The sequence below is a fragment of the Sorex fumeus genome, unplaced genomic scaffold (genome assembly GCF_029834395.1).
Source record: "Sorex fumeus unplaced genomic scaffold, SorFum_2.1 ptg000022l, whole genome shotgun sequence".
In the NCBI taxonomy this organism is placed as follows: Eukaryota; Metazoa; Chordata; class Mammalia; order Eulipotyphla; family Soricidae; genus Sorex; species Sorex fumeus.
Genome location: NW_026606079.1, coordinates 5,799 through 74,486, shown reverse-complemented (window position 1 = coordinate 74,486; position 68,688 = coordinate 5,799). Strand labels below are relative to the sequence as shown.

The following is a 68,688-nucleotide window of genomic DNA, read 5'->3' as shown; positions in this document are numbered from 1 at the left end:
ACGCTACCTGCTGTATTATCTCTCTGGCCCTGATTAGAGGACCCTCCTGGGGACTCGTGCCCTGGCCCAGCTGCCCCTGATGTATATTTCAGATGCTTGCCGACCACACTGCCCCCCTGTGCTCTGGGAGTTTCATAATTGAAATGGATGGCTATCCTTACCCTTTAAGATGAATAAATTAACTTCAGAGCCTCCCAAATGGTGCTCACTGGGATCTGGGGGGCTCCAGGTGACTCTTGACCAACAGGACCAGTGAGTCAATGTGAAAGGTGAAGTATGCGATGCTGTTTCCATCCTGCAGGGCCAACGACTATCTGGGGCCCCCCCGGCGGTGGTTGGGGGCAACCAGGGATGCACCCGACAGTGCTCAGGAGACCATGTGGTGCCGGAGATCAAAGCCAGACCAGCTGCATGCCAAGCCTGCACTGAGCCCAGTACTATCCAGGCCCCTGAGTTTTCTCTGAGTTTCCTTCCTTCCTTCCTTTCTTCCTTCCTTCCTTCCTTCCTTCCTTCCTTCCTTCCTTCCTTCCTCTCTCCCTCCTTCCCTCCCTCCCTCCCTCCCTCTTTCTTCCCTGCCTTCCTTTTTCTTTTTCTCTTTCTTCCTTTCTTTCTCTCTTCCTCTTTCTTTTTCTTCCTTCCTTCCTCCCTCCCTCCCTCCCTCCCTCCTTTCTTCCCTCCCTCCCTGTCTCTTTCTTTCTTCCTTTTCTTCTCTTTCTTTTTCTTTCTTTCTTTCATTCTTTCTTTCTTTCTTTCTTTCTTCCCTGCCTTCCTTTCTTTTTCTTTCTCTTTCTTCCTTTCCTTTCTTCCTTTCTTTCTCCCTTTCTTTTTCTTCCCTTTCTTCTTTCTTTCTTCCCTTTCTTTCTTTATCTTTCTTTTTCTTTCTTCCTTTCCTTTCTTCCTCTTCCCTTTCTTCTTTCTCTCTCTCTCTCTTTCTTTCTTTCTCTCTTTCTTTTTTCCTTTCTTATGCCACTTGGTTTGGACTAGAGCCATAGAAGTACAGCAGATAGGGCACTTACCTTGCACATGGCTGACCCAGGTTCAATCCCCAGCATCTCATATGGTCCTCCCGAGCACTGCCAAGAGTGATCCCTGGTGCAGAGCCAGGAGTAACCCCCAAGCATTATCGTATGTGGCCCCCAAATAAACAATAATCCTCACTGGGTAGTGTTGCCCATGAAGCAGGAACGAGGCTGCAGCCTACAAGATGCCACCCGCTAGCTGGAGACCCACCTGGCCGGCCTGGCAGCGCCAGCAGGGAGCGTGAGTATCTCTGTCTCTGACTTTGCCTGCCTCATGCCGGGGTGCGTCCAGAGCAGCATGCCCAGCTGCCACGTGGGGGCCTGCCCTGGAGAATCCCCAGTGCGCTTGGCATGAGCGTGGCTTTGTGGCTGTCAGCCGCTGCGGCTCAGGTTTCCACCGTGTACCCAGCCAGCCTGAGCGATAGAGAACTTGAAACAGTCCAAGGGCTGTTTTGAGGGAAGCACATATTAGAATCAGCACCTCAGGTGGGGACAGACCACTCTCACAGCCCTGCCAGCTACTGCTTCTGGGTTGCATTTGAACAGCGTTGCTTTGGGTTTCATCTTGTTTTGACAAGCGTTCGGAGCCCGGGGGCCTCTTGACCAGGCTGTCAGTTGAGAATGAGAGAACAGGAGCTGTGGTGGTGGGAACACCCAGGGCCACTGTGGTGATGCTGGGGGCTTCCTGGACCACACCTGATGGTGCTGGGGGCTCCTGGGATGCACCCCACAATACTCGAGGGCCCATGTGGTGCCAGGAATCAAACTGAGCCTGGTCACATGCTAAGGAAGTGCCAAAACTACTGGGTTATCTCCAGCTTATTGGCTGAAAAGTTTTTGGGGTTTTGTTTTGTTTTGTTTTGTTTTTTTCTTTTTGGGTCACACCCGGCGATGCACAGGAGTTACTCTTGGTTCGTGCACTCAGGAATTACTCCTGGTGGTGCTCAGGGGACCCTATGCGATGCTGGGAATCGAACCTAGGTCGGCTGCGTGCAAGGCAAACACCCTACCCACTGTGCTATTGCGTCAGCCCCATTGGCTGAAAAGTTTTAAGAAAAAAAAAAAACAGAGAGAAACCAAAACGATTGAATGGGAGGGTGTTTGCCTGGCACGTGGCTGATCCCAGTTCGATTCCTGGCATCCCAGATGGTCCTCCAAGCAAATGCTATCTGCTGGGTTTTTGCATTGAAAGTCTAATAAATGGGGGCTGGAGAGATAGCACAGTGGGTAGGGCGTTTGCCTTGCACGCGGCCAACCCGGGTTCGATTCCCAGCATCCCATATGGTGCCCTGAGCACCGCCAGGAGTAACTCCTCCTGAGTGCAGAACCAGGAGGAACCCCTGTGCATCACCAGGTGTGACCCAAAAAGAACAAAAAAAGTCCAATAAATGGAAAAGAAATCAACCCTCACTTGCTAGCTCGAGGACGCGCAGTTACTGCTCAAGAACAGCGACGAATCTCACTTATTCCCCAGTGGAATTCCCAGTAGCTTTGAAGCTGTTTCTCAGCTCTGAGTTTTAAAGTCCCTCAAGGGTGCTGCCCGCCCCCATCCCCATCTGCGTGTCCTCCTGCTGGGCCAACGCCGACCCCAGCTGCAGAGCGGGAGCCTGGGAGGAGGAGGCTGAGGCTAGAGGCGGAAGGGGGTGCGCCCAGGGCAGTGAGGTGCGAACCCCCAACCCGTGTCCTGCCATCCTGGAGGCAGGATGGGGCCCCCAGTCGGAACGGCGAGAGGAACAGAGGAGAGGACGAGTGGGCAGGAGCTGGCAGAGATGTGACGACCAGGACCCCAAAAGAGCTAAATCCCGGCCAATGGGGCCACTCTGCAAAGTCCCCCCGCCCCGGGTCCAAGGGCCAAAGAACCAGGATTCTCTGGGCTTCGGGAAACATGTGATGTGAGAGAAATTGGGGCGCCCACCAATGTCTTCAACGCGCCCCCTCCCTTCAGGAAATATCCCTGGAATTTGGGCAGAGACTTGGGGAGACAGGGAGGGGGTTTGGCGGTGAGGCTTCACCCCAAAAGCAAAAGTGAAAAACCCCATCCTTGAGGCATTTTGGGGGAACCCTGAGCTATTGACGGAATCACCTGGTAATAGCTGGGGGGACCCTAGAGCACTGAGGGAGGCATGAGGACGGGGATCCCCTACCCCCAGAGGCTGGAAAGAGGAGCCCAGTCAGGTTAAGGGGCTCAACCCCGGCCCCCTCTGAGGCAGGACAAGCGTCTCTGGCCCCAGGGCTCAGAGAGACCTAGCCAGTGGCTCCACATAGCACACTGGGACTCGAACCCTCCACGAAGAGCGAGGGGGGGGCTGTCGCCGGGGACTTGGGAAGCTGTCGGGATCTGGCCACAGGGAGCCCCCGGCCTGGTCTCTCCCTGCAGAGACCCCCCAAGAGGGGAGTGGAGGCATGTCCTCACACCTCCTGGGTCTGTGGGGATCGCAAATGAGAAGCCCCCCTTAACAGTTGAGGCAGTAGCCCCGTGGGGGGGGGCCACCGCCAGCCCCCAGGGGAGGGCCAGGTTGGCCCGAGGCGCTGCTATAAATACCGCCCGGGCTGTAACCTTAGCTGCAGCCGGGCAGGCGAGCTCCGCAGCTCCCAGCCTGCGCCCATCCTGCCCAGGTCCCACGTCTCAGGGCTCGGCCAGGCTGACACTGTCCCCGGCCACAGAGGGGGCGGCAGGCGGGAGGCAGAGATTGCTGGGAGCAAACCCGGGCAGGGCCCTCAGCTCCACTGTGTCCCTGCAGGGCACGGGGGAGAGTGTGTGTGAGCCCGAGTCCAGCCTCCGTGGCCACACGGTGGGAAGCAGATGGTGTCGCAAAGGGCCGGGTCCCGGACCCCGCAGCTCTGCTCCTTCCTCTTCTCTCCCACAGCATGTCTGGGAGCCATGCAAATGTCCTTCCTGTGGAGGGGACCCCGGCACACTGCCCGGGAGTGACCTGCTAGGGTCAGAGCTGAGCTCCCTCCCGGCCACAGAGCCCAGGAAGCAGGAAGAGGCGGGACGGCCAGGGCAGGGACCCCGGAAGGATGGGACTCCCCACACGCCACCCTACACGCGGTCGCAAAGGCAGCTTTGTGCCCTGTCAGCCCGCCAACAGCACCTCAGGTCAGACACTCCAGAACACACAATGGGCAGAGGACCCCACCCCAAGGCACCCACCTCACTGCTCATAACCAGCCCAGGGACAGAGAAGACGCATCTCCGCCCAGGCTCCAGGCTGCGAGGGTGTACATGCCACATACACACACACACACACGCATACACTCCTACACTCACATGTACACAACTCACATGCCTGCACACAGTCACACAGGCACACACATCACTCGCACACATACACATAGTCACACACAGGCACACACTCACATGCATACACTTAACCACATAGACGCACACAACTCACATCACTCACATGCATGCACACAGTCACAGTCACACACATGCACACACAGTCACACACAGGCACACATTCATATCACTCACACACATACACACAGTCACACACAGGCACACACTCACATGCACACACTCACATCACTCACACATGTGCCCACGCACACAGGCACACGCATGTATAAACACACGTGCATATGCTCACAGTCATACACTGGCACACACACTCACATGCACACACTCACACGTCCACTCACACACTTATGCAGACATTCACACTCGTAAGCCTGCACACATGCACACAAATAAACTCACATACGTGCACTCACACATGCACACACATACATGTACACACATGCACACACGCTTATGCAGATGTTCACACTCATAAGTCTACACAAGTGCACATATACACACACATGCAACACATGCACACATGTGCATACATACTCACACACATATACATACACGTATGCATACGCGCTCAGTGCTGACTGTGCCTGCAGGCCTTCCTGAAGTGCCCTCTCTAGGAGGTGCTTTACAAGCGGCTCAGGTCAGGGCCCTGCATGGTGGCGGCCGGAGCTATTCCGGGGCGTCAGGTGTGGGCAGCGGCGGCCAGCCAGGCCTGTCTACCCTCCTCCCCCAGACTGGCTCCAGGGTTTCGGAGCGGCGGTGACAGCCCTGGCAGCTGGGGACCCTGGCGCCTGGCAGGAGAGGCAGAGGTCAGCCTAGGCCTAACACCCACTCACACATGCACACACGTGTACACAGATGCACGTGCACAGACGAACACATGTATGCACACACTCACACACATGCATGCATACATGCTATGTAAATCTGACTCAGCCAGGCCCCAGCCCTGGTGTGTCCATCAGATGGCACGAAGAATGGCCTCCCCATCATCGCTGGGCACCTGGGGCAGCCGGGGTGCCTGCCCTGCTCCATGTCTTGGTTTGACAGGCAGGAACCCCGGGCCTCTGAGTTGCAGTGTTTGAGGTGAGGAGGTCCAGCAGAGGGCTTGTCTGCAACGCCCAGGTGTCCCCGACCCAACCGACCACTCTCACAGAGGTCCCCAAGTGTTGGCCGGCCCGAGAAGCCCTGGGCGCTGGGTACCTGCAATGCCACCATGATCTTGACACCTGCCGCGGGCTCCGAGCAGATAAGACACCCCCAAGGTGACCTGAGTGGAAAGCCACTGCTTTAAAGTTGGCACCTGATGTGTCAGCCTGGGGAGAGGGTCCCTAAGAGCCAGGAGAAGCTGGGGTGGAGACACGGGCAGCTGGTGCCCCCAGGGTCCCTCGCACTGGGCTGGGGCCACCATCAGCCCACCTGGCCTCTTGCAACCGACACAGATCTAGAACCAGTTCAGAGAGGTTTAGGGGAGCCCCTGCGTCAAAGCGGGGTCTCAGGACTTCCCAGAGGGGGAATCTGATGGGGAGGGATGATTCCCCCAGATCAACGTCCTCCCGAGCTTCACAGTCTGCGGGTCTTTCTGAGCCCACCGGGGTCCAGCCCCTGCTGCCCCGTGGGTCTGCTCTGACCACTGCTGGCCTGGGAGGGGCCGGCGACAGGGTCAGCTTCCTGCTTCAGTGGATTCAGGAAGTCGGGGTGCCCATGAGTGCACCCACTGCCCAGGCTCCCCGCTCTGGGCAGGGGCTGGCAGGGGGGCCCAGACCCACCGCAGCCGACAGCCCCGAAGGCCAAGTGCCCGGCGTGGTGGGCCCATGTCCACTGCAACCAGAGCCGGGCGGGTAAATATAGCGCTGCACTCACCGGCTGAGGGGCCCTCGCCGTCCGACATGCTGGGGGCTGCTGTGGCCTGCGGGGACGCTCGGGACCCTCGGCACCGTCTCCCAGGATGGGGCTGGGCGCTGCCTGCCGGCGGTGGCTTTTGGTCCAGTCCCCACCCAGGCAGCGCCTCGCCCTGGGCAGCCTGCTGGCCACCCCCACGCTGGGCTGGACAGATAAGGAGCAGTGCCAGGAAGCCACGCCATTGGTGGATAAATCTGGGCACTCCCTGCCCGCCGGTCCTCCCGGGCAGTCTGGGAATACGGGCTGGGCAGCGGCTGCCGCCCTGGGCACTGGGTGGGCACCCCGAAGGCCAGCATGCTGTCTCCTGCAGGGCTCCCGCCCACGCTGCTGCACGTGTGTCAGAGGGGAGGCCGCCCACGGATGTCATCACTCTCAGCTCTGGGAGGCCCCTGCCAAGTCACAGATGAGTTCAGAGCCCACCCAAGGCCACCCCGGCTGGGGGTGGCCGCTGACTCTGGCTAGGGGAAGGTGTGACCCTCGCTCGCTTGGCCTAGTTGCTGGACCAAGAAGCCACGCGCTGCTGCTGCCCAGCGTGGGGGATGGGCAGAGCCCTGGGAGTGCCAGGGGGTGGGTCCAGGCACTCAGTGGGCGCCCGGGCGCTCCTGGGCCAGGCATCACCCACTGGTCAGCCTGCCAGAGAGCCGCCCGCTTGCCCACCCTGGGCCCCGGCCAGTGAGGGTAGGCTGTGCGGAGCCAGAGGGGGCGTCGAGGAGGGAGGGCAGCTCTGTCCCTTTCCAGAGCCCTGCCCAGGCTGAGGGACGCGGCTGACGTAGGAGGCAGCGGCTGCTGGTACTGGCCAGATGGAGTCCCATCTCCGAGGGGGTTCTCTGGGGAGAGTGGGCACCCCAGGAAGAGATCAAGAGGTGCAGAAGGAAGAGGTCGGAAAGCTCGGCTGGAGAGTGGCAGAGTCCCCGCCTGGGGTCAAAGGCGAGGTGACTCACGGAGAGAACGTGCAATCCTGGGGAAAGGTCTTTTAGGCAGAGGCAGTCAGGAGAGGCTTCCTGGAGGAGGCACAGATGCTGGTACTGATGTGTCCATGCGCCTCCGAAGGCCGAGGGGCGGGGAGCAGCCCCCTAGGGTTGCCGTGCTGCCGAAGGAAGCCCCTTCCAGAGACAGCCCCTGCAGTGGGCACCGGCGTCAGAGAGATCAGCGGTCCTGCCAGCGGCATGCTCAGTTCCGGGCCTTCGCCAGGGTCTGTTCTGAAGTGGGGACCCCGCCCCCTTCACGGCCTGGGATAGCACAGCGGGGAGGGCGTCTGCCTTGCATGCGCCAACCGGGGTTCAATCCCCGGCATCTCAAGTGGTTCCCCCAAGCACCGCCAGGAGTGATTCCTGAGAGCTGAGCATCACTGGGTGTGACCCAAAAAGGAAAAAAAAAGATTCCAAAGCTCCCACCACCCGCCTCCCTCCTGGGGACTCCAGACCAGTCTCTGGGGGCTCAGCTGCCATGGGGAGTGGGGTTGGTTAGGGAGGGTTAGCGGGAAGCGGCAAAGTTGGCTACTACAGAAGAGGACTTGGGGGGACAGTGGGGCAGGGGGATGGTGAGTTCAGGAGGATGGGACTGAGGGGGGCGGGGTTCTGGGGGGCTAAAGGGGGCGGGGTTCTGGGGGATGGGGCTGACGGGGACGGGGTTCAGGGAAACGGGGCTGAGGGGGGCGGGGTTCAGGGGGCCTGGGGGCTGAGGGGGGCAGGGTCCTGAGTACAGATGCTGAGGGGACTCCCTAGCGCCTCCCCCCTTGTTCCCAGGCTTTTCCTTCCTGACGGCAGCAGCAGACCTGGAGGCATCCGCCCGCTCACCTGCTTTTGTGGCCCTGAGTCACACCCCCTTGGGCCTCCTCTGCTTGAAGCTGTTCTGAGCGTGTCTCAACCCACCTGGGCCCAGCCGGGGCAGCAGGATATCCCCCAAGAGGTGACCCCGGAGCACGTGGTAAGTCCACATCGCAGCCCTGTGACCTGCACCTTCCCCTCTGGGTGCTGGGGGCTGAGGACAGGAGCCCGGGGGACAGACGGCCCATGACCCCCCCCTTTTAGCACCCTTTCAGGAGGCCCAGGGGTCCTGGGCAGGCCCAGAGGTGGACAAACAGGGTCCTCAGAGAGCCCCACCAGCCCACCTGGTGTTTCTGAAAGGCCAGGCAGGGTCAGCACAGTGTCCAGATGTGTCCTGGGGGGCAGGGGGGCTGCCTTTTCCTGTCAGTTTCTCACCTGGCAACGGGACTGTGACACCCACAGGGGCCATGATGAGGCTCAGCCTGAGGCCTGGCACCACCTGCCCCAGCCCGCAGTCACCTGTGTCTGTCTGCCCACCAGGTCCCCCAGACTGGCCACCGCTGACCACCTGTCCTGCTCTGCGCTGCTCAGCCACTTCCCCTTCCGGTCCCTGCCCAGCCCCTTCCTCTCTCACTGTGGGGTTGTGCTGGGAAGCACTCCAGGGGTCATGCTGCCACACCTGTGCCTGCACACATGCATGCTCAAACATGTGCACTGCGGAGAGCATGTGTACATGCATGTGGAGTGCTGGGCACCCGTGTGTGCAGGGAGGGTGCAAGTGCACGTGAGTCTGTGCTCTCATGTGCTGTGTGTGCGTGTATCGTGGGAGGCATGGTGTGTGCCTGTGCACATGTGATGTGTACACATGCATGTGATATATGTGTGATAGGTGCACTTGCGTGTGGCGTGTGCACACATTGCAAAAGCTGTGAGATGCACATGGTTGTGTGACGTGTGTGCAGGTGTGTGTTGTGTTATGAATATGTGCATATGTGTGATATGTGGAGATATGTGCACATACTATATGATGACATGTGATGTCATGCAGTGCGTTTTTGTGGTTGGGTGCATTGTGTGGTGTGTGCACGTGTGATGTCATGTGTGTGCACGTGTGATGTCTTGCTATGTGTGTGTGTGCGGTGTGTGTGTGTATGTATGTGATATGGGGGACTTGGAGGTCCCGGCTGGGATTTTCCTACGGGAAAGGTCTGGTCCTAAAGCCAATGTCCCCACCTTGCCCTGCCCAGGTTTACAACGAGGGAGGCCACGCAGAGGAAAGCTGGGGTCAGAAGGCGGGGCCGCGGCCTGCAGAGCCACTGAGAGTCAGCAGGTGTGCTGGGCGCCCCTCACGCACAGCCAGCGGCCTGAGCCTCACTACTCCTCTGTAGCCCCATCAGGGACATGCCTGGCCCTCGCCGCCAGTGGTCAGCGGACTGCTGCACGGTCCGCCTGGGCTAGAGCGCAAGCTTGCGCCTAGGAGGCCGGACACGCGACCCTAGGCTCCACCCCTCCGTCTCGCCCCGCCCATAGCCACGCCCACACACCCGTGCCACGCCCCAACTCGCTGCTACGCCGCCACGCCCCGATCAGGCCACGCCCACCACCACGCCGCCGGCCACACCCCCGCCCCGCCCCGCCCACCTTCCGGTCGTTCCCTCTCCCTCTCCCCGCTCCCGGCCCGCGTCCGAGGCTGCCCCTCCACTCCGTCCGTCCGCGTGAAGCCCCCTCCCCACAGCTCCTGCCCTTCCGTGGGCCGCGCAGGTAGGGCCCACTCCGACGCGGAGACCCGCGGGCCCGACCGCCGACGCGGGCGCCACCGTGTGGCTCCTCTGAGAACTGCACCTTCCCCGGAGGCCCGGGAACCGGCGCCAGCCCCCGTGCGCTGGGGTCCGCTGCTCCCACCAAGCCCAGCCTGGGGCCCCTCTGACGGGTCGGGAACGGAGGCCAGTTCATCGGAACCGGTGCGGTTGGGCCTCTCTGCCGCGTAGGCTCGGCTGCAGGACGTCGGGCTCGGCGTTATCCTTAGCAAGCGGGGGTCTGGGGGGGATCGGCTTCAGTTCCCAGCGTCCTGGTGACCCCGGTGGCCGCGGGCCTGAGAACCAGCCGCCTTGCTCGGAAAGGCCACTGCTGAGAGTCACTTCCTCGGGGTCACGCCTCTCAGTCCCCTGTGCTCAAGGGTCACTCTTGGTGGTGCCTGAGCCGGGGTCACACCCCTGGCAAGGGCTTCCCCGCTGTACCCACTCCCCGGCCCCTCTGTTCTCTCCCAACAGTTCCCAGCGCTGAAGGGGGCCAGGAAAAGGTCTGTCCCCGCTGGGCCCCTGGGGGTCTCTGCTCCCAGGGCCCCCGAATATGAGGGAGAGTTGCAGAGTGGCCAGGAGGGAAGTCCTACCACCAGCCACCACCCGGGCCTCCCCACAGACCCCCGGGCAACCCCCACGCGTGAAGTCACATGGGGGCATCAGGGACCCTAGTGTCATTCAGGGTTCCGGCCTCCAAGGCCATCTCCAGACAAACTGCCCGGTTGCCACCGGGTGTGGTGCAGACGCAGAGGTTGGGGGCCCCGACTCAGGGTCCTCCCGGGAACAGTGCTCTGGCCTGGGTGCATGGTGGGGGCCCCGGGACAGCCCAGCCGTCCCCCGTGGCGGATGAGCCCGCAGAGACCCAAGCAGCCTGGCTGGGTCCGGCCTTTCGTTCATGCGTCAACACACTTTTATTGAGCATCGCCTCTGTGCCAGCCTCCTGGGGCACCGGGGCGCCCAGGGAGGAATCCCAGGGGGGCCCATCCCAGGTGCCCCGGCCCAAGACACTCAGGAGACAGTGTGGTCAGTTGTGGTGTTAGAGGTAGCATGGGTGAGTGAGGGAGCACAGAGGATGGAGCCCCTGGCCCGGCCGGGGGTGGAAGCAGGGAGGGCTTGCTGGAGGAGGTGGTGATGCCTGGGCGGGCTAATGCTAACGCAAGCATTTAGGCAGTCTTGGGAGGGGGCCGGGGGCTGTGCAAAGAGCGGGGTGGGGTGGGAGGGGCGCGGCGGGTCTGGGGGCCGGTGGGGGCGAGCCGGGGTCCCAGTCCGGGGGGAGCGGTGGTGGCGTCAGCGCGGATGGACGGCTGCGGGGTGGAGCGGGCGCGCGCCCCTCAGCAGGGCGGGGGCGGGGGCGGGGGCGCGGGCCGCCAGGCGCGGGGCTGCAGCGTGCAGAGCACCGGGTCCAGCGGCTTCAGCGTGGCCTGTTCCTGCAGCCCGTAGCGCTGCCCGGGCACCAGGCGGAACTCCAGCCGCTGCAGCAGCTTGGCCATGATCACCTTGACCTCCATCTGCGCGGGGACACGGCGCGTGGGCGCGGGCGCGGCCGCCGCCTCCCGGCTGGCCGCCCGGCTCTTACCTGCGCGAACTGCTGCCCGATGCAGGACCGATGGCCCAGCGAGAAGGGGAAGTAGGTGAAACGCGGCCTGCGGGGACGGCACGGACGGCGGGCGGTGGGCACGCGCGCCGCCTCCCCGGGACGCCCTGGACAACCCAGCCTGGCCTCCAGGCCGCCTGAGCTGTGTGACCGCGGGCCAGTTCCCTGACCTCTCTGAGCTAAGTTTTCCTTCCCGGGGAAAGGGAGGCGAGTGGGGGGGTCCCAGCTGCTTCCTGGTGACCTGGAAGGCTGTGTGGGCTCAGGGGGTCCCTGTAAGTGGAGTCTAGAGCCCTCCGTCCCCCCACCCCCACCCGCCACCCGGCTGGGCAGGACACTTACTTAGGGGCTTTGGGGCTGAAGCGATCGGGGTTGAAGGTCAGCGGGTCCTCAAAGTAGGTGTCCATGCGCCCCATCACGTAGGTGCTGAACTGTCGGCCGAACGCGCTGCTTGCCTCCGGCCCCGCACGGGCGCACCCCGTGGGTGATTCAGAGCAGGGGGCCCGTTATTCCCGCCGGGTACCCCCCTCCACCCCACCCTCCCTTCTCACCCAGGGTGGGGTCCCGGGGCCCCCAGAGCCGAAGAGGAAGGAAGGGGAGACCCCGGGGATACAGAGGGGGAAACAGAGGCGCAGGCTGAGGCATAACTTGTCTGGAGTTGCCGGGCCGGGATTCGAACCCACCTTCCCTGCACTGCCAGCACAGCTGCGTGCATGTGCACGCATGCGCACTGATCTCCGGGAGTGCTCCTGGGGCCGCCCCCACAGTGCTCAGTCCGGCAGGCAGTGCCGAGAGGAGAGTCGCCCATGCACGGCAGGCCGGTGCTCCGCCACTTGAGTCCTTACCACGACCCCATGCCCACCAGCCCAGCACACCACACGCATGGGTGTGCCCGCCCTCTGGTCCTTTGTGCATGCGGGCAGCAGGCAGGGCACGCACCAGCGGGCCTGGGGGTGGGGGTTATTCTCCCCTGACTGGCCCTTTAAATGCCCTTTGCAGCCCAGAGGAACCCTCCTGGGACTTCTCTTGGAGCAAGTGATCTTTGGGGAGTCCTCCCCCCCCAACAACTCTGGGCTCACTTCGACTGATTTAAGTCGCTCCTGTTAGGGGAGCACTAATGCAAGAGCAGAGCAAGAGGGGGGCTCCCCGGACCTGGCTGGGGGGGGGGGGTCGAGCACCCAAGGGCCCTGAGGAGGGCGGGATGGGGGCACCGACTCTTCTTTCTCTGCCAGCGGGCACCTGAGTGGGACTCAGGAAACAGTGAGGCAGTGGTCAGTGGCATGGGGACAGGGCAGGAAGCCTAGCAGCGAGGGTCGGGTAAGTGGCAGACCCCCCCCAACCCAAGCTGCACCCCCATAGGACACTGGCAGCTAAGCCACGGGCAAAGCACCCCACAGAGCGTTTGGAAAGAGAATCTGGAGCAGAGATGCCCACACTCACTGGGCCAAATGCCCCCCTTTAAAAATGACACAATGGGGGTGCTGGAGTGATAGCACAGTGGGTAGGGTATTTGCCTTGCATGCAGCTGACCCGGGGTTCGATTCCCAGCATCTCATATGGTTCCCTGAGCACCGCCAGAAGTAATTCCTGAGTGCAGAGCCAGGAGGAACCCCTGTGCATCCCGGGTGTGACCCAAAAAGCAAAATAAATAAATAAATAAATAAATAAAATTTAAATGACACAGTGGGGCTGGAGCAATAGCACAGCGTGTAGGGTGTTTGCCTTGCATTCAGCTGACCCGGGTTCGATTCCCAGCATCCCATATGGTCCCCTGAGCACCTCCAGGAGTGACTCCTGAGTGCATGAGCCGGGAGTAACCACTATGCAATGCTGGGTGTGACCCAAAAAGAAAAAAAAAGAAAAAAATATGACACAGTGTCCCCCCCGCCCCCGCCCCGGAAATCTACCTGCTTCAAGTCCACAAGGGCCCTCAAGTGCTACTGCTACCCTGTGGTCATTCTAGCGCCTGGGCGGTGGCTCTGTCCACACTGTCCTAAAGCGTCACCCTGTCCAGGGCGGGGCGCTCACTGCTGGGTAGGTCGTGGCCGTTCTGGGGTGCGGGGGCTGCAGAGGCCATGGGGGGTGTGTTCTGAGCAAACAGCACAGAACTTGTCCAGCCATCGGGGCTCTGCCCTGGGGCGCATCTGACCTGCTGTGTCCCACATTGGTGGGACCTCAGAGGAAGCGTCAGCCCCAGACCAGAGCAGTCAGCAGGGCCCCTCGGGGGCGGCAGCACGTACCAGCAGCGGGGTGTTGCTGGGGACCCGCACCCCGTCGATCAGCGTCTCCTCCTCCAGAAGGCGGAAGGTGCCCCACGCCGGCGGGTACAGCCGCAGGGACTCCTTAAGCACCTGCCCAGGCCATGGTGCAGAGAAGGGGGCTCAGGGGGCACCCTCCTGACAGGGTCCCCGGGGGAGGACACCTCCATTCCTCTTGACAGAAAGGGAAACTGAGGCTGGGAAGAAGGGGCTAGATAGGGCCTCCCTCAGCACCAAACATTGCGACACCATCTCTGAGCTGGGGGTCTGCACTCCTGGAACCGGGGATGGGAGACGGTCACCCCAGGCCTGAACCCACCCAGGTGGGATGGGGTAACCGGGTGCCCCTACAGTGTGGGTGCCTCCCGCCCCCAAGTCAGTATCACAGCTGGGCAGCCTGGCAGGGTGAGGGTGAGGGGGGCGGTTTATCTCCCCCTGAGGATGCCTGCAGGGGTGAAAGGTTCGGAGGTGTCAGGATGACTCCGGGTTCACACACAGGGTCAGGAAGCCTGAACACGAGCCCACACTGAGGGGGGGCCCCAAAGACTCTGGTGCTGTGTCACCCCAAGCCAGCAGCAATGCTGCTGAATCTCCCTAGGCCCCCTCTACCTGGGACAGATACCGGACTCGCCCCAGGACCCCCCATACCTGACAGGTACTGGAGTATCCCCAGGCCCTCATACCTGGGACAGGTACTTAAGTCTGCCCAGGACCCCTCCATACCTGGGACAGGCACTGGAATCATCCCAGGTCCCCCATACCTGGGACAGGTACTGGAGTATCCCCAGGCCCTCATACCTGGAACAGGTACTGGAGTCGCCCCAGGACCCCCTATACTTGGGACAGGTATTGGAGTTGCCCCAGGCCCCCATACCTGGGAGAGGTACTGGAGTATCCCCAGGACCCCTCATACCTGGGACAGGTACTGGAGTCGCCCCAGGACCCCCTATACCTGGGACAGGTATTGGAGTTGCCCCAGGCCCCCATACCTGGGACAGGTACTAGAATCACCCCAGGTCCCCCATACCTGGGACAGGTACTGGAGTCGCCCCAGGTCCTCATAGTCCAGGTGCCTCTTGGAGCCGATGACCTCATCCACCTCAGCCTGCAGCCTGTGGATCGGATGAAGCCCGTCTGTCCTCCGAGGACAGACCCCCCCCACATTGGTCTGGGGGGCACTGGGAAGATGCACTGGGTGGCCTGTCACCCCATCCTCGCCCCTCCACACGGGGCGCCTTGGACTGTCGCTCTGGCACTCACCTGCAGAACCCAGCACATGCAGCATGCAGAGCCTGGTCACGCAGCCCACAGGCCACACGGACAGAAGACAGAGACCAAGTGCTGGGGGTCCCAGGAGGCCCGCGGGGCCATGAGAATGGGTGCTGTGGGGGTGCACGGGGCTCCCACGGGGGCGGGGCCTCGCCATGTGGGAAGCGGGCGCTCTGCTTCTTGGTGGCAGAGACCATGGCACATCCAGCCACACAGGGTGTCCATCTGTCTTTAGAGCAGGCCGAGGGGCTCAGAAGACTGTGCACCCATCTGCGTGCAGGAGAGCCCACCTTCTACCTGGGCACCCTAGGGAACCGCCAGGAGTGGCCCCTGAGCACTGGGCCAGGAGCAGCCCGGAGCACTGCCAAGTATTGAAAACAGCACTGCACTGTACTGTCCTCCTGTTGCTCATCAATTTGCTCGAGCGGGCACCAGTAATGTCTCCATTGTGAGACTTGTTGTTACTATGTTTGGTATATTGAATACGTCACGGAGAGCTTTCCAGGCTTTGCCATGCGGGTGGGATACTCTCGGTAGCTTGCTGGGCTCTCCAAGAGGGGCGGAGGAATCGAACCTGGGCCAACCGGGTGGGCCGCGTGCAAGGCAAACGCCCTAACTGCCTTGCTATCATTCCAGCCCTTGAAAACAACAAATGAAAAAAATTATTACAGTGGATAGTGTTTGCCTTGCACGCGGTTGACCCATGTTCTATTCCTGGCATCCCATATGGTCCCTCAGCACCGCCAGGAGTAACTCCTGAGAGTAGAGCTAGGAGTAAGCCCTGAACACTGCCAGGTGTGACCCAAAATGTATCCTGTCCTGTCCTCCCGTTGTTCATCAATTTGCTCGAGCGGGCCCAGTAACGTCTCCATTGTGAGACTTGTTTTTCCTGTGTTTTGGCATATCTAATACATCATGGGGAGATTGCCAGGCTTTGCCGTGCAGGTGAGATACTCTCAGTAGTTTGCAGGGCTCTCCAAGAGGGGCGGAGGAATCGAAGCCAGCTCAGCCAGGCCGCCCATGCACAAGGCAAACGCCCTACCACTGTGCTATTGCTCCAGCCCGTTAAAGCAATAATATATCAGGAAAAAAAGGTTTAACTGTGCCTATGAATGTTCAAACACTGTAAATATTATCACTAATTTCTATTTCTGTATTTTTAACTTTTCTATAATTAGTATTTGGATACTGTAATAAATATGATTTGGTTTTAATAGAATAAAATAAAATTTTATTTTAATTCCACTGTTCTTCCTGCATTAACATATGCCTCAGAGACCTGGGCCCTACGAAAACAGGATGAGAACGTTATTTGGGTCTCTCAAAGAGGAATCGAAAGAGCTATGCTTGGAGTATCACGCTTCACTCAAATGAGAAGTAGAATCCGGAGTTCCGATCTCCGCCAACGCTCAAGAATCAGGGACGCTGTCTCATTTGCCAAGGCATCAAAAATCAGATGGGCTGGACAAGTAATGAGGTTTAGAGACGACCGCTGGACTAGAGCCATTACTGACTGGATTCCACGGGACGTCAAAAGATCGCGTGGACGCCCACCTACGAGATGGTCAGACTTCTTCATCAAGACCCTGAATAATCGGTATGAGGCTCTGTGTGTTCCTAGAACGAGCAGATGCCATTGGGCTATGCTAGCACGCAACAGGGATGAATGGAGACGTTACTGGCACCCGCTCGAGTAAATCGATGAGTAACGGGGTATCAAGTGATCAAGTGATTATTATTATTTGGGTTTGAGGGTCACATCCTGTCTAAGGAATCATTCTTGGGGGGGTTTGGGGGGGCTGTATGTGGTGCCAGGGATTGAACCCGGGTTTGTCATGGACATGGCAAGTGCCTTAACCCTATACATCTCTCTGACTCCCCAATACAAAATTCTTCAGAAAACAGAAAAGGGCCAGAGAGATAATACAGCGGGTAGGGTATCTGCCCCGCATGTGGGTGGGGTGTCGGCCCTGCATGCGGGTGGGGTGTTGGCCCCGCGTGCAGCGGACTCAGGCTTCGTCCCTGGCATCCTACACAGTGCCCTGAGCCCCGCCAGGAGTGATCTCTGAGCACAGAACCAGGAGTCAGCCCTGAGCATCATCAGGTGTGCCCCTACCCTCAGAAAGGAAGGCCCCTGACTCGGGGTCCACTAAGGAAGGGCTTTGGGGAGGAGCTGGAGGGATAACGGGCAGGGGACAGATGAATGTGCTGGACTGGGCAGCAGCCACTGCGAGGTCCTGGGAGAAGGGAAGGGGGAGGGAGACAGAGAGGGAGGAGCAGGGAGGAGGGGGAGCGGGGGTGGGAGTCCTCCAGCAGAGAAGCAGGGAGAGCCCTCCCAGGAGAGGGGCTGAGGCAGGGAGAGCCCCAGTGGCCAGAGAGACCCCCTCACCCACACACCCCCATACCTGGCCATGATCTCGGGCTGGCGGGACAGCTCCAGCACCGTGAACGCCAGGTGGTTGGCTGAGGTCTCGTGACCTGCGGGGAGAAGGCCTGGTAGGTGGGGGCAGCTGCGACCGCCCCCCAAGCTCTGCTCCTACTGGCCCCCATCCCAGGTGGGCTCAGGGCAGCCCCTCTGGGCACTGTTCATGCCCCCTGGCTCAGGAGGGAAGTGTGGGCAGGCTCTCCCAGCGTGTGACAGACACCCCCGGTGACCAGGCCCACCACGCTGGGCCGCTGATCTGGTCCGCAGTGGACAGCGGGGGTCTAGGGCATGACCCGCGGCCCGCAGCATGGAGGAGGGTGGCTCAGCCCCACTGGGAAGGGCCTGGGGAGCCTGCACCCCTGGGATCCCGAGGTGTTGGGGTGCAGAGATCGAGGCTACACTCTTGTGGGCAGATTGATCCCACCCAGGCCCCGGGAGTAAATGGCATTCCCGGCCACAAGGGCCACCCCCGGGTGCCCCGCCATGAGCACTGCACTCCACACGAACTTCCTGTGCGGGGCCTGAGACTGTGTGCCCTGCCTCAGTTGCTTCACTCGCTCCTTCGGTCACTCTCGGGGATGCCCAGGCGAGCCTGGGCACAGAGCCTCGCTCACAGGGGACTGGACCACACGGAACCGCCCCAGAGAGAAGTCATGGGTTGGGGGGATCCTGAGCAATCATAGAGGACTGCCTGCAGGGGGAGGCACCCCTGGGGTCAGGAAGTGTGAGGAATTTCCTGGGCCAGACACTGAGGCCGTCCTGCGAGCCAGGGTGCCCTCCTGCCTGCCCTAAGCTCCGTGGACAAAGGGCAGACAGTGGCTTCTTTCCACACTGGACAATGAGACACCCGAGCCAGATTAAAGGGAACGTCCTGAGGAGGAGGAAGTGCCCATTAACCCCAAAGGACGGCAGCGACAGGAGTCACAAACCCCGGGGCTGGAGGGATAGCATAGCAGGTAGGGCGTTTGCCTTGCACACGGCCGACCCGGGTTCAATTCCCAGCATCCCATATGGTCCCCTGAGCACTGCCAGGAGTAACTACTGAGTGCAGAGCCAGGAGGAACCCCTGTGCATCGCCAGGTGTGACCCAAAAAGCAAAATAAATAAATTAATTAATTAATTAAAAAAAAAGAGTCACAAACCCCACTGAAGAGTCCCGCCCCCAGAAACCCTCAGCGAGGCCCAGACCCCAGGCCGGAGCAAATGGGGAGAGATGGCCAGCGCTGCAGAATGCAGGCTCACACGCGGGGGACCCCGGGCCTGCCCCCACACGGCCTGTCCCCCGGACACCAGCAGGAGTGACCCCCCTGAGCAGAGAGCCAGGAGTAACCCCCTCACTGCCAGGAGTAGCTGCCAGACCAAAGCAAACCCAACAGAGCTGGTGAATAATGAGGTCATTTAGCAACCACTGTGCAACCCCCCCAAACCCCAAGTGATGGGGACCACACGGCCAGGATCTCCCGAGCCCCCCACCCCACCTCGGGCGGCTCCACCATCCCCAGCAGGGCCGTCCAGAGAGCACCAAGTGGAGAGGGCGTGGGTGCGCCCCAGTGCTCTGCTCAAATGTGTGTTGGGGGGCTGAGCCCCAAGTCCCCAGATATCACACAAGCCCCCTCAGACTACCAACCAGCGATGAAGAAGGTGACGAAGTTGTCCAGGAGAACCTCGTCGTCCTGCGCCCCCTCTTCCGCTGAAAGACAAGGCGGGGCTCGCTCCGTGCACAGGCACCCGGGCTGGGCCTGGCGTGGGCGCCGCGCCCCCACCCCCGGGGTCCCCACCTTTGAGGAGCTGCGTGAGGATGTCGGCCGGGACGTCCTCGCCCCGCTGCAGGGCGTCCCTGCGGCGCTGCACCCAGTCCTTGCCCACCTGGCGCAGGAACCGCACGCTCTCCCGCGTCTCGCGAAGCTGCCTCCAGTGGCCTGGCAGGAACTGCACAGAGATGAGCTTCAGGGGCATCCCTGGTGCCCGGCCCCAGCTCCAGGGGGCAGGGGGCATCTGGTACCCGGACTCCAGCCCTAGGGGGCAGGGGGCAGCTCTGTGCCCACCCCCAGCTCCAGGGGGGAGGTGGCAGCTCTGAGAAGATGCTGAAAATGCACAGAGGCGGGCTGGAGTGATAGCACAGCGGGTAGGGTATTTGCCTTGCATGCGGCCGACCCGGGTTCTATTCCCAGCATCCCATATGGTCCCCTGAGCACCGCCAGGAGTCATTCCTGAGTGTAGAGCCAGGAGTAGCCCCTGTGCAACGCCGGGTGTTACCCAAAAAGAAAAAAAAAGATGCACAGAGGCCCCAGCCTGCAGGGAGGCAGGAAGAAGTGAGAATGTTCTAGAAAAGATGAAGTAGCCAGGGAGAACTGGATCAAAAGGGCAGGCAGGGCCCAGGTGACGGCTTCTGCCAACCCACCAGCTTTCCAGAAAAGAATAGAACTTTTTATATTTTGGTTCTGGCGGTGCTCAGTGAGGAGGACCCCCACAGCCAAGAGGAAAGGGCAGTGAGATCAAGTGCTAACAAAGGGGGGTGACATCGAGGGGGTCCTAGGGCAGCGGTAACAAATTCAGTGCCCTTTCCTCCACTCCCTTCTTCACGACTGGAAGAAAGAAGTGAGAGCCGGAGCTGGAGCAGCCTTCTTAGGACAATGAGGCAACGTGCCAGAGACCAGAGCCCAGGAGGGCCAAGGCATGGGGGACACCTGGTCTATGCAGCCTCCGTGATCCCTGGCTCCGGGGTCTGTGTCCACGATGGATGGGCGGCGGGAAGCCCCCCGGCTCAGAGTCTCCCCTAAGGGAGGGGGAAGGGCCAGGGACAGCGCTGGACGCAGTGAGCTCTCCATGCGCCCATGTACCTTGGCCAGGGTGTTGCGGGAGGCGGAGATACCCTCAAGGATGACCTTGACCTTGTGGGACAGAGGCTTCTGTGCGCCCAGCAGCATGCTGGTCTCCATGCCGAAGGCGGCCTGCTCACAGAGAGGACACGGGAGGCCAGCGGGGGCAGGACGGAGCCCACGGCCCCCACGTCACGTCGCCTTCTCTTTCCTACAACCCGCGGGCACCACCCCCGTGGGCGTCCTGGAGACCTCAGAGTCCCGACCGTGCCCAGTGACCCGACACGCTGGTGTCCATGGGGGGCTGCCCCGCTGCCTGGCTCCCAGCCCCCACTGTCCACTCTGGCCCCGGGCTGTGGAGCTGCTGGCCCTGGGGAGCGAGGACAGGGGGACAGAGAGGCCAGCGCTGCCCACACCCTGCCCACACCGCTCACCTTGGCCAGGATGTCCATGGCAGTGCAGGTCAGCATGTCCTGCATGGACACCGGGGTCTGCCCATCCGCTTTGGCCTCCAGGATCTCCACCAGCTGCTCGGCCTTCTCATTGAACGTCTCCATCAGGCTGACCAGGGAGCTGGGGGGCAGCGCTGGCCTGAGTAGCCTCAGGTGGAGGCCGGGGGTGGCGCCCTCCCAGCCAGGCGCTGGCGACTCAGACTCAGCTCTGGGTTGGCCGCTCAGAATGGGATCCTGGGGGTTCTGGCTGCTCTGAGTCCCCCAGTCTCCCCTCTAGGGATGGGTGGGTGTGGGAAGGGCAGGGCCTGGGGCTCCTCCAGCCCAGCCCTGTCCAGCCACCCCCATGGAGGTGAGCCCAGCCCAGAGCCCCAGGAGCAGCCCGCCCTGGACCTCACAGCCAGGGGCAGAGAAAGCGCAGGACGGTGATCCCGAGTGTCCCCCAAGTGCTGCAACAGGGGTCCAGTGAGAGCGAGATGTGTTCGTGTTTTCATTTACTCGGGACAGATCACCTCACAGAGATACCTTTCCTGTCAGGAGCCCCAATACGAGGGTCAGGCTTTCTGTTGGACAGACAGTTGGGGTCAGGCTTAAAAGGAAGGAGGAACGGGAGGGAGCTGGGGACCCCCCAGACTGGGCGCCTCTGCGCGGGAGGGGCTGCGGGCCAGGAGCTCTCTGGGGCAGTGGGCGTGGAGGGGAGAAGAGTCGGAGTCAGGGAGGCCAGGAGGAGGCTGAGCGCAAGGCGCAGGTGGGAGGCATCCCCCTATCCACAGGTGCATCACTGTGGGCGTCCTGGGCTCAGGGCACTGCCTGGCTGCGTGTCCTGAAGTCGCTACACTTGACCCTGCCACGCACTGCAGCTTGCTCCGAGGGGGGAGCTGGGGCCGGAGGGGCGGGGCTGGGGGCAGAGGGGCGGAACTGGGGGGCCAGAAGGGCGGGACTGGGGTCGGAGGGGCGGGGCTGGGGCCGGAGAGGCGAGGCTGGGGCTGGAGGGGCGGAACTGGGAGCCAGAGGACAGAACCAGAGGGACAGAACCGGGGGCCGGAGGGGCGGGGCTGGGGCCTGAGGGGCGGGGCTGGGGCCTGAGGGGCGGGGCTGGAGGGGCAGAACTGGGAGCCAGAGGGACAGAACCAGAGGGACAGAACCGGGGGCCGGAGGGGCGGGGCTGGAGGGGCAGAACTGGGAGCCAGAGGGACAGAACCGGCGGGACAGAACCGGGGGCCGGAGGGGCGGGGCTGGGGCCGGAGGGGCGGGGCTGGAGGGGCGGAACTGGGGGCCAGAAGGGCGGGGCGGGGCCGGAGGGGTTGGGGCGGAGGTAGGCGGGACGGAGCTAGGGCTGGAGAAGCGGGGCTGGGGATGGAGGGGCGGAACTGGGAAGGCCAGAGGGACAGAAGTGGGGGCCGGAGGGGCGGGGCTGGGGCCGGAGGGACAAAACTGGTGGCCAGAGGGGCGGGGCTGTGGGCCAGAGGGACAAAACTGGGGGCCGGAGGGGCGGGGCTGGGGCCTGAGGGGCGGGGCTGGAGGGGCAGAACTGGGAGCCAGAGGGACAGAACCGGCGGGACAGAACCGGGGGCCGGAGGGGCGGAACTGGGGGCCAGAAGGGCGGGGCTGGGCAGGAGGGGCGGGGCGGAGGTAGGCGGGGCGGAGCTAGGGCTGGAGAAGCGGGGCTGGGGATGGAGGGGCGGAACTAGGGAGGCCAGAGGGACAGAAGTGGTGGCCGGAGGGGCGGGGCTGGGGCCTGAGGGGCGGGGCTGGGGGCCAGAGGGACAAAACTGGGGGCCGGAGGGGTGGGGCTGAGGCCGGAGGGGCGGAGCTGGAGGGGCAGAACTGGGGGCCAGAAGGGCGGGGCTGGGGCCGGAGGGGCGGGGCTGAGGTCGGAGGGACGGAGCTGGGGCTGGGGCTGGAGGGGTGGAACTGGGGAGGCCAGAGGGACAGAATTGGGGGCAGGAGGGGAGGGACTGGGACCGGAGGGGCGGGGCTGGGGCTGGAGGGGTGGAGCTGGGGGCCAGAGGGGCAGAACTGGGGGCCAGAGTGGTGGGGAGCTGGGGGCTGGAGGTGGGAACTGGGAGCCGGAGGGGTGCAAGGGTCTATGGCCTGGGCAAGCCTCCCTCCCGCCTGCCCGCCTCACGCTCCCTGACTTCAAATGCCAAGGCTGCGACTGTGTTCTTTGATTTCTCTGTGGTGGGGCCGCAAGTGGACCCCGACGCCTGCTCCGTGGCCCTGAGCCCCGTCCTGGTCCACATTCTAGGCAGGAACCTCAGCGGGGAGGCCTGGCACAGCCCAGCTGGACCAGCGACACGGACAGCACCCGGCCAAGGGACAAATGGAGCCGCCCGTCCCTGAGATGGCTGAGCGGGCCACGTCGCCCCGGACACAGACGCCTGCACACGCATGCACACACACGCACGGCCCCATGCACATGCATGCACACATACACACGCACGGCTCCGCGCACACTCATGCGCACGCATGCACACACGCCCCATAACGGGAGCACAGCTGGGGAGCAGACACCGCGGCAGAAGCTCCAGCATCAGAGCACCCTGAGGGGACGGAGCCGTGGGAAGGAGGCGGGCAGCGAGGCCACGACACGGGTCAGGCGGCGGCTGTGACCACAGCGAACAGAGAATCCAGGCTCGGTGCTGGGTCACCGGGACAGCCCCACCAGGTGACTGTGCTTCTAGGAGACTGTCCTTGCTCTCAGGGAGCACAGGGAGGGTCAATGCCTTGGATGCCTTCTAATACCCTCTCTCTCCTTCTATCTCCCTCCCTCTTCCTCTTCCTCTCCCTCTCTCCCACTCCCTTTATCTCTCTTTCCCTCTATCCTTTCCTCTCCCTCTCCCTTTCTCTCTACCCCCTTTCTCCCTCTCTGTCCCTCTCTGTCCCTCTCTGTACCTCTCTCTCCCTCTCTTTCTATCTCTCTCCTTCTCTCTCTCTCTCTCTCTCTCGATATATACAAGTTCAAGGGCCAGAGCAATAGCGCAGCAGGGAGGGTGTTTGCCTTATAGGTGGCTGACCCAGGTTCGATCCCTGGTACCCTGTAAGGTCCTCTGAGCTCGCCAAGCGTGATCCCTGAGCACCCCTGGGTGTGGCCCAAACCCCTCAAAATACAATGAAACGAGGCACATACACACAGGGAGATAATGATAAATCTATTTCTGAAGACACCCCCAAAAGAAATGTGGCTAAAAGCACTGGGGCCTAAAGAATAAGCAAGCGGTGAGTGTGGGCAGAGGGTCCACAGGGGCCTTTAGAAGACGCTGGCGTTTTCAGTGAATTTGAAAGAAAATCACAGTGAAAGATGCCCTTCCTAGAACAGCGGGCAGGGCACTCGCCTTTCACGCAGCCAGCATGGGTCCAATCCCCGTCACCCCAGTTGGTGCCCTGAGCCCCTCCAGGAGTGATCTCTGAGTGCAGAGCCAGGGGGAAGCCCTGTGCCCTGCCCCCTCAAGAAAGGAGCCCTTTCTAGAATGTTCCATCTTGTTCCCATCTTCCCTCCTTGGGGCACACCGGAAGGAGGTAGATCGTGGCCACCATGCCTGGAGCACATGCCCGCGTGGTCCCCACTCAGTCAGGCACAGCAGGTGCCCCAGGGCTGAGAGGAGAACCAGGAGGCTGTGGAGCTCAGTGGTCAGGGCACAAAGTCACATGACCACCTGGGCGCCACCTGCTCTGAGGCCTAGAGCAGGAAGCTCCTGGGGGCTGTGATGCTGGCTGCGCCGGGAGGGTGGATGGGATCTAAGGATGACTGTGCGGGTGGCCACTGAGTCTCACCAACACCAGTGCCAGGACACTGTGTACACAGGGAGAGCGGCACAGGGGGCCGACCCGGGGCAGCCCCCTCACCCCGCGTCACTGACCTGCGACTGAAAGCCAGGTCCATGACTCTGCGCTGCTTGTGCCACCGTTCGTAGTCACACTCGGACACCAGGCCTTGGCCGAAGAGTCTGCAGGCAACAAGCAGGGTGTGACACATGGGCAGAAGAGGGGCAGACTTTGGGGGACAAGAATATTCAGGAACTGAACCGTGGGGGATGGTGGCACTGGCTCACCAGGGGAAGGGGATGAGTGGGGGCATCCTGTGGTTCTTGCCACAGTAAAATAGAATCAGTGGAAGGGATCTGGGGTGACCACAAGTTACACTGCAGATACAAACCTGCCAGCCGGCGGAACAGGGACAAGAGAGATGACTCCCCTCATGGCAGGGGCTGTCCTGCTGGCCAGGCCTTTCTGCAACCCTTGGGCCCTCACCCCTGCCTGGCCACAGGTACTGTGGCCCCACCCCTGCCCTTACCTCTCCCCGAATACCGTCTGGATGGCGTGGTACATCTTGGAGTCCTTGTTGTACTTGGTCGACATCAGGAACTTCTAAACACCCCAAAACACTGGCATGAGTGTCCACACCTGGGCCGGCTGTGTGCCACCCTTAGCCCTCCATGCCGCAGAGCCCAGCTCCTGGGGCAACTCATCTCTCGGATGTCACCAGCAGGGAAGCAGGGCACAGAGAGATGTGGAATTCTTTTCTGCAAAAGTGCTGAGACGGGTGCAGGCATGCTGTGGGCTCCATGATCTGGATGTACTGGGCACCCTGGGAGAGGCAGAGCAGACCCCACGGGGGCTGGGGTGTGGCTCAGTGTAGAGGAGCAGCCTTGAGGAGGGAAGCCCTTGGTCCTCGGCATCACCCCATCACAGCACCCAGCACACCATCACAGTACCCAGTACCCATCACAGCACCCATCAATCATCACAGCACCCAGCACTCAGCACAGCACCCATAACCCCATCATAGCACCCAGCAACCCATCACAGCACCTAGCACCCCATCATAGCACCCAGCTTCCCATCATAGCACCTATTACCTATCATAGCACCGAACGCCCATTGCCCCATCATCCCCTCACAGCAGCCAGAACCCCATCACGACACCCAGCACCCATTACAGCACCCAGCACCCATCACAGCACCCAGCACCCATTACAGCACACAACACCCATCACAGCATGCAACACCCATCACAGCACACAATACCCCGTCATAGCACCCAACACCCATCACCCCATCACAGCACTCATCACTCATCACAGAACCTATCACTCATCATAGCATCCAACATCCATCACAGCACCCAGCACCCCATCATAACACCTATCACTCATCACAGCACCCATCACCCAGCACAGCACCCACCACCCCATCCATCACAGCACCCAGCACCCATCACAGTCCCACCTCATTGAGTGTGTTTCCTAAACTGCAACAAGCAAGTCACCGGGGAACCACCCTCTTGGCCCTCCCCGACCATGACAACTGCACCCATAGCCAGGGTTTCAAAGTGGGAACAGAATTAATAGAGTGGGCGCCCTCTCTGCACATGGCCTAGGTCGCTATCTGTACCACAGGGTCCCCTGAGCGCACCAGGAGGGATTCCTGAGTACAGAGTCAGGAGTGAGTCCAGCTCTGACATGCAGGACACCTGCACTATCATGATCACTTTTGTTTGGGTTTAGTTTTTTGGTCCACACCCAGCAATGCTCAGGGGAATTGTAGAGAGTACTGGGGATCGAACCCGGGCCAGCCGCATGCAAGGCAAACGCCCTCCCTGCTATACTATTGCTCCGGCCCCTGATTACATATACATAGTTTTGGGGGGTTACACCCGGTGATGCACAGGGGTTACTCCTGGATTTGCACTCAGGAATTACTCCTGGCAGTGCTCAGGGGACCATATGGGATGCTGGGAATCGAACCCAGATTGGCTGCATGCAAGGCAAACGCCCTCCCCACTATACTATCTCTCCGGCGCCTAATTATATTTTTAAAACGGAGTCTGCCTAAAAGGCAGGACAGAGGATGGGTCGGAATCTGGGTGTATTGGTGAGGGGAACGCTGGCACAGGGGCACTGGAGTTGGGGCACTCTGTGCCCGAAACACTGTTATTAACACTATTGTGAATTATGGTGCCTCAGTAGAAACTGAAGGAAAGAATAAGAAACCACCAGTGTTGGCTGGAATGGAGTGGAGGGACCCTCATTCTCTGCTGGAGGGGGCTCATCTGAGTTTTGGAAAACTATGAAATCTTATACAAGAACCAACGAGAGGGGCTGGGAACACAGGGAGGGGGAGGCACTTGCTTGCTTGTGGCAGGTCTGGGTTTGCTCCCCAGACCCCCATATGGCCTAGGAGCAGCTCAGGGCACAGTGCTCCTCAAAACAGGGCCAGGACTAAGTTCAGAATACAGCTAGGTATGACCCCCTCTCAAACCAGAACCAAAATCAGGCAAAGAAAGTTCAAAATAGAGACTCCATAGGACTCAGACAGTCCACTTCTCATCATTCAACCCCAGAGTACAAAATCCCTGATTCACAGAGAGGCACCCCCCCCACACACACACACGTTCATGGCACTTGGCACAATACACTGCAAACCACAGCGCCTAAAAGGAGAAAGAGAGGGGCTGGAGTGATAGCACAGCGGGTAGGGCATTTGCCTTGCACGCGGCCTATCCGGGTTCCAATCCCAGCATCCCATATGGTCCCCTGAGCACCGCCAGGAGTAACTCCTGAGTGCAGAGCCAGGAGTAACCCCTGAGCATCGCCAGGAGTGACCCAAAAAGGGAAAAAAAAAGGAGAAAGACAGAAAAAGAGGGGACGGAGGGAGGGAGGGAGGCAGGGAGAGAGGGAGGGAGGCAGGGAGGGAGGGAGGGAGGGAGAGAGAGAGAGAGTCTGCCATTGAAGCAGGCGGTGGGGAGGGTGGGGAACTGGGGACACTGGTTGCAAAAATGATGAGGTGACTGATGTTGAAACATTGTATGATCATGAACAACTATGTAGCTATGTATCTTATGCTGTAACTGTATCTTCTGCTGTAACTGTGTATCTTATATTGTAACTGTGTGTCTCATGGTGATTCAATCTTAAAACAACCAACAACAACAAAAATCCATAGTAAAATATGAGACTAATACCCAAGGGCAGTAGAAACAAGGGCCAGGAGGACTGGTCCATGGTAGAAAGCTTGTCACAAGGGTGGGGGAGGACAGTTAGAACAGAGAAGGGACCACCGTGACCGTGATAGTTGGAAATGACCACTCTGGACAAGAACTGATGCTGAAAGGAGAAAAGGGGATACAGATGATAACCTCTCAGTACCTGCATTGCCCAAAAGGAGAGAAGGAGGGAGGGAGAGAGAGAGAGGAGAGAAACAGAGAGACAGGCTGGAGGACTGGGGTGGGAGGAAACTGGGGACACTTGGTGGGAAAAGTGCATAGGTGAAGGGTGAAGGGACGTGTGGGAACATTGTATGACTGAAACACAATCATGAACAACTTTGTAACTGTGTATCTCACTGTCATCGGTTTGCTCCAGCGGGCACCAGTAACCTCTCACAACAAATTGTGAGAACTTGTTGTTACTGTTTTTGACATATCGAATATATGCCACGGGGAGCTTGCCAGGCTTTGCCGTGTTGGCGAGTTACTCTCTGTAGCTTGCCAGGATCTCCCAGAGGAATCGAACTCAGATCGGCAGCGTGCAAGACAAACGCCCTACCCACTGTGCTATCGCTCCAGCCCATTTTCTGAGTAATCTTAAGATATATAGTATTCTAGTACCAGTCTGCCTTGGGTATTTCACTGTCAGTCAATAAAACAAAAACACTTAAAAATTGATGATTGAGGCTGGAGCGATAGCACAGTGGGTAGGGCGTCTGCCTTGCACGCAGCCAACACGGCCGACCCGAGTTCGATTCCTCTGCCCCTCTCGGAGAGCCCGGCAAGCTACCGAGAGTATCTTGCCCGACCAGCAGAGCCTGACAAGCTACCCGTGATGTATTCGATATGCCAAACACAGTAACAACAAAGTCTCCAATGGAGACGTTACTGGGCCTGCTCGAGCAAATCGATGAGACTGAAGTGATAGCACAGCGGGTAGGGCGTTTGCCTTGCACGTGGCCGACCCGGGTTCGATTCCCAGCAGCCCATATGGTCCCCTGAGCACCGCCAGGAGTGATTCCTAAGTGCAAAGCCAGGAGTAACCCCTGAGCATCACCGGGTGTGACCAAAAAAAAAACAAAACAAAAAAAAATTGATGATCATCTACAGAGCACCCATCCCAAGGGCTGACCATCAATCTGCAGCCTTGGACCCAAAGATAAGATCCCCAAGTGGGTGGGAAGAGGCAGAGAGAAGTGACAGGACGAGAGGGTGGTGGCCCTGATGGCGGCGAAGGCACAGCGGAGTCATCTAACTGACAGCCCACAGCCATGTCACCTAAACTACCATCCACAAATGTGAACGCCTTTAGGAGAAATAGAATACATGATTTAAAAAAATGACATAAGGGGCTGGAGTGATAGCACAGTGGGTAGGGCGTTTGCCTTGCACACAGCCGACCCGGGTTCGATTCCCAGCATCCCATATAGTCCTCTGAGCACCGCCAGGAGTAACCCCTGTGCATCGCCAGGTGTGATCCAAAAAACCAAAAAAAATAAAAATAAAAAGATGACATAAGGGGCTGGAACGATAGCACAGTGGGTAGGGCGTTTGCCTTGCACGCGGCTGACCCGGGTTCGATTCCCAGCATCCCATATGGTCTCCCAAGCACCGCCAAGAGTAATTCCTGAGTGAACAGCCAGGAGTAACCCCTGTGCATCACCAGGTGTGACCCAAAAAAAGCAAAAAAATAAATAATAAAAAAAAATAAAAAGATGACATCAGCAACAAAACACTTCCTTCAGAGACAACTCCGGGCCCTGCTGATTTTGCTGGTGGATTCTATAAACGCTGAAGCAAGCAAAAACCACCATTCCTGTGGAAGCTTTCAGAAAACAGGTGAGAGGAATTATTGTCCCAATTCATCTTACGAAGCTTATTAACCTGCTACCAGAACCAGAGAAATGCATTAAAGGAAAAGAAAAATCTAAGGGCTGGAGTAATAGCACAGCGGGGAGGGCACTCGCCTTGCACGTGGCCGACCCAGATTCTGCCCCCGGCACCCTATGTGGTCCCCCGAGCACCACCAGGAGTGATTCCTGAGTGCAGAGCCAGGAGTCAGCCCTGAGCATTGCCAGGTGTGGCCCCCAAACAAAACAACAACAAAAAGAAAAGAATACAATCAGAAACAGAAGAGGCAGTGGTGTGACCGGCATGTGTGAGACCCTGGGTTGGATCCCCGGCACCACACACCTGCCACCCCAGCACCGGGGGTGGGGGGTGGGGCAGAAACCTCACAACAGTAGCAAGAATGACACATAAGAACTTAAGAAACAAGCACCTAAGAGATGTGCAAATTGTACCCAGAGAATCTCGCATCGCTGAGCGAACTGCGCAGGAAAGCAAGATTAGTCTGAGCACGTGGGTGTTACTTTCTTTATCTTTCTTTCTTTTTTGGCTTTTTAGGTCACACCTGGCAGTGCTAAGGGCTTCCTCCTGACTCTGCACACAGGAATCACTTGTGGTGGTGCTGGGGGTGGGGAGACCACATGGGATGCCCGGGATCCAACCCGGGTTGGCCTCATACAAGGCAAACGTGGGTGTTACTTTCTGTCATTCACCGTATTAGCAAGACCTTTCAGGGCTGGAGGGACGACAGGGCTAAGGCATTTTTGCCTTGTACATGGCTGATGCGGGTTCAATGCCCGGCAGCCCGCAGATCACCCCCTGAGTCCCTCTAGGAGAGATTCCTGAGCACCGGGAGGGAGCCCCGAGCGCCGCGGGTGTGGCCCCAAACCGTCTCCCTCCTCCCCAATCCCCAATTTCATCAACATTTCTTCTAGCTGAGCTTCAAGCAGGTCCCTTTGCAGCTCCGGGCAGCGGTGCTCTGACAACGGTGTCCGCATTGGGAATGCGTTTTCCTCGGCGAAAGAGTATTTTTAACGCCTGTCTGCGCGCTGGCTGCCCGGCCCGCCCCTGCCGTGGCGTGGCCGCCGCTGTGTTGATCCTCCTTTAACGCACCGCCTGGCAGCGCGACGCCCCCGCAGTCTGCAGCCCGTGGGGGAAGAACCGTTCATTGAACGCTCGATTGAACGCGCGGCCCGGCGGGGGCTGGCCAGATGGCTGCCTCTTGCTTCCGCTCTGTTCTTACAACCAGCCGCTCTGGGGGCGACGCAGACAGCAGCGCCCCCATTTTTGCGGAGGAGCTAACTGGGTCCCCGGCGGGGCTGAGGTGACTTGGGCGAGGTCCCACGGCCGGTGGTGGGTTGGCAGAGCCCAGATTTGAGTCCAGCCCCTGCCCGCTCCCAAGTGGCCGGCCAGTCACCGCAGGCCAGGGGCCGGTACAGGGCACCGCCACGTGTCTGAAATGGGGACTGAGGGGCGGGGATCGGGGTGGGGTGGCACCCCCGACCATCAGCAGGAAAGCCTTGCAAATGGGGGGCCCTGGATTGGATTCTGGAACTGCATGAAAATAATCACTGGGCAGGGGAATGGAGCCGTAGCACGGCGGATAGGGCGTTTGCCTTCTGCGCAGCCGACCCAGGTTCGATTCCCACTATCCCATATGAACCCCTGTGCACCGCCAGGAGAGTGCAGGGCCAGGATTAACCCCTGTGCATTGCTGGGTGTGACCCAAAAAGAAAAAAAAAAAGAAAGAAAGAAAAGAAAAGAACTGGGCTTGGCTGGGGGGTGGGAGTCCCTTTCCCTGGAAGGATGAAACGGGGTCACTGGCCAGAGAGAGGTATTGCGTGCAGGACACCCTAGAGCAATCACTGGCTCCTCAGCGTTCTCTGGGCACTGAGAGCAATTTCGGAGCACGGAGCCAGGAGGCGGCCCTGGGCACGGCTGGGTGGACCCTCAGGTAAACAAGAGGCGCTCACTGCTGCCTCCATAGGAAGGGCTGGACACTGTGGCGTCCAGGCAGGGCTGGAGTGCAGACAGCTGAGAAGGCGCTGGCCTTGCAGGGGGCTTTGATCCCCAGTACCTATCTCTCCTCTGGGCACCCCACGAGGAGTGGTCCCTGGGTGCAGAGTTAGAGAAAGCCCCGAGCACTGTCGGGTGTGGCTCAAAAATCAAAACAGGAAACACACATACAAAGATGTATGTACAAGTATCTTTGGATGCTCCGTGTTAAACCAAAGGCCCTGTCACCCCACTTCACGGATGGAGAAACTGAGGCCTTCTCTAACTGTGAGTACGCAGGCAAACCCAACTCAGGAGGCTAGTGGGATGGACAGCAAAGTCCCCGCTCGTGCCCGCTGGTGCCACACCCCTACAGGGCGGAACCCACCAAACGAGGCGGGTTGGAAGGATGCTCCCAGCCCAGAGTCTGAGACAGGAGGGGCCATGCTTCCGCTTCCGGGGCGCCACCTACCTTGACAGACTCCGGGCTTGTGACGATGACCGAGGTTTTGTGGAACACGTTGACCCGCACGACTGGGCCGTACTTCTTAGCCCTAGGAGTCAAAGGGGCCCGGAGGAGGCCGTCACAGCAGAGCAGAGACCGGAACTCGCTACCCTGAGGAGGGGCTCCCAGCTGGGGTCACTGAAGCTCACAGCGGAGTCCCATCCCCATGGGCCTCAGTTTCCCTACCCAGGAAATGGGGACGCTAAGTTCCTCCTTTGCCCGGAGAGGCTGTGCCAGGAACACAGCTCATATCCTGGAATGTCCCACCCCACCCCCAACACACACACACACATACACACACACACACACAGAGAGGATGGGCCCTCTCAGCCCTGCAGCCCGCTGACAGAGGAAGCAGAGGGCTGCTGGGGGCTGGGCAGAGTTGGCCTCTGACCCCTCTCAGGGAAGAAACTGGACCTGGGAGGGGCTGTGGTGGGTATGGCAGGCTGACCCGAGGGGCCTGGGCACCAAGGACAAGGGACACGCACCAGTCCAAGAAGACATCTTGAAGCACGCGACCGCACGCCTCGTCCTTCTTCCAGAAGCAGGGCAGGTGACCTAGGAGGAAGCTGGGACAGACGGGGCACGAGACAGCTGGAGCCTCTTCCTCGCACGGCCCCTGGGGCCCGGGGGGACCCCTCGTCTCTGCTCGGGTCCCTGGGCTCAGGGCTGAGCTTGGGGCCCAGCCGATACAGAGGCAGGACTGCCGGCCAGGGTTCTGATGCCAGAGCCGAGGGTTCCCCCAACCTCACCCCCGCATCAGGGCAGGGGCAGGGTCCCTATGCCCTCCTGTCCACCCGGCACATTCTACCCACGCAGGCGACCAGGCTGTGACATATGGCCCTAGGGGGTTCTAGGTCCTGAATATAAATTCGAAGTAAGCAAGCAAGCTAAAGGCAATAAGGGAGGAAGCTGGGGAGTGTGGGGGACCAGTCAGGCCTCAGGCAGTCAGAGCTGCCTCTGAGAGGGGGGCATGTAGCCGTGTGGGACAGAATAATGGGAAGGCCAGTGCAAAGGTCCTGGGGTAGAAGTATGGTCCGTATGGTCAAGGAAAAACCAGAAAGTGAAGGCGGCGGCAGGATGTGCTCCCAGAGGGGGTCCTTAAGGTCTGGGGTGTATCATCTGGACCTTGTGGGCTGTTGGCTCAATCTTGGCTTTGGCCTCAGAGATGTGGGGGCGGGGGGTGTCCCTGGAGGGCTGTGAATGGAGCAGCCAGTATTACCTCACATGGTTTGGGGTCACTTCGCTCTGCTGCCTGGCAGAGAATAATCCCAAGCAGGTGGGGTACAGGCATAAAGCCGGGGTCTCAGCAGGGATGGCTGCCTGGGAAGAGGAAGGGAGGGTGAGTGGGGGGGGGGGCAGGGCAGGAGAGCTCAGGGTTTGGAAGGTGTGAGGACACAGTGGGGCCTTTACTGGGGGCTGCAGGCCCTATGGCTGCCCACACCCTACCCCCTGTCCCTGTCTACACAGACCCCTCCAAGCCCGAGACCCCAGGGACATGATCCCACACCCCTAGTCAGCCCTTCCCCCAGCTCCTGAGACCTGTAAGGGGCTGTGCCTCAGTTCCCCCAGAAGTAACTGGGCCATCGGCTTTCTTGTTCCCGTTCTCCCCTCCAAGCTGTGGCCACTTGTTTGCCTGACTTGGCATCAGCTTTGGGCAGCTGAGGACAGAGGGAACTGTGTCCTGGTAGGACGGTTCTGGCCCCCAGTGACGGGAGGGAGGAAGCACTCAGAGTCCAGGGTGGACACAGGACCCAAGAGGGACATCCTAGATAGACCCCTCTCAGCAGAAAGGGGCGGAGAAAGGGCCAGCCACCGGCAGCGAGTGTCCTCAGAGAAGCCCCAGGCCCGAGGCACCGGGACATCAAGGACCAGCAGGCAGGAGAACCGGCAGGTGATGCGGGGTGGGGGAGCGGGGACCCCCAAAGAGAGCCAGACAAGAAAGGCAGGGGTGTGGCTCAGCCGGCTGCTGCAGGGTTGAGCGGATGGGCACCGAGTGTGGACCTGGGTGGGCGGTGGGGCTGGGCACAGCAGGCAGTGGGGGAAGTAGGGGGCCCGAGAAGGAACAGGAGGGAGGGACCAGGGGCCCCGGCGGCAGGCAGGTGGCTGGGGGTGTGCGTGTGGGGGCGCAGGGAGAGGGGGCAGCATCGAGGGAAGAGACGGGCTTTTTTTATCGCATCTTATATAAAAATGGGAGTGAGGCGGAGAGACGGAGAGCGGAGAATGTGGGCCAAGGGGGGCTGGCTGGGGGGGCGGGGCAGCTGGGGGGCTGGCTGGAGTCCCCTCCCCCCCCACCCCTCCTTCCCTGGCTGGAAGGATTGAGACTACAGCGGAGGTGGGGGCAGGTGGGGAGGGGGCGGCAGGGAAGGGGAGAAGTTGGGGCAGGAAGAAGGGCTGGGGGGGAGGGGAGGCGAGGCGGCCCCCATGCTGAGCCCACCCCTGGGGGCTGCCCTTGAACTTACTCAGCTCCACCTTCCGGAGGAATCTAGCGCCCACCGCTAGTCCCCAAACCTGCGCATCCGGAGGAAGCTTTGGGTTTGGGCTCTGGACCCTTGGACCTCCCCGGGCCAGGAGGGAAGAGCTGGAGGCCCCAGAACTATCCCTCGGGCCCCCCTCCACACAGAGGGGCGTGGGGGTCCCAGACCAGACAAGAGGGAACGCAAAGCAGTTCCTTCTTGTTCCTGCAGGGGGCGCTGAGGAGGCGGGAAAGCCGATGTCAGAACCGGCAGGTCCAGTGACAGAAACAGGGGCTGGGCAGGATGTGGGGGGTCAGACAAAAGCCCCCTGGGCAGGCCCTGATGGGAGATGGGGTACTGCAGAGCTGTCAGGAGAAAGGAGGGTGCAAATCCTCCTCCCCTGTTTTCAATAGCACTGACACGTGGGGGGCCCAGGTTTCTGAGAAGCCTGGCCCCAAGTCTGCAGCAGACGGCACTGCGGGCAGGGTCACCAGGTCCATGGCTGTGCCTCATGGGGAGTCTGCTGGATGTGCCCCCCAGAAGGACCCCAGGCTCCTGGAAGCCACCCCATGCCCTCCCGCTGCCCAGCCAGGGGCCAGGAGCAGCCCGGAAGCACCTACCCACTGCAAGGACCAAAGTGCAGGACCAAAGGCCTGCAGCCTGCAGCCGCAATCACCCCCACCCCCACCTCCAGGAGAGTGGGGGTCGCTGTGGGAGCTCAGGGCCAGGCCCAGAAATCAAGAAGCTGCACACAGCTGGCTGGCTGCCTCTGAGGTGGCCTCAGTCTACCACTGTGACTTGGATGGATCTTTGTGGCTCGTGGAGGGGCTTCTTGGGGAGCTGTTCTGGCACTTGCTACAGAGCGAGGAGGAGGAGGAGGAGGAGGAAGAGGAGGAGGAGGAGGAGGAGGAGGAGGAGGAGGAGGAGAAGGAGGAAGAGGAGGAGGAGGAAGAGGATGAGGAGGAGGAGGGCAGGCAGCTGCCTCTAGCAGGGCCAAGAGGTCCTCGCCTGTAAATTGGCAACTCCCAAATCTGACACAGTGCAAAGATTCCTGGGGAGCCCAACAGGCTGCCAATCAAGGCTGGGGGTGGGATCCAGGCTTTAAGTGGGTAGAAGGGGCTTCTGAAGGATCATTTAGTGAGGCTTTCACAGGGAGCCCCCAAGCCAGCCTGAACCCTTTCTCTTCTCACATGCTGGGTCCAGGTCCCCTCCTTAGCTGCCTAAGCCCAATTCGGATGTGAGTCCACTTCCTTCCGCCCCTGCCCCTGCCCCGCTGCCAAAGGTTGCATGCAGAGTCTGTGCTCTCCGCGCTGGGGCAGAGACAAGAAAGGAGATGCAGGCACACCTTCCTCCAGGGATGACACAGAACGGCTGCTGGTCATGAGCCCACTGCTGGGAGGGAGAAGAGAGTGGACCCTGGCAGCCCAGGCAGCGAGGGGTGGGAGGGACCGAAACTTCATGTGGGGAAGGACGAAAAGTTCTAGAACTCATGGTGACGACCGCTCACATCTGTCCCCAGACTGACAAATGCTAAGTTGTACAGAACTGCAGGGCAAATTGCATGAGCATAATTTTATATTTTTTAAAAAGAATGCACTTAGAAAGAAAAGATGTGGGAAGGAGGGCTTGGCATTTAAACGTTGCCTTTCAAGCCTTCTCTGCAGGGCGGCAGAGTTTCAGCCTCGCCGGGAAGAGAGTAACTGAGCACATCGGTGCACAGCGATGCAGAACCCAGCCCGTTCTAGGCTGATTCAAAAACTTGAAAGGGCAGTCAGTGCGTGTGCTCACAGAAGAGGTGGGCGACCGCCACCCGCCAGCCTTAAATCGGTGTTTATGGAGCAGCGACGCTCCAGGCGCCAGATGTGGAAGGCAGAGCAGAGAATGAGACACACAGGCCTACGGGGGGAGACAGACACTTCACAAGCCGCCCCGCACGGTATTATGCAATGACCATCCTGGAGCCCCAGGAACAAATACAGGCGGGCAGAAGCAGGGCGCCCTCAGAGTCAGCACTTCAGCCGGGTCTGGAAAGGGGGAAATGAATCCCCTAGCAAAGAGGGGGAACTGCAGGCTGAAGGGGTCATGGGGTCCGGAAGACCCCGCGGGTGAGGATGCAGAACTGGAAGGGGGGGATGTGGTGGCCATAGAGCTCTGCTAAACAGGGGTTCGGGCACCTAACACCCAGACGTCTGGCTAGCGCGGGAGGTGACGGAGGGGGGTGCCTTCCAGAATGTTCACATCCGGAGGTTTTTAAGAAGCGTGTCTAATGCCATCGTTTATTCATTCGTTCAATACATTTATTGAGCAACTGAGCAACGCGCCAGGTGCTGGGGGTACACGAGGGAACACACAGCATCCCTGCCCTCCGGGGCGGGGGTAGGGGGGTGGGAGTGCTCACATCCTAAAGGGGAGGGGGGCAGACATCAACAGGTGAACAGTCAACAGGTGAAAGAAGGGGATTTTCGGGGGGGGGGGACAGCCCCCTGAGGAGTTTGGGGGTAGGTGGGGAACTGCAAGGTCCCGGAGGCGCGAATCGGCGGGGGTTGGGGTGGGGGGCAGAAAGACAGAGAAGGGAGAAACCAGCACCAAAAGGCTTCTGAGAGCTCGGGAGGGGCCTCGCTGGCCACCCAGGGGACTTCCTTTGCACCCGGGCTCCTTCTGCAGGGCCGGGAAGCCCGTGGAGCAGAGCCGGCATGTGTGGTGGAGGTTGAGAAAGGTAACTGGGGGTGGGGGTGGGGGTGGGGGGAGTGCGCTGCTGGGGGCGGGGCCGACGGTGGGGCGGGCGGGCTGGGAAGGCGCGCTGGGGGGCGGACCGGGTCGGGAGGGCTGGAGGGGGCGGAGCCAAGGACCGCGCGGCCCGAGGCAGGTGCGCGACCCCGGCCGGGTCCCGAAGTTCCCAGCGCCCACTGAGCGCCCGCTGCCCCGGCTCGGGAGCTGGGCTTTGCAGCCGCGTGACCTTGGGCGGGTGACTTTGCCTCCTGCGTGCCTCAGTCTCCTCGTCTGAACGATGGGGTACCAGTCGCGCCTACCTACCGGGCTCGGCGCTGCCGTCACGTCTGTGCGGGCCCCGCGGAGCGCGGTGGGCGCCGAGCAGCTGCGGCGGCGGCTGTGAGTAATTTGTTACTAAGAATAGTTAGCGCCCCTCTCCCGGCCGCGCGCTCCGGGCGGCCCCCCGCGGCGGGCGAGGCCGGACCCCCGGCCCGGACGCGGCTCCCCAGGCGCCCCCCTCCCGGCGCCCCAGCCCGGCCCCCGCCCCCACCCCCCGCTCACCTGGGCCGCGGCGGCCCGGGGATGTGCTCGTAGCGGCTGCGAGCGCGGTGCACGAAGGTGCAGCAGAGGCCGAAGGCGACCAGCACGGCGCTGCCGAGGAGCAGCAGCAGCCCGGGGCTCATGGCTCCGAGGCCCAGCAGGCCGGGGTCGGGGCCGGGCACCGAGGGGGCGGGAAGCCGCCAGCCGACTCAGCTGTCAGCGCCGCGCGCCGCCTCGGCCCCAGGCCCGGCGCGACCCAGCTCCGCCCCCACGCGCTCGGCCCCGCCCCCGCCGGCCCGGCCCCGCCCCGGCGCTCCGGCCCCGCCAACCACGTCTCCGCCTCCGGCTCCACACGCGCCGGGCCCGCCCCCGCCCCGCCCCCCGCGGGCCCCGCCCCCCAAGAAGCCCCGCCCCTGGCATGGAGTCTCTGCCAATGACGACGCCGCTGCTGGCTCAGACCCCCCGCGGGCTCCGCCCACAGCCCCAAGCTCCACCCCCATGGCAGCTCCGCCCACAACGCGTTGTCCGTGGCAACCCGGAGTCGTCCGCGCCGACTGCCGAGCGGCGGCGCTCAAGCCTCCCGGGCGCTGCGTGTAACGGCGTTTCTCCGCGCGCGCCCTCGACCCCTCCTTTCCCGCTAGCGCCGTGCTGAAAATCCCATTCCGGTCTCCAGACGTCCAGCTCATACCCAAACCTCTCCAACCGTCAGAGCTGAGTTCCCCCGGCCGACGTGTCCACGCAGATCGCCCCCCTCCCCGGGCCCCCGCGGACCCCCAATAGAGCACACCGGGCAGGGCACCAGGACCCGAGTGGCACACACGGAGGCCCGGGGCTGCAAATGACGGACGCTCGGCGCCACTCCGGGCTGTTCTCCCGGAGTCCCACGCGCCGCCCGCAGCTCCCAGACCCAGGGGGAGCCTAGGAGAGGTGCTGGCCTGGGTCGGAACCGAGCGCCGACAGACAGGGCGAAAAATGTGGGCAGGGAAGGTCACCCTCGGGAGGCTCCGAGAGGCGCCTGGCAAACCCGGAGCTTTTCTGGAATAATAACCACGACTGCCCTCCTCCCCGCTTCTCCAACCAGGCGACAGATGAAAACAGCTCCAGACTTTTTATTTGCTTATTTGGGGGGCTGCTCCCAGCTCCGTGCGAGGGATTTGCACTGTGCCCGGGATGCAACCCGGGCCTCCCGGCTGCAAGCTCTGAGCTCAGCCCGCTCCATTCTGCTCTGGCTCTCTGCAAAGATACCTTCGAGATCTTTCGGGAACTCAGAGGGAAAGCGGGGCTGGAAGCCGGGGGACCCAGGTGTTCGCTCCCAGCCCCTGCGAAGGTCTTCTGTTCTGGGGACAAGCGCACAGCGAGCGTGGATGCTTTCTCAAGCCTGAGAAAGAGCCAGAGGATGCTGCCTCTGTCGCCTTCAAGGGCCAGGCCCGGGGAGGTTCTGGGGCTGGAGAACAGGAAGGTTCTGGTTCTTCTCCCCAGATTCAGCCAGGGACAGTCACCGCCGACTGTGACCAGCGACCAGAGAGGGGTGTGGGCTGTAAGGTGATGGATGGAGCGCTCTGAGCTTTCGGAAATGGGGCCAGTAGGGAGGACAGAACTGGTCCAGGTCCAGTTGCCAGGTCCAGCTGCGAGCAGGTACTGGCCGCAGCGCCACCATGTGGCCCCAACAAGCAGATGCCGCTCTGGTCCAGCCTGTTTCGGGGCAGGGGGCTGGGGGGAGGGGAGGGACTGAGTGGTCAGACAGTCCCTCCTGGGCTGTGAAAGCTCCGGACCTTGGAGAAAATTTGGAGGGGGAGCCCAATAATCGTTCCTTGGGGGCCGGAGTGATAGCACAGCGGATAGGGCATTTGCCTTGCACGCGGCCAACCTGGGTTCGTTCCTCTGCATCCCATATGGTCCCCCGAGCACCACCAGGAGTAATTCCTGAGTGCAGAACCAGGAATAACCCCTGAGCATAGCCGGGTGTGACCCCCTCCAAAAAAAAGCAAAAATAATAATAATAATCATTCCTTAACGACAGGGCCAGGCCCTGAACTTCCCCGGGATACCCTCTTCCAATGAGGGCTAAAGAGAGGAGTGTTTGTTTTTGTTTGGGGGCCATACTGGGCGGTGAACAGGGCTTACTCCGGGCTCAGTGTTCAGAGGCAGTGCTCGGGGGCCCTAAGTGGTGCCAGGGATCTGACTCAGGTCTGCCACTTACAAGGCAAGCTCCTTCTCCACTCCACCATCTCCCCTGCCTGGAGAAGTAGGGACTGACGTCCAGCCGTGGGCACCAGACTGCAACCTGGAGCGCTTTGCCCTGAGCCGTGCCTTGAGCCTCTGTGAAGAGACGCCCACCACTCTCTTTCCAGCAAAAAGACCGCTCGCCGCACCTCTGGAAGTCTCCCTTTTTAAAATGAACAAACAGAAAGCCCCCCTCAACTGCACCCAGGGCCATTCCCACTGTCTGGAAAGTTCCAGCACTCCTGCAGGGGGCGGTATTGCCCGCTTTGGGAACCACCAGTCAGAACAGCCTCTCTCCCATGCGGTGAACACGGCCACCGAGAGGAAGGTGATAAGTGACCAGTCCAAACCAGTGTGCAATCACCTGCGGGGTTGTGTCAGTTGTTTTTTCTTTTTCCACTTTGGTTGTCTTGGGCCGCACCCCGCAATACTCAGGGCTTACTCAGGACTCTGCATTCAGGAATCCCTCCTGGTGATGCTTAGGAGACTGGATGGGATGCCGGGAAGCAAACCCGGTCAACTGCGTGCAAGGCAAACACCCTCCCCGCTGGACTATGGCTCTGGCCCAGGGTTGTGTCAATTTCATATCAAAAAAGAATTTGGAAAAAAATTATGAATATTTGGGAGGGAGGCAAGGAGTAGTTGTTTGAGCCATACCTGCTCAGAGAGCACTGCGGGCATTGCTAGGGCACCATATGAGGGGATCAAACCCAGGCTGGCTGCGTGCAAGACAAGCCCTTCCTTGCTGTAGCCTCTCTCTGACCCCATCTCGGATATTTCTGTGTGTGGGGTGGGGAACTGGGGTCACTCAGACTCAGGCTAAGCCTCGGTACTGGTGGAGCCTGGGGTCTGGGGCTCAGACTTTGGCCTCCTCCGTTCCGGATGTGCTCGGCCAGGCGCCCTCACGGGCGTCTCCGTGTCCCAAGGACTGTGTTTAGCAGGTGAGGTGAGTCAGTGTGTCACTGCATGCAAGTGCGGGCGCAGCTGCAGGCGCCGCGGAGCACGTGGTTTCCCGGTGGGAATGGTTGGGGGTGATGAGGGCAGACGGGGTGACGCTCCTTGGGAAGGGCTTGGGGGGGCTCAGGGACAGCGGCCAGAGAACACAGCTCCTGCTCTGGGGGCGAGGACCCCCTTCTGAACGCGAGACCTCCGACAAGGGGCGGAGCCGCCTCGGGGATCTGGGCCAAGGCCTGTGATGTGCGTCTAAGGGGCATCACGGACACGTGCACGGACGCCCCCTAGGGGCCGGGGCCGGGAGCACAGAGGGGCCCTGGGGAGGACTAGGGCGCAGGAGGGGGGGCGGGGCGGGGCTCCCCCTACTCTGAGGCTTTGTCCCAGGACATTTCCATGCTAGTTCCAGCACGGGCCAGCCCCTCCCCACCCTGTCTGACACAGTTGGCAGCTTCTGGCCCCGACACCACCAGCCTGGTGTTGAGACTTCTGTCCAGGAGGCAATGCAGGGTGAATAATAATAATAATAATGATGATAATAATAATAATAATGATAATGATAATGCAAAGGCCTTTTCTTCCAGCAATCCTGCTACTGGACCCCTGGCACCCAACCACCCACCACAACATCCTGTTGATCATTTCCAAATGAGGCTCAGAGAGGTCAAGTGACCACCCCAAGGTCACACAGCCAAGGCAGAGAAACTCCAGCCTCTCACAGTGCCCTTCAGTCAGGCATTTTCAAGATATAAACCCCCGGATTCTTGGGGAAGCTCAGGTGGCCCAAAGCGGGGTGACAGCCACTGACCAGCACTGCCAGGGACAGAGGGAAGCCCTTTCCCAGGAGTGGACACAGTCCTGGTCACGGGGTCAGACTGGCTGCTCCAGGGTGAGTTGGGGTGGAAGGGAGCAGGGCGCCCAGGAGCAGGATGGCAGTCCTGCCTGGGAGGGCCTTTAGGGCGGGGGAAGAGAGGGAGCACTGGACAAGGAGTCTGCATCCTCCCGCACAGTGAGGAGGCCAAGGTGGGGCAGTGCAGTGGGACAGCTGCTTCGGGTACTGGCTGTGTGACATCTCAGGGGTGGCTCACCCTCTCTGGGCCCTGGATCGCACATCTGCAGGACACTATTTCTGTGAGGGAGCGGGTCATGGACACCTTTGGGGACAGGACCTGGCGGCCAGCTGGGAGATGCTGCGTGAGGTCAGTTCTCCCCCCACTGTCAGTCTGTCTGTCAGTCTGTCTGTCTGTCTCTCTCTCTCTCTCTCTCTCTCTCTCTCTCTCTCTCTCTCTCTCGTGTGCTTTGGTTTGAGGTTACACCTGCTGGTCGGGGGCCACTCTGGCTGTGGGCTCTGCACTCAGGAGGCTGTTCCCGGGTGCGGGGGACCCTGTGGGGCTGGGGTGGACGCCGCCTGCGGCATCCCCTTCCTCCGCCCTCTGAACTGTGTCTCCACCCCCACCCGTCACCTCCTCCTCGGGGCCACGCTGCAGCCAAAACTGATCTGGAAGCTGGAGGGTGATGGGCCAGGGGACGCATGGGGGGGGCGGGGCCGGCACTGTCCAGGGGAGGGGAGGGGCCTGGACCCACCCCAGTCACCCCGCGAGCGACCATGATGATGTGGGGGAGAGGGCAGGACCCCTTGGCACTTGAGGGACATCTGGGGGACGCTGGATGGTGGCCCCGGGCCCCCTGACTTCCCTTCGGGACATCATGATCTCTGGACCTTGAGATGAGGAGAAGGGGCAGGGAGGGGCAGGGGGGAAGCACGGAGGGCCAACAGGAAGAGGAGGCAGAGGCTTCTGACACCATACCCAGGACCAGACTCCCACGCTCCCAGCCCCTCACCCCTCCCTTGAGTGCTCCCCTGAGCCCTGTGCTGCGTGTTCTCCCCACATCCCAGAACTTCCCAGACGCCCCACAGTCGCCTGGGGCGCGGCCGCCAGGGGGAGCGGGGCTGGCCTGGGCGGGAGGCAGCTCCCCTGGGCCCCGCACCCCGCCAGGGTGTGCCAGGTCCCGGCAGGTCTTCGGGCTGTGCCCTCATTGCCCCTCTGAGAAGGAGCCGGGTGGGCGCTGGGCTGGCACGCGCCCACCCTCCAGGACAGGCTGGCCGGGCGCTGTGCGGGGCAGAGGGGGGATCCCAAGGCTGACCCATCCTTCTAGCAGCCCGGCAGACTCAGGCTCAGCCTGGTACCCACCCAACTCTCACGATGGCACCCGGTGGGGGGTGGGGTCCAGAAGCCCTGGGCATGCGCTGTCTCCTGGCGGAGGCTGAACCCACTTCTGTGGCCCTGGGGTCCCTGGCACCAACTCTGTGGCTCCGTCTGGAGGGGGCGGGGCCCAGGCGCCTCCCAGTGCCCGCCCCCCACCCCCTGGCAGAGGGCGGCGGCAACAGGGCTGTTTGGGGCCTTGGAGATGAGATGTCTCACCAAGAGACGTATCTGGCCAGGACAGCGGGGGCGGGGATGGGCACGGTGGCACAGCTTGAGTGGAGACCCGACATCCTCCCAGTCACGGGCGAATGGGCTCAGTCTAGCCACCGTAGGCGGCATCTCGGGGTGGGGGAGGCCGGTGCTGGGGGGTGGCCACCCCTTGACTGCTTTCCGAGGTCAGCCTCCCCTCCCAGGGGAGCCTTGCCCCAGGCCACCTGGGAGCACCAGGCTGACACCCTCCGTCCTCTTTGGCCACCAGTCCTGGGCTGCTTTCCTCCGCCTCCTCCAGCCTCCAGGGTAGACCTCTGTTAATGTGGCCAGCAGCTGTGTCTGCCTGGGAGAGTGGACGCTCTCCCGCCGAGTTGCTGCTTTCACTCGCGATGCCGGGAGGCCAGGCCACCCGGAGCCCTTTGGGGTGCGCAGGGGAGCGCAGCTCAGCTTGGAGAGGCGGCTGGGGGCGCGTCCGTCCGGGCTCCGCGGCGGCTAGGGGCCCGGCTCGTGGTGGCTGCAGACCACGCCGGCGTCCTCCTGGTGGCCGCAATTGTGGCGGCCCACGCCCCGGTGGCTGCAGTCCAGCAGGTTGGCCTCGGCGCCCGTGCAGCGTACGTCGTCCAGCAGGATGGGCAGCGCGCGGCCCTCCCCGAACTCGGCGCGCTTGGCGGCCCGCACGGCGTGCGCGAAGCCCAGCTGGCGGCACACCACGGTGGCCGCGCGACTGTCCCACGCGTCGTCGCACACCGTGCCCCAGCGGCCGCCCGCGAACACCTCCACGCGCCCGCTGCCCGGGCCCAGGCCGGCGGGGGACACCAGGCGCACGGCGCCGCGGCGGGGCGCAGGGTGGTCCGTGGGGCTCGGCCGGCCGCGGGCCCGCCCCTGGTTGCCCTTCCGGCCCCCGGGCCGCCGCGTGGGGCGGGGCGGTCGCCGCGTGGACCCCGACGGGGCGGCCGTGGGGCGGCTGCCGCGGCGGGGCGGCTGCGTGGGCGCGCGCGCTGGCGGGCGCCGGGTGCCCTCGGGCCTCCGGATGAACTCTGTGCAGGAGGTGGGAACAGCCCGTCAGGGGGACCCAGACCCCAGACCGAAGCCCCAGCCCCCACTTCAGTGCCTGGAACCCAGACCTGCCCGCCCTCCCGGGACCCCCTCCCTGCGCCTAGCCGAACCCTCACTCTGAGCCCTGGCTCACGAGGGGCAGAGGGGTGATGGGTCCAGACTCATCTGGACCCAGCTGCTGAGGACTGGGCCAGTTCTGCTGGCAGGGGACAATCCAGCACCTGGACCCTGCCCCTGTCCCCCCAGATTTGCAGCCCGAGACCTGCCCGGGCCCCCTCAGGAGGACCAGCAGGAGCTGGGGGAAGCTGGGACCCAGGGGCCCAGGGCGGGCAGGGATGAGGCAGAGAGGTCACTTCCCAGAACGCCCCCCCCTCCAGCATACCCAAGTAGACAGGCCCAGCGAGGAGCCGGTACCCCAGACACGGGGTCACATGGGGCGAGTCTCAGGGACAGCAGCTCAGCCCTCGGCCCATCTGGGCCAATCCCCATGGACTCCCTGACGAGGGCTGAGAAAGGACCCCCATGACGGCAGGCAGGGGCTGGCAGCCACCGCCCAGACACCTCTGAACCTTCAGAGAAGGGCTCATAGCCCTAGGATGCCGGGATGGCCACACCTTTGCCCCCAGACCTGGGGCAGCCAGGCAGGGGTTGGGCTGCTCTGAGCCCCAGGGTCCCACCCACAGCAGGTCCCAGCCCTGGAACCAGAGCTTCCCAACGCCCAGCGCCCTTCTTCCCATGGGGCTGGTGCCCCCACCACCCAGACACCCCTTCCCCCACCGGGCTGGTGCCCCCACCACCCAGACACCCCTTCCCCCACTGGGCTGGTGCCCCATCACCCAGATGCCCAACCTCCCCGTTCTCTGCCCCCCCCAAGCCCCTTGCCCCCAAGGATCTGCTGGAGCACCCTGGCCCCGGGCAGGGGAGTCTGTGGCTTTGAGAAGCAGGGGCCCACAGTTCCAGTTGGCAGATGCCTCAGGTCCTGCTCGCCGGGAGACAGGGACCCTGGGCTCGGAGCCACGAATCCAGGCCCCTGGGTTCCCAGAGGGGCAAAGGAATAAAGGGAAGGGACAGAGGACAGCGGGGGCCCTCCAGGTGCCCGTGCTGGTCCCAGGCACCACCAGCAGTGACGCCTGAGCAGAGCCAGGGGCTGCCCCAAACCCAAACCAAACCAGCAGAAAAGAAAGTCGGGCCAGGGGCTAGAGCGATAGCACAGCGGGAGGACATTTGCCTTGCACACGGTCGACCCGGGTTCGATTCCCAGCATCCAGCATCCCATATGATCCCTGTGCACCCCATACAACTCTGAATGTGACCCAAAAAGCAAAAAAAAAAAAAAGTCGGGCCAGAGAGTACCCTGCAGGCTGAGCACAGGCTGTGTGTGCAGGGAGACCCCCAGCACCACCCAAACACAGCTGGGAGCAGCCCCCCAAAAAACAACTAATAAAAAGAACTAGAAGGGGGCTGGGGTGATAGCACAGCGGGTAGGGTGTTTGCCTTGCACGCAGCTGACCCGGGTTTGATTCCCAGCATCCCATATGGTCCCCCGAGCACCGCCAGGAGTAACTCCTGAGTGCAGAGCCAGGAGTAACCCCTGTGCATTGCTGGGTGTGACCCAAAAAGGAAAAAAAAAAAGAACTAGAAGACCAAGCCCAGGGGTGGCTCCCGCCTCACCCTGCCCCATGCTGGTCAGTGCTCGACTCTGGGGGCAGCTGTCCAGCCGGGCCCTAAGTCCACCTCCCTGGGGGGCTGCTGGGAACCCGTCCCCGAGACTCTCCATGGGGCTCCCCCCTCCCCACAACAGGCCTCCCGGAAAGGCGGCTGGGCCGTGCCTGGCACGGCTGGACTTGGGGCCTCGCCCTCTGCCCGCCCTGCTGGGCCTGGCACATTTCAGCCCCCGCCTCAGCCCTGACCCTGGCACGGCGCACACCAGGGCCTGGGGCCTGGCACTGATGTGTCGGGTGTGGCAGGTGTGGGCTGGAGGAGTCCAGACAGCCCCGGAGGCCGGGTGGGGAAGTGGGGGGCTGCAGGCGCCCCTCCTGCCCGCCCGCTAGTACTTACTTTCCTTGGGCACGAAGGGGATGAGGCGGCTCTTCACCTTCACCTCAGTGGGCTCAATCTGGCACTTGCCCGGGGGTGCCCGCCTGCCAACACACAGGAGGAAGTCAGGGCCGGGGAAGAGGGCAGGGCTCAGGAGCAGAGACGGTGCCACTTCTGCACCCCTGCAGACACCTCTCCCCCTGCAGCTGTTTCTTTCTTTCATTCTTTCTTTTATTTTTTTTGGGGGGTCACACTCAGTATTGCTCAGGAGTTACTCTTGGCTCTGCATTCAGGAATCACTCCTGGCAGTGCTTGGGGGACCCTATGGGATGCTGGGAATCGAACCCGCGTCGGCCGTGTGCAAGGCAAACGCCCTACCCGCTGTGTTATAGCTCCAGCCCCGGGGTCTGTGTTTCTGCGGGCACTGAGGCAGGGAGTGTTCTCTGCTTAGGGAAGCGGGGAGGAAGGTGAGCACAGGAGTCTGAGTCTCCTGGACTTGGGGCCCCCAAAGGCTGGACCCTCACTTTCATGGCTTTGGGGCTGCAGATCTGGGGGGTTATGGGGGACCCACGCTGTCCAGCTTGGGGCAGAAATGTCATAGTTTCATCAGCCCGACAGGGGTCCCCAGGATGCCCCGAGGCAGGGAAGCCAAGGGGGTTGAAGAGCCCCAGCAGGCTGGGCGGAGCTGGGCCGGGTTGGCAGCCTCCGCTACAGGGAACGGCCCTGTTCAGTTTCGTCCGTAAGGAAATGACATTAAAACCTTCCTCAGGGGGCCCGGGAGACGCTGTCGGCACTGACCCCGGCATGCCCGGGGTCCACCCCCACCCTTGGCACACCCTTGGCCCCCTGAGCACTGCTGGGTGTGGCTCCCACAACCCAAGCGAAGTAATTTTTCACTCTCCTGAAGGGGGCGCTGTTCGTGTCAGCGTGTGCGGGCAGCGCAGGAGGGCCGGAAGGTCACTTCTCCCCTCCCCCACCCCGCTCCCCGACCAGAATCCAGGACGGTTCTGGCCCCGTGGGCTCAGGCCAAAAACAAACCAGCAACCAGCTCAGCGTCCGAGGCGTGGACAGGCCAGCCAGGACACGGGGAGCCCAGTGACAATCTCGGCCCCCCTGCGAGGGATGTTGCAAGCAGGACTATTTGTGCAAAAATGGGGCAAATAGATGACACAGCCCAACGCCAGGCCCCGGGACGCCCAGAGGCACCTCAGGAGGTGGTGGAAGGAGGCGGAGGTGCTGCAGACAGGGACTCCTGGTGGCAGACCGTCCCCACCAGAGCAAGCTGCGGGGACCAGGAGACAGGACGCAGAGGCCAGGCGGGGGCGCGGCTGGAGTTTAGCTGACCGGGTGGGCCTGGTGGTCTGCCGAGCGGGCGCAGGAGTAACGAGAAATACCGCCATCCCTGCCGCTCACGTCCAGCTCCAAAGAATTCTAAAGTATAAAGACCTGACCTGGGGCTGGAGCGATAGCACAGCAGGTAGGGCGTTTGCCTTGCACGCAGCAGACCCGGGTTTGACTCCCAGCATCCCATACGGTCCCCCGAGCACTGCCAGGAGTAATTCCTGAGTCCATGAGCCAGAAGTAACCCTTGTGCATCGCCAGGTGTGTGACCCAAAAAGAAAAAAAAAAAACCTGACCCTAGGGTCTGGGCTGGCTCCTTGCCAGGCCAGTCAAAGACCTGAGGTCCAGCCTGGTGCCCAGCTCTCATCCCGGGACTGTCCACTCCCCAGGGCCACCGAGCATGACCCTCAGGCATGGCTGGTGTCCCCCCTCAGTATGTATGCATAGGTCAGCGGAGAGGACGTCCAGCTGGGTTTTGATCCCCAGCACCCCTGAGCACTGCCAGGAGTGATTCCTGAGCACAGAGCCAGGAGTACGTCCTGAGCACTGCTGGGTGTGGTTCTAAAACCAAAAAACTAAAAATCAAGGGACTGGAGCAATAGCACAGCAGGTAGGGCGTTTGCCTTGCATGCGGCCAACCCAGGTTCGATTCCCAGTATCCCATATGGTCCCCTGAGCACTGCCAGGAGTAATTCCTGAGTACAGAGCCAGGAGTCAGCCCTGAGCATCGCCAGGTGTGACCCAAAAAGCAAAAAAAAAAAAAACCCGCATGCACATGTCCCGAGCCCTGGGGGTCAGCCGCGGGGACAAGGGTCCAGCATACGTGGGTCCCCGAGTTTGATCCCCTGCTCCCTGCAGGTCCTAAGCATTCCCTCTTTACCAAGTGTGGCTTTTGGGCCCCGGCCCTCTCCACGGTCCCCTCCGCTGTGGGGCAAAGCTAGACGTGGAGCTGGCAGGGCCCAGCGCCCCTGGCCTGCCCCGTGCCCCCCTCCCCCCGGCCGGGCTGCCCTGTCCAGTCTGCCCAGGCCAGGTGGGCTCTCACCTGGAGGGGTCGATCACTTTGTACACAACCCCACGGGCAGCCGTTGCGCTGGGCACAGCCGTGGACAGGAAGTACAGCTCCCCTGGGGGAAGAGGCAGGCGTGAGGAGGTGGACGGGAGCCGCCCAGGATGGGGGACCCCGACAGCCCAGCTGTGAGGGGCTCACTCGGGGACCACCCAGACGGGACTCTGGCTCCCGACTCACCACCCGCTCTGGGCATCCGGCAGGCAGTGACCTCCTGATCTCTGCGCCCTGACTTTTCCCTGCCTCCCCCTACCTGGGCACACCCCATGGGAAGAGTCAGGGTGCTAAGCACACCCTGAGCCTGAATGCACCCGTGGGACCCGCATGTGGCCCTTGTCACTGCCACCGTCACCCAGGTCTCAGATGGTCCCTTCGGAGCCTCCATTTCTGCCATAGCTTTGGGGTTCCGGTAAAAACGTGCCCTGATCCCCATGGGAAAGGCCCATTCCCACATTGCTGGGGCCACATCATCCCCATCTTCCAGGTGGGAACAGGCTCAGAGAGGTCAAGTGAACACTCCAACATCACACAGCTGGTGCATGAGTAAGCCAGGCCGGGGACATGGGGACATGAGCTGTCCCAGGGCCACACCTATGCAGGGCCACACCTATGCACTTGGGTGTCAGGGGCAGCAGCAGGAGCTCCCATAGCTGCAGACGGGATGTTTCCCCAGGGGAAGGCTGGGTGGGTGGTGGTGAAGAGTAGTCAGGGAGGGCTGCCTGGAGGTGGCGGTGAGGCTCAAGGCCCAGGGAGCGGGGGGGGGGGCCGTTGTGGGGGGGTTTCCAGGAAGGGAAGACACTTGAGGGTGGGAGCTTCGGGTGCTGAATGGTGACTGGGCAGGCTTCGGGGTGGAAAGGGGGTCAAGAAGTCACATGGTGATGCCACCCCCCCTGCAGGAGGAAGTGGGTACTGTGTGTTCAGGAGTGCACCCTGCAGCCCCCAAGCATGCGCAGCCCCCCTCCCCCCTGCCCCCCTCCTCTCAGGGCCAGGCCAGCTGGAAGCCTCTCTAGGAGGCCTGGCTGGTCCCCGGGACCAGCTGGTCCCAGTTCCCCAGCTGGAAAGTGCCAGAGTTGCCCCAGGCACACTCCGAGGTCCCTTCCAGACATGATGGGCAGAGGGACCCCATCAGCACTGGCCCCAGGGTCCTGCCGGGCATGGGGGAGGAGGGGCTCACACTTCTCAGGCATGGAGAGGACCTGCAGAGACAGAAGGTGGAGGGGGCGAGGCCGGCGGGGGCCCCGGGATCAGCACCTTCCGGGGCCACATACGGCTCGAGAAGGGACAGTCCTTTCTGTTTGTCCTTCTGGTCCTAGTGTCCTTTGAGGAAGGGCCTGGGAACCGTACAGCCAGGCCTTGATTGTGTGTGCATGTGTGTGTGTGTGTGTGTGTGCACGTGAGTATGTATATGTGTCTGCACTGTACTGCCAGGCCTTGACTGTGTGTGCATATGTGTGTGTGCGTGCGTGAGTATGCATTTGTGTCTGCACATTCGTGTGCATGCGTGCATGTACATGTGCATGCATGTGTGTGTGAGAATGTTATGCGTGTATATAACATGTATATGTGTGAGTGGAATGTATGTGTATGTATTTGTGCAAGCATGCAAAAGTGTATATGCATGTGAGTGTGTGTACGTGTGTGTGTGAGGCAGGAGGGAGCAGACCCCCCTCCTTCCCACATTAACCCCTTACTGGCCAAGTAAAAGGGCTTCTGGGGCCCCGTGGGGACATGGGGGTGGGCACTGGGGCCGCTGCTGGGAGATTCTCATTCTGGCGGGTCAAAACTCCACAAAACTTTCCCAGCCCGGGCCCTGGAAGGCTCTGGGCTCTGGGCCCGCGGGGGCCACCCCTTGAAAGGGCCCCTGGGTGGGCATTGCCTAGCAACCCCCAAGCATGCATCAGCCCCCGCTGTCAGGAACAATCCCAGGCTGAGGACAAAGGCCAGAGGCGGGAGCCGGGCCCAGCCCCCTGACCCCTTCTCCTCACCCCTCCACCACCCACCCATGGCTGAAAACAGTCCCGAGGGGGCAGCCCCACCGCCAGGCAAGAGGGTGCCCACCCCGGGGAAGATGGGGCTCATTCACAGGTCCCATGGGCCGCCATCGGGAACCCGGAGGGGGCTCTAGTGTCCAGGATTTGTTTCCAGGCCAAGTTTACATCCGTCCCACCCACTGGTGCCCGAGGCTCTACACCCGCCCACCCCTGCCGGTGCTGGGACCTTCTCGCCCACCTTCCCATGAGCAGCAGACTCTTGGGCCCTTCAGACTTGAGACCCGGGGGCTTTCAGATCCCCACCAGCAGGGGGCCCTCCGCCTCCTCATCCTCCCCAGGCCAGCAGGGGGTGCTCCCTGAGCTCATCCTCCTGCTGACCAGCAGGGGGTACTCCCAGGCCTTGTCATCCCCCGCCAGCAGGGGGTGCTCCCTGAGCTCATCCTCCTGCCGACCAGCAGGGGGTGCTCCCAGGCCTTGTCATCCCCTGCCAGCAGGGGGCGCTCCCTGAGCTCATCCTCCTGCCGACCAGCAGGGGGGTGCTCCCAGGCTTTGTCATCCCCCGCCAGCAGGGGGCGCTCCCTGAGCTCATCCTCCTGCCGACCAGCAGGGGGTGCTCCCAGGCCTTGTCATCCCCCCGCCAGCAGGAGGCGCTCCCCTCCTCGCCCTCCCCCAGCCAGCAGGGGCGCTCCCCGGCCCTGTCCGCCCCTGACCAGCAGGTCCCTCACCTCGTTCATCCCATCTGCCAGCAGGGGGCGCTCCCCAGTCTCGTCCTCCCCAGGCCAGCAGGGGGCACTACCCCCCTCGTCCTGCCGCTACAAGCAGGGGGCGCTCCCCGCCTCATCCTTCCCTGGCCAGCAGGGGGCGCTCCCCGCCTCGTCCTTCCCTGGCCAGCAGGGGGCGCTCACCGCCTCGTCCTCCCCCAGCCAGCAGGGGCGCTCCCCGGCCCTGTCCGCCCCTGACCAGCAGGTCCCTCACCTCGTTCATCCCATCTGCCAGCAGGGGGCGCTCCCCAGTCTCGTCCTCCCCAGGCCAGCAGGGGGCACTACCCGCCTCGTCCTGCTTCCACAAGCAGGGGGCGCTCCCCGCCTCATCCTTCCCTGGCCAGCAGGGGGCGCTCCCCGCCTCGTCCTCCCCCCGCCAGCAGGGGGCGCTCACCGGCCTCGTCCTCCCCGAAGGAGATGATGTGCCGGTGGTAGTGGTTGATGAGGCCCGGGAAGGCGCAGGTCTGGCCCTGGCCCATGCAGATCTCACTGTAGCGCCACTGGCCCGTCTCCGCGTGCTCCCGGAGCGACATGAGGCGCCTGCGGGGGACGCTGAGCTGTGGGGGCGAGCCCAGCGTCATGCCTTCCGGGGGCTGCCCGCCCCCGCGACCTGAGCCCCCCTCCCGGGCAGCCGGGATGCCCAGAGCCCTCTCCCGGTGGCCTCGTGGGCAGCAGCCCGCCCCTCTGCCATGGCAGGAGTCGTGGGGCCGGGCACAGAGCTCGCCCCGCGGCGGCTCCCAGACCACGCTGAGGCCTGACGTGGCACAATCGCTGGGTGCAAAAACGCTTCGGCTCCCGTTTCCCCAACAAACAAACTCGCTTGGCTCTTCATCTCTGAGACCCGCAGGGCCTGGCGGGGGTCGGCCTGGCTTCCCCACGCGCCTGAGAGATCAGGTGCAGGGAGCATCCCACTCCAGCAGAACACGCGGAGCTGGGGTGCGGTGTGACGACTTCTGTGTGTGTGTGCATGTGTGTGTGTGCGTGTGTGTGTATGCATGTGCATGTGACTCTGTGCATGTGTGTGCACATGTGTGAGTGGTGTATGCACGTGTGTGTGCGCGTGTGTGAGTGCGTGTTTGCATGTGTGTGCATGTGCGTATGCACATGTGTGTGCGCATGTGTGTGCATGCATATGCATGTGAGTGCACGCGTGTGCATGTGTGTGTACAAGTGTGTGCATGTGAGTGTGTGCGTGTGTATGTGCATGTGCGTATGCACGTGTGTGCGCATGTGTGTGTGCATGTGTGCATGCATATGCATGTGAGTGTGAGTGCATGTGTGCATGTGTGCATGTTTGTACATGTATGTGCATGTGAGTGTGCATGTGTGTATGCACAGGGTGTGCATGCACGTGTGTGCATGTGTGTGTGCATGTGTGTTCATGCGTGTGTGTGAGTGGGGGGACATGCAGCCCTCAGGACAGGAGTCCCCTCAGGAATGCTGGGGGACACAGTGGACAGACTGGGAACAGCAGGGTCCCTTCTCGAGGCTGCGCCCCCCTCCTGCCCACGTCACATAAGCCCCCAATAGCCACAAGAGTGCGACCCACGCCAAGGCCATCAGCTGCTCTGCAAGGCTCTGGCGGTGCCCGGGGCACTGGGGGCCAGCAAAGTCTTGGGGGAAGATGAGAGTCTGAAAGACCCCAGCCTTCACCAGGGGCACCTGCTGGCCTCCTCCTGGGGTCCCGGGCAGGCCCCGAGCCCCTGGCAGCAGCCGTCAGGGTACAAGGTGGGTCTTGGAGCCCAAGCCACTTACCCGCTCATGAAATCTCCAAAAATGTAGAGTCCATTCAGGTTGGGGTACTCGCAGCCGCGGTACACGTAGCCCCCCGTGACAGACTTGCCCAGCTTGTGTGGGTAGGCGAAGATGGGCAGCACGTCATCTGCAGGGGGACAGCGGGGTGAGTGGTGTCCGGGCCACCCACAGAGCCACGCAGGACCGGGTGGGGGAAGAGGAACCCTAACGGCCCCCGAGGGAGGAGTGACCGGCTGGCAAGGCCGAGGGACCTGGGTTTGTGGGGACGGGAGCAGGAATCTGGAGAGGGGAGGGTCACAGTGCGGGAGCGGAGGGGTCCGGGTCGGGGTCCCCGGGGGAGCAGAGTTGGGGAGAGATGTCCCCGATGGAAATCGTTATTTAGGGATGCAGGGAGGGGAGCAGGTGCCAAGAGGGTCCCCAGGCGCGTCATGGGTGAGACCCGGGTATGGCACACAGCAAGGTGCAGGGTTCCCTGGGCAGCACTGATGCTGACAGGGGTGGGTAGGGAAGGGTCGCAGGGTGAGCAGGGAGGAGCAAGGGGGGGTGGAAGGGGACTCAGGAGGTGGGGGGAGGGGCGGGGGTGCAGGTGGAGGTGGGGGGGCAGGGTTGGTCGGGTGGGCAAGGCTGGTGGAGAAGGCGGGAAGAATAGGCAGGGGTAGAAGCAGGAGTGGGCAGGGGAACAGGTAGAGCGGGCAGGGCCGGCTTGCTGGGGGCGGACAGGGCGGGGGTGGGGGGGCGGGGCGGCAGGGGGCGTTGGGCAGGGAAGGGGCACGGGGGTGGGTGGGATGGGGGACAGGCAGGGTCCGAGTGTGGGGGGTTTGGGCAGAGCGGGGAGTGTGGGGGCGGGCAGGGCTGGGGCGTGGGGGGGTTGGTGGGTAGGGTGGGGGCGGGCAGGGTGGGGCCTGGGGTGGGGCGGGCAGGGTCGGGGCATGGGGGCGCTGGGCGGGGCGGGGATGCGGGCGGGGGGTCAGGCAGGGCTGGGGCGCAGGGGGCGGGCAGAGCGGGCGCGCGGGGGTTGGTGGTCAGGGTGGGGCGCAGGGGGGGCGGGCAGGGTTGGGGCGTGGGGGGCGCTGGGCAGGGCAGGGGTGCGGGGGTCAGGCAGGGCTGGGGCGCAGGGAGTGGGCAGGGCTGGGGCGTGAGGGGTTGGTGGGCAAGGTGGGACGGGGGGGGGGGCGGCGGGCAGGGTCGGGGTGTGGGAACGCTGGGCAGGGATGCGTGGGGGACAGGCAGGGCGGGTGCGCGGGGGGGGGGGGGGAGCGGGCAGATTGGGGCGTGGGGGGCGCTGGGCAGGGGTGCGGGGGGGGGGGTCAGGCAGGGCTGGGGCGTGGGGGTTGGTGGGCGGGGCGGGGGGCGCGGGGCGCGGCGTCACCCAGCGAGGCGTTGGCGCACAGGCTGCGGTCGTAGCACTCGAAGCCCTCCCGCGCGCGCCACCCGTAGTTGCGGCCGCGCTCCACCAGGTCCACCTCCTCGAAGCGGTTCTGGCCCACGTCCCCGCAGAAGAGGCGCCCGCGGCCCGCGCCTGTGGCGGGGTCGCCGCGGTCGAAGGAGCATCGCCACATGTTGCGCACGCCCAGCGCGTAGACCTCGGGCCGCGCCGCGGGGTCGCGCACGAACGGGTTGTCGGGCGGGATGCGGTACGGGGGGTCGCGGGCCGCGGGGTCCACGTCCAGGCGCAGCACCTTGCCCAGCAGCGCCGACCTGCGGGGGTCGGGGAGGCGCCGGCTGGGGACCCGCTGCGACCCCCACCCGGCGGGCGGTGCCAGGTCAGACCCAGCGAGGCCAGTCACCTCGGGGGTCCCCCGTCCCCTCCCCCCACAGGCCTTCAGGGGTGGGTCCAGGTCCCTGTGCTGACACCCGCAGCGCGTCTTTTTTTGTTTTTTCTTTTTGGGTCACACCCGGCAATGCACAGGGGTTACTCCTGGTTCATGCACTCAGGAATTACTTCTGGCGGTGCTCGGGGGACCCTATGGGATGCTGGGAATCGAACCTAGGTCCGCTGTGCTATTGCTCCAGCCCCCGCAGCGCGTCTTTGAGAGGGCTCAAAGCGTTGAGCGCTGACCTGCACGCTGCATGCCCGAGGTCAGTGCCTGGCACTGTGTGGCCAGCTGAGCCCTCACCAGGCAGCCCCTGAGCACTGGCTGTAGCCCCGAACGAACCCAAACCAGCAGCTGGAGAGAGTACAAAGGGCGGGACTGCTCTGGGTTGGAGCCCCCACACCCATAGGCGGGACCCCTCAGCACAGAGCCCGGAGTGAGCCCTGAGCACTTCCAGGTGTTCTCCAAAACAGAAGCACACCCAAAACACCCTCATAACCAGCCTTTCAGGGTGGGGGTCCTACTGTGACCCCCCATTTCACAGGTGGGGCTTGAAAGGTCACAGATCCAGGGGCCAGGGCCATAGCACAGAAGGCGGGGCCCTGGCCTTGCACGTGGCTGACGCAGGTTCGATTCCCGGCACCCACAGAGTCCCTGGAGCCCCACCAGGAGTGAGCGCTGGGCACAGAGCAGGAGTCAGCCCTGAGCACAGCCGGCTGTGGTCCCCAAACAAGAAGAAGATCCCAGATGCACAGGGTGGTAGCCTGAGCCCAGCCCCCAAAGCCAAGCTCTTTCCCGCGCCCCCCCCAACCCTCAGCCCCCCTGCCCTAGGGTGCAGCCCCTCTGTCCCGCCTGCAGGTGGGCTGACCTAGAGCGAAACGTGGCTCTTTGACGCTTTCTCTGCCTGTCTGGGCCCACCTATGACCCCCAGTGCCCAGCCAGAAGGCGGGAAGAGTTTGCGAGTCTCATTTCTGCACCTGCAACCCGGAGACTGGTGCGTCTGGGGCATCAGTCACGTGCCTGAGTGACACAGGGCGGGAGAGAGCAGCGCGCTGGACCCCTAGGTGGGGGTCCTTGCTCTCTGTCACCTGGGGGAGCCACACGGGGACAGAGATTGGACAGTCTCCGCTGCGGCCAGGGCACCCTGCGTTCCACTGGCCACCCCGGCCTCAGAGATGGAACTGGAGTTCTGGGCGGGGAGATCCTTAGGCAAGGGGAGCTCACAGCAGCCCTGGGAGCCCCGTCTCCCCCCTCCCCTGCCCTCCCTCCCTCTCTCCCTCCATCTCTCTCCCTCTCTCCATCCTTCCCTTCTCTCCTCCCTCTCTCCCTCTCACCTTCTCTCTCCATATCGCTCTCCCCCCTCTCTCCCCCCTCCTTTCCCCCGTCCTCCTCCTCTTCCTCCTCCTCCTCTTCCTTCTCCTCCTGCTCCACCTCTTCTTCCTCCTCCTCCTCCTTGCTTCACCCATGAGCACCTCTGGGCACACAGCTGCCTGCTCAGGGCTACTCATGGTCCTGCTCTCCTAACAGTGCTCAGGTGCTACTCTCCTAGAAGTGATCAGCACTGCTCTCCTAGCAGTGCTCAGGAGAGCCCCATAGGTGCAGGGATTAAAGCAGGGCCAGCAGGCTGTGGGGTGAGCCTCTTAACTTTCTCTCCCGCCCTCCCCAAAGGGAACATACTTGTTTTGGGAATTTCCAAATTTGCCAAAGGGGTCTCCGGCCATGCCCCCGTCTCCGGTGAAAATGTAGAGGTAGCCATCCTCGCCGAAGAGCAGCTGGCCCCCGTTGTGGTTCGAGGCCGGTTCTGCAATCTCCAGGATGATCCTGTGAGGCCCGCAAAGCCCCCACCACAAACAAACACGCACCAATCACCATCTCGGCCAAGCACAGCCGGGCCCGGCCTGAGCTTCTCCCCGGGGATGCCCCCTGCAAAATAAGGGCCTGGCAGACGCTCAGGAGCAAGGCCCCTTGCAAGCCAGCGAGGGTCCGAGCTCACCCCAGCACCAGCTCCCGTGGTCGTGGTCCCCCGGCTGGACCAAGTGTGCGTGACTGTGGTCTCTGGTCTCCGGAACCACAGACAAAGGGGTTTAAAATCCTGAAACCTGGCGGGAGCCGTAGCAGGAGGCCACTGACTGATCTTGGCTCTGTCCCCCGCCCGGCCAGGGGCCATCCCTGACCCCTGAGAGTAGAGCCCGGAGGTAGCCCTGGCCATCCCGGGTGCAACTCCCAAATTCCAAATTAACTGCTTTAAAACAAAAGGAAAAAAGAAATGGACCCAGACACTTGACTTCTTCACGATCAGAGACCTGGAACCAGCTGGCTAGTTTAGGGGTCCCCTGGCCCCCGCTGCGAGCGGGTGGGAGGTGCAGACTCTGGTCCACACTCGCCTTGGGCCACCTTCACTGCCTCGGGGGAAATGGCGGACACACAGAGACACACACACGCGCACAATTTCACATACACACATATACCCATAACACACACGTATCACATACGCATATGCACAAATACATATTCACACACACATGCACATACAATGCCCATGCACACACACACACACACACACACTTGCCTACCAGCTCGCTCTGGCCGGATGTGGCAGTGGACGCTACAAGAAGGGGGACTCAGGACAGCAGGGGGGCTGTGCTCAGGCAGCAGACACTCCGGGGTCCCAGGGAGGCTGCCCCCAGCCGTGTGGGTCAGCGGTCACCTCCCTGAGCTGAACCTCCGGACATGGGGCCATGCTTCTGACCGCAGGGTTTTGCGAGGACCAAAGAGGAGGAAGCACAGGCCAGTGGACACGGGAGTGAGGACACTCGCCCGGGTCGGTCTGCAAGCCACCCCTGCCCCAGGGCATAGGCCCCTCATGCGTCCACGCATATTAGAACACGAGGGGGTGCAGCTCGCTGGTGCCCTTGGTGTGGGGGCGCTTTCTGTTGGGGGGGGTGTTGCTGACTGCCGTGGGGCAGGGCTGCAGGTGAGTGTTGGCGGGTACTGCTGAGTGCTGGTGGGTACTGGTGAATGCTAGCAAGTGCTGGTGTGTACTGGTGAGTGTTGGCATGTACTGGTGAATGCTGGTGTGTACTGGTGAATGCTGGTACGTGCTGGTGTGTACTAGTGAATGCTGGGACATGCTGGTGTGTACTGGTGAGTGCTGGTGTGTACTAGTGAATGCTGAAACATGCTGGTGTGTACTGGTGAGTGCTGGTGTGTACTGGTGAGTGCTGGTATGTGCTGGTGTGTACTAGTGAATGCTGGGACATGCTGGTGTGTACTGGGGAATGCTGGTGTGTACTAGTGAATGCTGAAACATGCTGGTGTGTACTGGTGAGTGCTGGTGTGTACTGGTGAGTGCTGGTGTGTACTAGTGAATGCTGAAACATGCTGGTGTGTACTGGTGAATGATGGTGTGTCCTGATGAATTCTGGTACGTGCTGGTGTGTACTAGTGAATGCTGGGACATGCTGGTGTGTATTGGTGAGTGCTGGTACGTGCTGGTGTGTACTAGTGAATGCTGGGACATGCTGGTGTGTACTAGTGAATGCTGAAACATGCTGGTGTGTACTAGTGAATGCTGAAACATGCTGGTGTGTACTGGTGAATGCTGGTGTGTCCTGATGAATTCTGGTACGTGCTGGTGTGTACTAGTGAATGCTGGGACATGCTGGTGTGTACTGGTGAGTGCTGGTATGTGCTGGTGTGTACTAGTGAATGCTGGGACATGCTGGTGTGTACTAGTGAATGCTGAAACATGCTGGTGTGTACTGGTGAATGCTGGTGTGTCCTGATGAATGCTGGTACGTGCTGGTGTGTACTAGTGAATGCTGGGACATGCTGGTGTGTACTGGTGAATGCTGGTGTGTACTAGTGAATGCTGAAACATGCTGGTGTGTCCTGGTGAGTGCTGGTGTGTACTGGTGAATGCTGGTATATTCTGGTGTGTACTGGTGAGTGCTGGTAAGTGCTGGTGCTTGCAGGAGCATGCTGGTGAATGCTGGTGCATACCAGTGCAAATCGGTGCGTGCCAGTGCGTGCATGCCGGTGCACGCCAGCATGCACCGCTGCAGGATAGAGCATGCTGATGTACATGGGTATGTTCTGGTGTGTACTGGCGCAGCATATACTGGTCCATACTGGCCTTCCGGTGAGTACAGCGCACACTCCACACAGTGGTACGGGCTAGCGCAGACTAGTGCACGGGTGCCCGCTGGCTCCGACTGGGACAGACAGCCCGTGCCCCAGGACGGAGGCAGTATCTGCGGGGCACGCGAGACCCCTGCAGCCTCGCCTCCCCGCGCGGGGCTCCCGGAGACCACCACCTCTCAGACTCGTGGTCCACCACATTCGCGTCCTCCGCGGAGACCCGGAACTCGCTGATGCGGATGCGCTCGCGGAAGTCGGTGCCCACGGAGTAGTAGACGAAGAGGCGGCCGTTGTCGCGGAATTGGCGGTGGAAGGCGAGCCCCAGGAAGCCGCGCTCGTCGCCCTCCCAGGGCGAGGTGAGCACGGCGCGGCTGAGGTTCAGGAAGGGCGCGGCCAGGCGCGCGCGGTCGGGCAGGTACACCCACACCAGCCCCAGCTGCTCGGCCACGAAGAGGCGGTGGGTGCCGTCGTGCGCGTGCACCAGCGCCACGGGGTTGCGCAGCCCGTGGGCCGCCTCCTCCAGGCACAGCTGCAGGCAGCCCTGCGCGTCCGCGCGCACCTGGCCCAGGTCGGCGTTGAGGTGCGCCTGCACCAGCAGGTTGGGGTAGCAGTAGTCGGCGTCGTCCAGGGCCAGGTAGCGGCAGAGCTCGGCCTGGCTGCCCTCCCGCGCCCAGAGCTCGCGGTCGTCCGAGAGGTGTCGGAAGAGGCCGCGGCAGGTGGCCCACACGTCCAGGCAGTAGTCCTCACAGAGGCCGGGCACCGAGCGCAGCGGCGTGGACGGGTCCTCGGCGTCGTACAGGTGGGCGGCGTAGGGCGAGCATTCCTGCGGGGACAGCGCGCTCAGGGCTGGCCCCGAGTCTCCTAAAGAGCCGAACCCCGAGCCCCTCTGGGCCCCAGGCACGAGTCCCGCCCCCGTCCCTCTTGTCTGCAGGCTGGAAGGGAGGACCCAGCTCCGGCCCGACCAGTAGGACAGTGGTCAGGGCACTGGCCCTGTAAGAGGCTGACCCAGGTTTGATGCCAGGCACCACCGTAAGATCCCCCACGACGGGCTGGAGCCAGAGCATAGTGGGGAGGTCGTTTGCCTTGCACACGGCTGACCCGGGTTCGATTCCCAGCATCCCATAGGGTCCCCCCCCAGAGCGCTGCCAGGAGTAATTCCTGAGTGCAGAGCCAGGAGGAACCCCTGAGCACAGCTGGGTGTGACCCTAAATAAATAAATAAATAAATAAATAAATAAAAGATCCCCCTGAGCCCCACCAGGAGTAAACCCTGAGCACAGAGCCAGGAGTAAGCACTGAGTTCCTCAGGTATGGTCCAAAAGTCAGAATAAACCAAAAGAACAAAAGGACACCATTCAGGGGCTGGGGCGATGGCACAGCAGGTAGGGCATTTGCCTTGCACACGGCTGACCCGGGTTCGATTCCCAGCATCCCATAGGGTCCAGGAGTAATTCCTGAGTACATGAGCCAGGAGTAACCCCTGAGCATTGCTGGGTGTGACCCAAAAAGCAAAAAAAAAAAAGCTTCTCAGGCAGATTCTTTCAAAACGCAGTTCAGACATGCTGGAGAAGCAGCCCCCGCAGACCTGGGCAAGCCCTGTGGCCCCCTCTGCCCGGGGATGCCCTGATGAGGGGACCCAGAGTTAGCAGAGAGCAGGAGAGCAGGACGAGGTGCCCCAAGGATGCAGCGGGAGGACACCCGGGAACAGCCTGGATGCAGACCAGACACCACACGCACCTCTCTCCAGCTCTCCCGGAGAAAAATTTGAATTGTTAGCGGCTTCTGTACTAAAAATACGCTCGCTGGCTTGGACTAATGAGAAAGTTGGTCGATAAAGCCAAGTGGAGTGTGATAAGGAATGTTGAAAAACTTTCCCTGGGGGCTGGAGTGATCGGCCAGCGTGGCTGACCCGGGTTCAATTCTTGGCATTTTTCCCAGGCCATCTCACACCCCGCAACAACACAAACACTGAAGTGATGGAGATTAGATGAATGTTCCTCCGCGGGCTCAACTCAGCCAACAGCCTCAGTTCACGTGCTGGTACCTCCGTGATGCAGAGGCCCAGTCCCCAGGAACGGGTGGTGGGGGCGGGCCAGAGATGGGGTGGGGGTGGTTAGACCTGGATATGGGGGTACAGGGTGACCTTGCCTCTTTGTGGCCCCAATAATAGCTTACTTTCATTTGGGGTCAATAAGTCCTTTCCCGGGACCCGAGAGACAGCACAGCGGGGAGGGCGCTTGCCTTGGGTACAACCAGCATGGGTTCGATCCCCCACCTCCCATATGGTCTCCCCAGCCCCGCCAGGAGAGATTCCTGAGCACAGAGTCAGGAGCAAATCCTGACCGCAGCCTGGTGTGATCCAGAAACCAAAAGCAAAAAGAAAAGAAGGAAAAAGAAAGCTTCTCTCTGAGGCTGGAGCAATAGGCCGACCCGGGTTCAATTCCCAGCATCCCATATGGGCCCCCGAGCACTGCCAAGAGTGATTCCTGAGTGCAAAGCCAGGAGTAACCCCTGAGCATCGCCGGTTGTGACCCAAAAAGCAAAAAAAAAAGCTTCTCAGGCAGATTCTTTCACAAGGGACACGTCCTCCAAGAAGCCTTCCCTGACCACCCCCTTCTCCACCCCCCCCCCATTCCTCCCGGCCTCGGATGAAACCAAGAAACACCCTCCACCCCTCAGCAGGGGCCGGAGCTGGTGGGAAGGGCTGGGACATGGGCTTTGCATGCAGAGGCCGGAGCTCAGCCCAGCACTGCAGGGAGGAGGGAACCCTGAGCAACATCTCAGGGTGCTGGGTGGGACCCCAAACCAAAAAGTGAAGCTGCACCTTGGCCTTGTCACTTCTGAGTGTGCGTCCACCGTAACCGCACCCCGGAGATCCAGGCTAGGGGCCCCCGGGCTTACCCCTGAGAGTCTGCATGCTGTCCCCTGCAGCCCGTCCCCCCGCCCCCATGGGGGTCTGCCCAGCCTGGCCTCAGCGCCCAGAGCAGGATGAAAACCCTCATCACCTCCTCCAGGGAACCTGACTTCCGGTGGACAGGGCGGAAGGAGCTAGGCCATGGGCCAGGACGCAGACCCCGCGGGGAGGCCGGGGGAGGGGGGCGTCTCATCTCCATCCTCCAGAACAGACACCTCTGCACCCCTAATCTCTCAGGTCCCCTCTGCTGGCCCTTGGAGCTGGACTCTTGTAATCCTTTTTCCTTTGGGTGCTTGGGCCACACGCGGCGGTGCTCCAGGGTTACTCCTGGCTCTGTGCTCCGGGGGCCATACCGGACGTTGAGGACTGAACCCGTGGGCGCCGTGTGCCAGGCAAGCATGCCAAGCACTGTACAACCTTGCCACCTTGCCAGCACCCTTCCTCCTTTTATTTGTCTGCTTTGTGGGCTACACCCAGCTGTGCTCAAGGGTTCCCTCCGGCTCTGTGCTCAGGGGTCACTTCTGGCGGGCTCAGGGGACCCTATGGGATGGCCAGAATCCAACATCCCGTAGTTTGACTTGGCTGCGCGCAAGGCCAGCGCCCTTCCCGCTGTCCTGTGGCTCTGCCCCATTGGAACATCTTATCTCTGTGTCCCCCTCCCCCCCATGCCCCCCACCCCGGGAGAGCACCAGGCCCAGATGGGCTCTGACTTAGCCCTGCCCCCCACGGGGCTCAGGGTGCCCCCCCCAGGAGGGCCGACTTCTCCAGACGCACCCTGGCCCCTCCCAGGCAGGCCCGGGCTGGGTTCCAGGAGGCGGCCCCCCAGGACCCTGGCAGGCTGCCCTCTTGGCCACCAGCCCCGGCAACCGGCCAGGGGCCTCCGCCAGTCAGCGATCGTGGCTTTTGGTCACGCCGCCGCCGCCGTCTGCTCTCTGCGGCTGTGGCCATGTGCTCAGGAGTCGGCTGGCCTGGCCTCCGTCTGCCGCGCTGACGTGGGTGTCGGGCCGCGCTGGGCACCACCCGTGAGGGTGCCCCGGGGCTGGAGGGTCAGTGGCCCTGCCTGGGTGCACACACACTTTCGCAATCTCCAAAGCAGGGATCAGTGTGACCCCGGCACGGTGGGGAGGGACAGAGACGCAAACCAGCCACGGCCCACGACTCTCCCGGAACCCGCGTCTGTCTCACCCGCTGGTCTTTCTCCATTCACGCGTTTTCATGTGGGGAGACCGGGTTCTCTCACACACAGACTTCTCTCTCTCTCTCTCTCTCTCTCTCTTGCTCACTCCTCTCTCTCCCCCCTCCCTTCCTCTCTCTCCCTCTCTTCCTCTCTCCATCTGTTCCCTCTCTCCCTCTCTCTCTCCCTTCCTCTTTCTCTCCCTTTCTCTCTCTCTCCCTCTCTCTTCTCTCTCTCTCCCTCTCTTTCCCTCTCTCTCCCTCTTTCTCCCTCTCTCCCTCCCTCTCCTTCTCTCTCTCTCTCTCTCTCTCTCTCTCTCTCTCTCTCTCTCTCTTCACATCTTTCTAAACAAGTGCCAATAAAAAATGATCTTGTTGGGGCCGGAGCGATAGCATAGTGGGTAGGGCGTTTGCCTTGCACATGGCCGACCTGGGTTCGACCCCCGGCATCCCATATGGTCCCCCAAACACCGCCAGGAGTAATTCCTGAGTGCAGAGCCAGGAGGAACCCCTGAGCATCGCTTGGTGTGACCCATAAAGAAAAAAAAATGATCTTGCTTCACAAAGAAAAGAAAAAAAAAATCTGGCCACAGGCCCAGTGAGGTAGGTCCAGGTTCTTCACACCCGACAGGCCCTGCCGCTCACCACAACTCTCGTCCACACCGTGCCTGGGTCCCAGAGACGTTTCCCACCAGGAGCAGGGGCGGGGGCAGGGGACAGCAGCGAGTCCACCAGGCCCCGAGCAGGCCCTGCACGACAAAGCCAACCCAGAACTAGGAGGAGGAAGGGGTGACAGGGCGTCCACTGCTGCCCATCAGAGTGGCACCCTGGGCTCTGGGACCTTCACGCGGGGCTGACCTGTGCCCAGGCCAGCCCGACCCCACTGCCCGTGCACACACGAGCTCCAGCTGGGGTGATACGCAGAGACCCGGCTCCCCCACCCCTACATCCCCGCCCCCTCACCACCTTCCCCACCGCCCATGACCCTCTGTCCACCACACTCGGCGGTCACCGGGCTGTCCTTCGGCGCTGAGCTGGCTCCACTCCTGCCGTCTCCTCCCCCGGCCAGAGGAGGGTCACTGCCTGCCCGGGCAGGGTTCTAGACCCCCCTGGACCTCTGCCGCCCCTGGAGGGGGCACCCTCCAGGACTGGGGCTCTGGGGAGTCCAGCACAGGTGGGGACATCATGAAGGAAGGTCAGGGGCCAGAACGAGAGCACAGCTGGGAGGGTGTTTGCCTTGCACACGGCTGACCCGGGTTCAACCCCCGATATCCCATATGGTCCCCTGAGCACTGCCAGGAGTAATTCCCGAGTGCAGAGACAGGAGGAACCCCTGAGCATCGCAGGATGTGACCCAAAATAAACAATAATGATAATAATGAAAAGGGAGGTCGAGGCCCAGGGATGCACAGTGGCTCAGAACACCTGCCCGGTAGTCGGGAGACCATGAGTTCGATTCCCGACATCGCCCCAGGGAGCACTAACACCTCTGTCCTCCGGGACTGCCAGGGCTGCCGCTCAGTGTCCCGCAGTGCCCAGCAGGCCGTGTGCAGGCTAAGCTGCCCGTCCACCTTCCACCAACCAAACATCCCCCTCAACTGAGGCCAGGAAAGCGCCCTCAGAGCCCAGCAAACGCCTACAGCCGGGATGCTTTGAGCCTTGGGGGAGGGACTGAGTGGGGGACCCTATTAGACCCCTGGCACTGCCTGTGGTCCCTTGGGCAGCACCAGGGTCAGTCCTGAGCTCAGAACCAGGATCGGCTCCAATCATACACACACACACACACACACACACACACACACACACACATACACCCTGTGCGGGTTCTGGCAAGCGCCACACTTCAGAGAGTGGACTCTGGCTGTCACTGCTGGCAGTGTGGCAAAGGGGTCAGAGGGGGCCTGGCGGTCAGCCATCGGACGCTGCACCCATCAGCCTGTGTCCCTGGGTCTGTGTTCTTTTTTTTTTTTTTTTTGCTTTTTGGGTCACACCCGGCAATGCACAGGGGTTCCCCCTGGCTTCTGAGCTTAGGGACCATATGGGATGCTGGGAATCGAACCCGATTTGTCCGCATGCAAGGCAAACGCCCTACCCACTGTGCTATTGCTCCAGCCCTGGGTCTGTGTCCTTAAGGTCTGTGTTCAGAGCATGGCCAGTGAGGTTGTGTTGCACCTGCTGGACTATCGCTCAGACAGACGGACTCAGAAGAGGCCATGCCAGGCTCCCTCTTCCAGGAAGCCCCCCCAGGCTTGTCCAACCAGAACGTCCTGGGATTCTCCCAAGGCATCCCCCACCCCAATGTTAGTCGGCCTGGGGAAGTCTTTGGTGCTTCCTGGAAATAACCCACGTCTCTGTCCTGACAGAGCAAGGGGGAATTTGACGCTGGGCAGGGGACTTCCCGTGAGCCCCTTAGGCCCTGGGGCAGTGCCTGCCCAGCCCGGCCTGCAGAGGACCCTGCCTGGAGGTTCTGGAAGCAGCGTGGCCTCGGGGCCTCAGGGCTGTGAAGGGCAGTGGTCAGCAGGAAGATCCCGGCAGAGATCTCATGGCAGCCCCGGGGGCACGGGCCCCCGCACTGGAGCTGGGAGAGTATGGAGAAGGCCCTGAGGGTGGGGTATGACAGATGCCAGACCTGGGGGGTCCCGGCCCCACCTGTGAGCCCTGGGGGCCCCTGGCACAAAGGTCCAGCAGTGTTCCCTCCGAAGGCCTGGACATGGAAGCCCGGGTGCAGCTGGCCGGGGATCTCCAATGGGAACCCTGAGCAGTGCTCGGGAGTCCCCCACAGGACTCTGCACAAGCACCTTCCAGCTAAGAAGCACCTGGGGGTTGGGAACATCCTGGGTACCAGGCAGGGGCGGGATTCGAGGGAATCACAGTGCAGGGGGCTTCCCAGCCCCCTCTGTCCTCTGTTCTTCGGAGACCCTGGCGGCTAGGACTCAGCAGAGCCCAATGACTCTGGGGTGGTCCCAGCACAGCTGCCAGCGCCAACCCACCAGGAAAGCGTCATGGAGCCTGGGCTGCCCATCCAGGCTCTGTCCAGACATGAAGTCACTCCCAGACGCCTGGGGAGAGGGACCAGCCCTCCCCCCCACACACACACACACTCAAGGCTGCTCAAGGCCAGGGTAGCTCCGCGGGGATCTCCCACCCCAGCTGCCCACCGAGCCTGGCACAGAGTAAGTGCTCAGGAAATTCAGGAAGCGGCTCTGGGACTGCACCCAGCGGGTTCCCAGTCCAGGAACTTTCCGATTCTCCTGCCACGAGAAACACTCATGCACACACAGGAGGGTCCCCATCACCCCGCATTGCACCCCGGGCCCAGAGTGTGGCCACCAAGCGGCAGAACAGGCCCCCAAGCACCCCCTCTCTGGCTTTCTCTGATTGGCCCCTCCACCCCCACCCTGCCCCTTCCCATGGGCAAGAGAGAAAGCCCCACTGGAATCTCCCGCCAAACCCAGGCATGTGTCATTTGGTCAGTGTGGGCACCGGGGAGGGGCGCGCTGACCACCCCGACTTTGGTGCCACGGAAGCAGAGAGGCCTTCCCAGGATCAGACCGCCAGGACCTGGGCTAAGGTGTCCGAATCCACGCCAGCCCCGAGCGCCCCCCATGAGTGATGGAGACCCCCTCCCACAGCCCAGGGCAGCAGCAGACTCTGCCTCAGGGGACCCTCCAACTGGGGGGGTTCACCAGGGGGGACCCTGAAGGGCAGAGCCTTCCTGGAGGGGGCTCAGACCTGGGGTGAGGGACAGTCCCAGGTAGCTGCGTCCCCCAACGCCACGGACACCCCCAGGCCAGCTCGTCTATAAGGTCCCCTTGGGTACCCAACAGGGGGTGGGTGGGGGTGGAGAGCCCATCCATGCCAGCGGCCCCAAACTGCGGGAGCGCGGGCTTCTCTGCCCACAGGTAAACTGAGGCCCAGAGGCCCCCCGCCCCGCCCCCAACCCCCTCCCCCCAGCTCACAGAGCTCCGCACCGGGCCGAGCCGGACCGCCAGAGCCGGGGCGCCCCGCGGGCCACCTGCCCGGCGCAACTCACCTGGCACAGCAGGTCGAGCGCGTAGCCCGCGCAGGCTGCCCACTGGGCGGCGTCCACGCGCGCCGCCAGGGCCCCGAAGCGGCCGGCCAGCGCCTCGTCGCGCTCGGGGGTGCAGCAGCCGAAGGCCGAGTACTGCGCGCAGAAGCGCAGCGGCCGCGGCGGCCGGAACGGCGGCCTGAAGTCCAGGCACTGCGGGTGCCCAGCCGCGCCCAGCGCCCGCAGCGCCAGCAGCGCCAGCAGCGCCCCGGCCCCGCGCCCCGCCATGCCGCGCGCGCCCGCCGCCGCGCACCCCGGGGAGCCGCCGGCCGCGCCCCGCGCCCGCCCCTGCCGGGAAGGAAGGGGCGCCCCACCTCGGCTCCCTCCCGCCCGGCCAGCGCCGACCCTCCCACACGCAGCCCGCCCCGGGCACGGCCGCGGCGGGGGGCACTCGCCGGGACTCTGGAAAACGGGGTCACTGTGACAGTGGGAGGGTCGAGGAGGGTCACTCTGGACAAGAACTGATGCTGAAAGCAGGTCAAGGGGGGCGGGTATCGGGTGTACCCTTTCAGGACCTGCACTGCGAACCCGTGCAGACCACAGTGCCCAAAGGGGAGGGGGAGGAGGAGGAGGAGGAAGAGGAGAAGGAGAAAGAGAATGACTAGGAGGAGGAGGAGGAAGAGGAGAAGGAAGAGGAGGAGAAAGAGGAGGAGGAGGAAGTGGAGGAGGAAGAGGAGGAAGAAGAGGAGGAAGAGGAGGAAGTGGAGGAGAAAGAGGAGGAAGAGGAGGAGGAAGAGGACTAGGAGGAGGAGGAGGAAGAGAAGGAGGAAGAGGAGGAAAATGAAGAGGAGGCAGAGGAGGAGGAAGAAGCATAGAAGGAGGAGGAGGAGGAGGGAGATAAGGAAGAGGAGAAGGAAGAGGAAGAAGAGGAGGAAGAGAAGGAAGAGGAGGGGGAAGAGGAGGAGAGGAGAAGGAGGAAGAGGAGGAGGAGGAGGAAGAAGAGGAGGAGGAAAAGGAGGAGGAGGGGAGGGGAGAGAGGAGGAGGAGAAGAAAAGAAGGAGAAGGAGAAGGAGAAGGAGAAGAAGAAGAAGAAGAAGAAGAAGAAGAAGAAGAAGAAGAAGAAGAAGAAGAAGAAGAAGAAGAAGAAGAAGAAGAAGAAGAAGAAGAAGAAGAAATGACTGCCTTGACTGCCGAGAGTGGGTTTTTTTTTTTTTGGTTTGTTTGTTTTTGGTTTTGCTTTTAATTAATGACAAGGGACCGAGAGACAGAGCAGAAGCAAAGGCGCTTGTCTAGCATGTGTCTGCTGGGGCCAGTGCAATAGGACGGAGGACCAGGCGCTTTCTTGCATGCAGCTGACCCAGATTCAACCCAGCACCCCAAACACTCCCCCCAGACCCCCGGA

At 62.0% G+C, this 68,688-nt stretch overlaps 2 protein-coding genes across 2 annotated transcripts; both read right to left on the bottom strand.

Moving 5' to 3' along the window:
* Positions 1-11,101: 11,101 nt before the first annotated feature.
* Positions 11,102-37,932, bottom strand: LOC130023119 (cholesterol 24-hydroxylase). Its single transcript, XM_056113688.1, has 15 exons — positions 37,661-37,932; positions 32,423-32,503; positions 31,902-31,983; positions 24,893-24,966; positions 24,459-24,545; positions 20,584-20,722; positions 20,171-20,281; positions 19,109-19,259; positions 18,958-19,020; positions 17,311-17,383; positions 14,664-14,748; positions 13,619-13,729; positions 11,721-11,809; positions 11,364-11,430; positions 11,102-11,295 (listed from the first exon to the last, which is right to left on the bottom strand). Exons 1-15 carry the CDS (start codon positions 37,780-37,782, stop codon positions 11,119-11,121), a joined length of 1,512 nt encoding a protein of 503 aa, XP_055969663.1. The 5' UTR covers positions 37,783-37,932; the 3' UTR covers positions 11,102-11,118.
* Positions 37,933-43,699: 5,767 nt separating this feature from the next.
* HHIPL1 (HHIP like 1) lies at positions 43,700-67,581 on the bottom strand. The gene is made up of 9 exons (XM_056113707.1): positions 67,311-67,581; positions 59,368-60,014; positions 56,729-56,872; positions 54,607-54,935; positions 53,238-53,364; positions 51,877-52,022; positions 48,707-48,788; positions 46,345-46,427; positions 43,700-44,267 (listed from the first exon to the last, which is right to left on the bottom strand). The coding sequence occupies exons 1-9, from the start codon at positions 67,572-67,574 to the stop codon at positions 43,723-43,725; spliced, it is 2,367 nt and encodes a 788-aa protein (XP_055969682.1). The 5' UTR covers positions 67,575-67,581; the 3' UTR covers positions 43,700-43,722.
* Between the last annotated feature and the right edge of the window lie 1,107 nt (positions 67,582-68,688).

Excerpts from the sequence above, each read along its gene's own strand:
- LOC130023119 (XM_056113688.1), bottom strand. The coding sequence starts at position 37,782 with ATGAGCCCCGGGCTGCTGCTGCTCCTCGGCAGCGCCGTGCTGGTCGCC. Across the intron at positions 32,504-37,660 it reads CCCGGGCCGCCGCGGCCCAG|CTTCCTCCTAGGTCACCTGC; the intron begins GTGAGCGGGGGG and ends CGTCTGTCCCAG. Across the intron at positions 31,984-32,422 it reads CAAGATGTCTTCTTGGACTG|GGCTAAGAAGTACGGCCCAG; the intron begins GTGCGTGTCCCT and ends TTTGACTCCTAG.
- HHIPL1 (XM_056113707.1), bottom strand. The coding sequence starts at position 67,574 with ATGGCGGGGCGCGGGGCCGGGGCGCTGCTGGCGCTGCTGGCGCTGCGG. Across the intron at positions 56,873-59,367 it reads GTGGACCACGAGTCTGAGAG|GATCATCCTGGAGATTGCAG; the intron begins GTGGTGGTCTCC and ends CGGGCCTCACAG. Across the intron at positions 54,936-56,728 it reads TTTGGAAATTCCCAAAACAA|GTCGGCGCTGCTGGGCAAGG; the intron begins GTATGTTCCCTT and ends CGACCCCCGCAG.